Source organism: Cupressus sempervirens, chromosome 11 (genome assembly GCF_028749045.1).
Source record: "Cupressus sempervirens isolate cs-2001-9-10 chromosome 11, ASM2874904v1, whole genome shotgun sequence".
Lineage (NCBI taxonomy): Eukaryota > Viridiplantae > Streptophyta > Pinopsida > Cupressales > Cupressaceae > Cupressus > Cupressus sempervirens.
Window position 1 is genome coordinate 429,977,316 of NC_143128.1, and position 72,089 is coordinate 430,049,404.

General features: G+C 34.0%; 1 protein-coding gene across 1 annotated transcript; it reads left to right on the forward strand.

Annotated features, from left to right (window-relative positions):
- Nucleotides 1-23,139: 23,139 nt before the first annotated feature.
- LOC149530269 (bidirectional sugar transporter SWEET3b-like) lies at nucleotides 23,140-46,902 on the forward strand. The gene is given in 5 exon segments (XM_089808181.1): nucleotides 23,140-23,327; nucleotides 46,020-46,242; nucleotides 46,340-46,501; nucleotides 46,631-46,747; nucleotides 46,843-46,902. Coding segments are annotated over 5 exon segments (750 nt in total).
- Nucleotides 46,903-72,089: the final 25,187 nt, after the last annotated feature.

Below are 72,089 nucleotides of genomic sequence, written 5' to 3' on the forward strand. Positions count from 1 at the left end.
AGAGAATAAAAGTGGGAAAAGAAAGGAATATCAGTGATGAATTTATCTTTATCTTTCATGTGACCCCTAATTCATCCCTTCCATCTGATGAATTTACAAATATAATAGCCAGACAATGCACAATTTTGATCCCACGCATTGAGAAAAAGAGGATGCTTTGTGTACAAGTGCTCAACTTGGAATGAATTACAGTGTGGAGCCCAGTGCTTAACTCAATTTTATAGAAAAGAATCCAAAATCAATTATTTGTTAAGGTGTCTTCTTACCTAGAATTTTACCTCAGACAGTTTAGTGAGTCCAACTTTTTAAGATTTTTCCAAGATTTCATTGGGAACCTCATTTAAAAAGTAATTTGAGGATAGATTTGAGGTAGGTACTAGTCTGCAAAAATAAGATATGTGTGGGGTAGACATTCCACCAAATAAAAATAGAATGAAAGATCAATACAGTCTTTTTCAAACCTAATATTTAATGATTAAATATATCAGGCTTATCAAAGAAACTTTTTGAAATTGGCAAACAAATTATGTCTGCTCATTTATTTTGTTAGAATACTGTAGCCACTTCTATTAGTAGATTAGATTTTATTTGATAAATTTGGTTCAGGTATACTTTTCACTTGATGAAATCAACCATTTTAGTTTTCAAGTGATATCATAATTTTAGATTAGCTAAAAAACATACACTGAACTGTTCATTCAATTTTTCATCGTCCCATATAGGAATGCTAATTGTTTTTTTAAATTTCCAGTTCATTGTACATATTTACACCATGTGCAATTCAACTTTTTTGGCAAATTATAGTTTTATTAACTACTTATGATCTTAAATGAGTACAATTAAGCCTGCCCTATGATCAAGCTTGTTGCATGTAAAACATTTGCCATTGAATTTCTATCTGTTGGTCTGATTTGTAGGCATCTCATTAGGTTTATCAATCTGATATGCTCTAAAAAATTTTGTCTTAGAACATTCTCCTTATTCATAATGCAATCCTTGCTTATCTCCAACTGGTTTTTTCTTTTTTAGCTGCTCATAAAGCTTTGCAATGCTCAATTTGAATTCATGCTTGAATTTCTTTGCTTTGGCTCTATCATCCCTTAAGACTTCATTCACATTCTCAAGTTCTTACTTATTGTGCTTTGTTTCATGTAAATCAAGTTGTATCTGTCTGATGTGAGTGTTAAATTAGTGACATTCATCTGATTTCTCTTTTAAGGCCTTTTTAAGTTTTTCTTGACTTTCTTGCCTCTCATTCAATTCCTTAGTCAAATTGGAATGTCAGTATTGATTTTGGATATACAAAACAAATAACAATCTATCAATGAATTTGAAGACTAGTGCCTTGTTTACTTGGGCAATAGAGTATATTGCAATGTAGATTATTTAGGTACAACTTTGTAGGAAAATGTTATTTTTAACATCAACTATTTTGAAGTTATAGAACACAAGAGATTAAAACACATATGCTATCCACTAAAACTCTAAAGGATTTTAACTTATTCAAATAGAAGATCAATCAGACAAGGATGAAGAAGCATACATGAATCTCTTAGTTACCTTGATTATTAGACACATACTAATAAAAAAGGGAGGGAGGTCATTAAAAAAATATTTGTTGCATACAAAGACATTCTTCTTACAGTGTATAAAGCATGTTGGTAGTGGCTTCTGTAGCTTTGGTGTTTTGATCTGGTGGGTGCTAAGGAGGAAGAGTCTGCTGAAAATGTCTGGCCAAGGAAGTATCAGTCCATATAGAACATGAAGGTAGGAAAATTGCAAAACAATGAGTTGTCGCAAGATTGCATCCTTGGAAAGGCTAGACTATGGATAATATGATGTGATTAGTATCAAATAAGTAAAAGCAGGGGGGTGTATTTTATTGAGAAGGGAAGGTGAACTTTGTGGATTGGGGAGAAAAGTAGGTGTTTTGGATATCCTTCAATCATCAAAAATGAGTAAAAGCATAAAGTTGTCAACAAAAAATTAATTTGATCTCTTATTCTGCTATAGTGAGAGATTGTAACATTTATACCAATTTCATTTGTGGGATACACACTCTTGATAAGTTAGTTAGCCTTGTGACTAAGGTCGATGGGGAATGTTGACACATGCAACCTGAGCATGAGTTTGAATTTGGTATTTCCTTCAAGATATTTACTTATTTTCCAAATAGAAGGTATCATCTCCATTTTGTCTGTCATGATAAGTTGTTATAGGTTTTTTGAATGAATTTATTTTCTTATGCGTATTTCTTCTCATAGAATGAACTTATCCGAATGAAGCTAAACATGTGAATGCTTGATGACCCGATTCATGAATATTGTGTATATAGAGGCCTTGTACATTCTAGTATAATTTCTCCCTCATATAAGGTCACTTATGGATTCAGGAAAATGCAAGATGCATTTTCAAAGGGTTTCTTTTGTTAGTTTTGAGACACCAATAATTTTTGAAATAAATAATTTATCCTCAGCAAGATATTACTTCAAATTGTCATAATCTATGACTTTTGTTGATAGGTTTAGACATCTCTCTCATAAGTAGATCATTGAAGCTAATTACAGATGATACCAATCCAGATAATACATGCTCAAAGGAATTTTCTACTACTAACATTAGGAGTGGATAAGAGTAGGTAGTTATTAAAACCATTTCAAATGACGTGGTGATGTATGAACTCCCATTAAATTTCTCACATAAGCACGATTAAGATGTTGAATTGAGATCTCCAATCGAACATGTTCATGGTAGTGAAGCTTGCAGCTCCAACAAGACTTGTCATACTAATAAATTAGGAGTACATCTAGAAAATCATCCTAGGTGGAAAGGGAGACATAATGAGAGTGAATCACAAGGGAATTTAATGGTGGATTCTACCAAAAGAAGAGATCATAATCAAATTCTTTCTAGAATCAGTAGTAAGACTCTTGACCATGTACATGTGAGAAAAAAAAAGATCAATTTTCCCTTAAGGAGAACATGTTTTCTTAGATACTTACCCTCAATTCTTTTTGATCTTTTATTTAGGGTATTTTGAATTACAATTATGCTAATAAAATTGAATTTGTATTGGAGATGCAAGAACTAGTAAATAAAGGCATATTTGTTAAGGTTTTTAAAAATATCAAGCAGTGGAATTCAAACTTCTTTGAGGAAAATCTTGTGTTTCTAATTCAACTAAAGAAAGTATTGAGATGTTCTCATTGATTATAATTTTTAGTATATTTGATATAAAAGGATGGTTAATTATTTCTATGTTCTCAATCATGACATTTTTAGACTACTAGTTATGATATACAGGTTGAGTTTCTTAAATCATGACAAAAGTGGGGTATTTTATACCCAATTCATTTGGAAAGTTAAATGATGCACTAAGTGATTACCTCAACCTGCCAAGTGTTTGGCCACTCTAGATGTACCAAAAAAGGCTTAACTATTTTGGAGTTCAGGCCTCCATTATTATCTTAACCCATATGTTATAAAGAAAATTGACTATAACTTTGTATGGTACATCAATTGAAAAATATTCTATGCTACTAAAACTCAAATTTGTTTGGAATTCTTAGAGGCCTTTCATGTGCCTTCTCTTTTTGTTGGGCTCTATTAGGGATAACATAAAAAAAATTAGCCAAAATTCTGCACTAATTGACATAGTCTTTCATCATCTAATCTATAATTTGTTCACCCTCGAGTGAAAGTCCAATAATAAATCTTGATTTTTGTGTAACCTTATGATTCTGGACTATGGGAATATTGTCATTCACACTTCTATACTCCAATGCCAAGGAAAAGATAGAGAATCTTAGCATTCACATTCAAGGTTTGCATTATTTTCCACATTTGTGCATTCTTCTATGCATAAACAACAATCAAAATCTAAATATTTTGTGATGTAGACTAAGGGAAATACAATGAGTAGCTAGGCAATATTGTAGGTTAGTTGTGCATGTCAAAAGTGCTCTCTGCATTAGAGTTCTAGACTTTCAAAATATTTCCAAAAAAAAAGCAAATATCTAACTTGTGGCCGCAAACTAGAATTTCATACCATTGAGTAATTTTTTGCATCTGATGCAATTTTACATGCACAAGAAAAAATTGGAATAGAGTCTTCCATCACTTTATGGGCTACTTCACCAGTACCAATTGTTATTGCTAGCTGACCTGAAAGAATTTTATAAATTCTTTCATCTCCCAAATTAGAAAATCTTGGGGAATCGCAATAGAGCTACTATGTAAAACATTTCTAACTATAATTTACCTGCAGCATGTGTAGCAAGAGCCACCTTAGAAGAAGACCCTTTTTTTATCGATTTCATAAACATATCGAGCAAAGTTTCATTTCTGCAAGAAAGCTGATGGTTTAGGCAAGTATCCAATTTACATAACAATTGTCCATAATTTTAAATGTGTAGTATTTTTAAGTCCATTGTAAATGCTTACAATATTTTTGAAAATCACTTATTTGTAATGTTGTAGTACTATAATTTTGAGTATTTTCTCAATTTAACATTTTTGGTCTATTTTGTCCAATTCTAATTGTTTTAGACCCTTGTATGTCATGGAAAATAATAATTTTGGCAATGTTCATAAGTATATCAATGGGCATAAAACATAGAAGTAGGAATATTATCCAAATAAAGACAAACATAAGAATTAAACATAAGCCATATTTGACAAAGATGATATTCTTACTTGCTTTCTACAAATTCATATTGAAAATCATTCATGAAAGCATTGATAAAACCTTTCAGACCATTTTATCTAGTTGATATTAAAAGGAGAGAAAGTTGTTTGTATTAGATATCCATATCACAAAACTACCATATTTTTCTTAGTGTATATAGTCCCTTTTGGATGGTTATGCCTCATTTCGAGGCAACTATACTCAAATGTTAATTTGTTTCTTGGATCGATTTTGTGATAGTTTTTGGCATCAATGTTTTGGATCATCCTATGTGATCTATCAACGTTACTCTCTCGTATCCTGATGATGGATCATATAGTATGATCCAAAATGTTGATGCTAAAAACTGTCACACAATTTATCCCAAAAACAAATCAGCATTTAACATGGATTGTGAAGATCTGGTAGACTTACTTGTATTTAAGTCATGTCAATTATTCATGATACATTCTTGGACATTTACTTTTGTGGAATCTACTTCTACATAAACAAGATAGGAAAACATGGCTTCATGCCAAGTAGATCTCCATGCTAAATCTTATAGTTTAAATCTCATTGTGATGATAAAATAGAAAACATCAGTGTACTTCAACCATGAACTTTACATTGGTTAGCATGGAGAATAAATAGAAAGCAAGCACAAATTAGTAATATATGCATACTGTTGATTTGTATATTTAGAAAATAAGAAAAGAACATAGATTAAATATGAGGGGTTCCAAGCAGGTTGGTTAATACCAGTCTCTTTCTAATTTATTCCTCTGATACAAAACTTTAGGAATACTCAAAAAATTATTCCTTCCTAGTATCCAATTAAACATCTTCACATTAGTTCAAAAACCCTAGGTCTGAAACTAAATACATGCATGCTGAAGAAGTTATAAAAAAATCAGATAGAACTCAATATATCTTAGGAAATTAAAATATACATCAATCTAGTATATTTGAAATAGGATTGAAGCATTTCACAAACCTTTGTAACTGCTCCTCTAAAACCTCACACTTGGTAATGGCATCTTTGCATTGCATGCACTCCTCATGAAGCTCTAGCTCCAAAGCATCCAATTTTTCAGACAACCCTTTCATCTCAGTTTCTATTGCCTTGAATTGAGATTTAATATCTGATTTATGTGAAATCATGGCTGCTAGTTCATTCTCTAATAACTACTTTGATTCCTTAGCAGATTCAAGCTACATTTGCAAGTTTCCCAGCATTTGTTCCGATTTAGTAAGTTGACTTTCTGTGTGTTCAAGTTTCTCTTTAGTTGCAGCTAGGACTACCTTTTAGATTAGCATTGTCACTCTTCAAATGTGTAAGTTGTTCCTCCAACTCTGTAACTTGATGTTGGGTGTGATCAAGCTTCTCTTTTGTTACAGTGAACACTAGTACATTTGAGGTCATTTTTCGACCAAAAATTTTGACCATCAATTAATAAGGTTTTGATTGGTCAGATTGTAGAAGGAAAAATTTCAATTTTTAAAAATCTAAGCCCGTGTTGGTCAAAATTTTGACCAACATGGGCTTAACTTTAACATGCAAATTTGTTTTCAATTTCATTGACATTGAGCACCTGAAGTAGTTGGAGTTACAGAACCTTGGGTCTACCCATGCCAATGTTGCTTGCTTTCCTGCTGCTAGCTCCTCATCTGGAACACTGGACTCCATCTCTCACATATGGCTCTGAATCTAGCACTTTCTACACTTAAACTGGTATTTACCTCATACATTTTTTATGTTTTCATACATTTGGTTGATTATTTCATTTCTTCCAGTGGTTTGAGTTCTCTCACACTTAGGCGCTTACACTAAATATGGCATGCTCTTCTTTCATGAGGTTTATTAAAAACCTAAAGCCTTCCACTGGTAATGTCATTGGTGTAATGTCATTAGACTGAATTATGTTGCACATTTTACTGTCACAAAATGCCATTTGCGTCCCCTACTCTTGTCAATCTCGCACCATACTGCCCATTTATAGAGGGCCAGTTGAAGGAGATGCTTCACATTTTTCTTTCAACACATGAACCCCCTGAAGATTGCTCCACAAGTCCAATGCTTGCAGAACTACATTGAACAGAACACCTTTTTTACAAGGTGAAAATGTCCTCCCATTTCCTCACTCACAGGCAATTTGCCTTTGGTGTGTATCCTAATCATAGGTTGTTGAGTGTTCTACCTTGCCTAAATTTGGTCTTGTTTTTGGGCTTCTTCCTCTTGGATCTAAGACACCTTTGGGGCATATCTTTGAAAGGGTTTTTGAAAGGTTAGCCATTTTTGTGTCAGAAATGTGTAGAAGGAAGTTCCCTTGGAGCTTATCTTTTGATGCCCTGATTTGGCCTTTCATGATCCTTGCCTTGGTGTTTGAAGTACTCCCCCCCCTAAGTGCATTGTCCAAAATTGTAGTTGAAAAGAGGGTTTCCCTTGAAACCCTCTTTAACATTGGCCCAATAATAGGTCGCACATCAAAAGTACACTTGTTAATTTTGGTTTGACACCCTTTATTCAAAACTAGACATTAGATCATTAGGTTCTAGGATCTCATTCTACCACTTACTCTTTTTCTCACATTTGGTATTAAAGAAATGATTTTTGCATACCCAAGCCCTTGTTATAATGTTCATCAAGTGATTATCTTTTGGGGGAATATTTTCCTCTTTAATCCTACTCCAACATCAATTACCTGAGAACATATTATGGATTTCAATATCAAAGCTTCAAGTTTCCTTAATCCTCATTAAGTAACTTGTGAATGAGTAATTAGAAACCCTGAGGCTTGGATACAAGTAATAATTCAATTTGGGTTTTACTAAGATTGTGTTGGCTTTGTATACTAATAAAATATTATCTTGTAGGAAAAGATAGAGTCGAGAGCATAGCTTCCTCATCATCCACACTAGCAAAAACCTGACACAAGTATCATCAAACCCATGGGAAAGAAGAGAAAAGTTGATCAAAGAGTTTGAAAAGGTAGTGCTAACAATGAAATATATAAAGGATGATGTGCTCCAAGTGTTGAAGATAGAGAACTTGGTTTGGTTTCTAATGGACATAGACATCAAAGAATGCAACTTAAGAGGAAATCAAGGAAGATGTACACAAAGGAAATGTTTCTCAATAGGAATATTATACCAACCTTCTTAGTCTAGGATAGTTTAGAAATGCTTCTTTCCTACATCCATTCACTATCCAAAAATCAGCAACACCTTGGACAATAATTACTCACCAGCTACATGATTTTGTTCCCTACTAGACAATACTATCATTGTTTTCTTTGATTCTATAAACACAACCATAGTCTTTCGAACTCCTAGAAGAAAGTACATGACTTTGAACAATAAGGTCTTTACCCTTAGGGAGTATCAATCCATGGAGCATGAATGCAAGTGATAAGTGAACACATAGTGGATAATCCTCCTCACCCACTATCTCTAGGAAAAAAGTCATATTACCCATCCAAGGGATCATCATTATTTTATGTCGCATATTTATGGAATTAAATGTGAAAGAATATTCCCCAAGGATGTATTATCTAATCTCAAAATTATTGAATTTACTACCTTTTTTGACTAGGCACAAATGATCTTTGAAAATATTGGTTGACTAGCAGACTCACAATTTTTATATGACATCTTAAGTAGTTTTGATGATAGATTTGTGTTGACAATATGAAGCATTGGAGACTAAAGACCGCATGGGGGCTCCATTTTGAAATATGTTTTGCAATATTGTGCAAGGCTAATGGTACATACCTATACAAGACAATAATATGCCTACAAGGGGACCCCATATTTTAATTGTCCAAGAAGGAGAAAACCTCTATCAAGCCATGGGGGACACGGTAAACTTTAAGAAAGCCACCTCCAAAAAAAGATATAAAATATTGGTGAATCTTTCATTATTTTGAAAAAACAAAATTATTTATATTGGTGAAACTCTCAATTTTTTATTCTAAATATGATTAATTTTGGCGATTATTTTTGAATCCTAATTTTTTTTTGTATAAAATATTGATGAATCTCAATAATAATAGGAAGTTCATTAATCACCATGGAATATTACAAATCAAAATTGAACATTTTTTTACCTTGTAGAATGTTATGAGAATCATTACATATACTTTAAATCAATAGTGAATAATAAATATTGATGATATATCCCTAAATTAACTAATAATTATGATAATTATTGGTCAGTTCAATTTAATTTCTCCAATAATATATTATATTTAGGTAACTCAAATCTATTCATGTAACGAATATTGTGGCGAATATTTGAGTTTAAATTTTTCAATAAAATAAATTATTGAGAAATTTTAAATATTCTAGAACTGAATTTTATAAAACTATGGCGATTTAGGTTGTATCAAATCTTAAATTATTAGCCAAATTACTAGACAAAAAATTCTAAAATTAGCCAATTTACGAATATTAGCCACTAAATTATACCCTAATGGGGGATGTGGTTCATAAAGAGTTGGTGACACACCTATATCCATGTGTATGGGTTCTAATGACATCCCTATCTACTACACTTATTAAACAAAGATGTTTGGTTCAAAAAATCAAGAATTTTTTTTTCTATAGAATGTTGGTGTGAAATCTAAGGTTCCCCAAACTTGAAGAGTTGATAGGACACCCATAGGCTCAATTTTATTAGGATCCTTATGATCTAAGGTTGGATTTGTAAAAATGAGGTCAAAATAATTATCTTTTGTTGAATTTGATGAAAGATCAACCCTACAGCTCCCAAGAATCACCTACATGCAAACTCTTGTCACAGAAAGAGAGAAGCAAAAGCTATAAAGGCTAGAACTACCAAATCCATAGATGAGACAGTATTTATGAGAAAAAAGAGATAAATTTATAATCAAAAGTGAATTAATAAATCACAAAGAGATCAATCCTTATAAAAGGAGATCAAAACCCTAACAAGAATCTAACCTAGGTTGCATGATAATAATTAATAAAAGAATTAATTATTATATGCCTAATGATTAGCTTAAGTAAACTAGAGATAATAAGTGATTTAATAATTAAATTAATATAATTTAATTAATAATAAAATACTTATTACTCTAGCACCCCCCTATTGGCCTCCCAATTAGATTAATAACTTGGTTCTAAAAATACAACTCATGGACTGGACATCCAAAATGAGCAATTATCTTTCTAATAGAGAAGGTTCATTTAAATTTTCAACCCAAAGATGTATACTTGAAACAAATCTGCAAAGTATATGCACTATAAAACTCTATAAGTTATTCTATTGTTGCAAAACATAAACTATAACAATGTTAAAAATAAATCTAAGTACACAGTAATGGCTGCAGGAACTAAATGTTATCTAATCTATCTATATATCTATGTATGTCTACATATCAAATTTTTGATAATAATTTTGAATATATAAGATTATTGACTCCCTAAAAATCATCTAACAAGTGTCCCATCATTCCTTTAAACAAGGAAGAGATTTATTACAAAAATAATGACTAAGTGTGCTGATTTTTAGTTCTACATTTTTTAGCATCCACTCAAGTGCATGGTTATCCTTTATTATTTCAAATTATATCAAACCCTTTTTCAAAATTGTGCTCCTCCTTTTTCTCTTTCTATATAATTTTAAAAATCTGAATTTCATTAAGAAATGTGGAAGTTATGATCATTTTACTAAAAGTGGTTTTATGCTACCTAAAAATGTGTCACCTTTTCCTCAATCAACTTCTAACTTGTGGTGCTTATTAACTATTATGAACTAAATCAAATTCTCAAAAGGGTTTGTGCTCCTTCTTTTCATATTTCCAAATCCATAATCCATTCTTAATTTCATTAAGAATTGAGTAAGATATGCCTATTTTTCTGAAACTAACTTTTGAATTTTTCTACATTTCCTACAATTGTTGATTATTGACAAGTGTCAACTTGCTTCTCCTTCTTCTTGATTGCATGAATGACTCAAACACCTCATAAAAAATATGTAAATCACCTCAAGATAATTATATTTCAATAATAACCACTTATCATAATAAATCATCACTATTTAGCATTAACTAGCTACACATACAAATGCTAATCAATAAATTATTTATCATAGTTAATGCTTCATAAATTAAGTTACTATATTGTTGGAAATATTCAAGACTATGATAGGTTTACTAAGAGGGGAGGGATGAATTAGTAATCTCAAAAACTTTATCAAATTCAGATCTTAAATGCAATAACCATCAGATCTAACTGTATGCTTGAGAAACTAAAAACATAAACATTCATGGCACATGAACATAATGATTTGGTGACCCAAAAACTTTCCAAATAGAAAGAAAAATTGGGGTGGGGATGATACGCACAAAAATTCAATACTACAGCATAAAGTTGACCTATCAAGGCCTACACTAATCACTTTTGATGATCTTCCCTATTAGGAGCAATTAGGATTCCTAGGTCCACCTTGTTAGAGGTTTTACAAACATAGAATGAAGTATGCACTCGGTAAAGAGATTTGAAAAAAGACTATTAAGTCTACCTTGTTAGAGGATTTGGACTGGTTCACCTATTAGAATGAAATAGTAGATCTCTAACTTACAACTAATTTTTTGATAGAGATTCTTTGAAGTACTAATCACCTTTATGTGATAGATATGACTCTGTTGCTCCTTTTCTGATATGGTCTTACAATACACTTTGTTGTTGATTCACATTCGCATGCTTCTTACATATTCTTCACTCGCACTTATTTTCTATACATGCATACATACATCCATACATTTGGATATGATACAATAATTACAAATATATATCAATTCTATTTATAAAATTACAAAGTCGACCAATATACAAGTCAACACCAATATTAAAAAATTGCTCAAATGAAGACACTCATGTTCTGAAGACTGACTTGGTGAAGTTTTGATACACGATGTCCACTATCATTACTCAACATCATCATGTATATGGTAGAAGAAAAAGCTCATTCCATATTAATCATCTCAAAGTATCTCAAACTCGGTCTGCACTAGTGACTCAGTAGATACTGTGTAACTTGGTAGAAATTGAATTACTCATTTACCATGACTGTACTTGATAAAGACTAACTTCGCTTCACATGAACTATTAGCTCAGTTTGAACTACGAAGCTTCGTAACCACTAAATTGCTTGGGTTCAACTATCAGACTTCACACTATCTAATTTCACTTGGTAACCACTAGGATGCTCGATAGGAACTATAAAGCTCGGTGGCTACTAAATTACATGGAAAACACTATAGATTGTTTAATGAGCTCAATAGCCATACAAAATCTGAATAAGTATTGTCACTAATAATAAACTTGACTTAATGTCAACAATGGAAATGGCTTGGGAATATATTGAAATCATAGAATAAATTATTATGATAAATGGATATAAATATGAAAATTTATAGGCTCATCACCACCCCCCCCCCCGAGATAAACTTAGGGAGTAGCTAAAAACTAGAAACTACTACTAAAAGAAGAATTGAGTCTTGGAAACAAGGCATGATGAGGTACCCAAGCACAACTAAATCTATAAAAAGAGGAGAAATATAGAAAACCACATGGGAAAAACCGTTCTCCAAAAAGAGATGGATAGAATGTTCTAGAAGATAGGAACAAAAAGATGATCATGAAGAATACCACTAAAGCATGAAGCTGCAAACACTACCAAATTGTTGATTTCAAGAACCTCCATTGTATATAACATGGCCAAGTAAAGAAGACTAGTCTAAAAAGCTAATCAATTGAAGATGGAAGGTATCTTCATGGGCTTTAAAAAATGAATAAAAGAATTTCTATATGGTAAATGATCCATCCCACCAAAATGCATAGTTATCCAACCACTTCAATCACCTAGTACATAGGATCAAATACTGAATACATAGCTCACTCCATCAAACCAAAAAAACAATAGAACCAACATAACCCCTTATAATGCTGAGAGATAAGACATGAACACTAAAACTAAATGCAATATCTCCTACAAAAAGAAGAATCTAAAACATTGAGAGTGCAAAAGAAGTACAAACACCTATACTAGTATGTGTCATTGACACACCATAAGGCTAATGTCATGGAAGGAACACTCACTTGACAATAGAAGATAGAAAATATGGCCAACATAAAACCCCCCAAGGCACATTATAATGTAGTGCTAGTACGATAAAACACAAAGATGTGCAAGATCTCAAAATGCAATAGAGTGGCACTTTATTTCAATGTGTTTGCAAAAATACTACAAAAAGATGTTAACAAAGATTAAAAAAGACATAACGCGTATACAAGAGATATTAAAACCCATGAGAAATCACCTGAAGATAAAAAATCAATCTCTAGACTTGAAACAACAAAAAAAATCTACTAGAATGCAAAAATGCAAAAAACTAAATGGGATGTGCCTAGAGCAAAATCTAAAAAAATAGAATACCTCAAGATATGTCTCCTAAAGTGCAAAATAGGACATCTAACTTTGAATCCATAAATTGGAAACCAAACAGCATCAAAATTCCAAATAAACAACACCATCATGATGGCATCAAAACTAGCTTTCCAGCGATATCTCATTTGCAAAAAATGGAGTCTGGATGAGAAAGTGACAACCAAAAAACTATAGGTAGGTCCAAAAAGCATTGGAAGGGCAAAAAAATCATTTCCTTGAGATCTATGCCAAAATGCATCAAGAAGCATGCCACCTAGTACCAAAAATTACCTTGAGATTCATGCCAAAATATACTATTTTCTTTTTACAAAAGCACCTTGATTTTTGCACACAAAAATCTCAATTTTCATGCCAAAAAATCTTGATTTCTGTGCCAAGAATCTCTAAAAAAATCATAATTTCTATGTCAAAAATCATAAAATTGTTGCCTCGGGTAATGTGCTCAATTTGGAAGCAATTTTTTTTTGCCTCAAATTTCAATTATATCCAAACTGGACATATTTTAGATAAAAATAGGGGATTTTGGGCACTCTAAGCTCAATGATGAGGTCCATTTTGGCTCAAAGTGCACCAAAAAATGGTGACTCCCCAAAATTCAATATAATTTTTTTTTTGAAAAATGAAACCCTCGAAAAGAAAAAGAAAAAAAACATAGATTTGAAAACCAAGCCAAATTTCTCATAAACAAAATAGGGGCATGAAGATCTAGAGCTTTGATACCATTGTTGAACTTGAGGAAAGATCAACCCCATAGCTCCCAAGAATCACCTACATGCAAACACCTTCCAAAGAAAGAGAGAAAAAAATATATGGAGGCTAGAATTTCCAAATCCATAGATGAGATATTCTTTATGAGCAAAAAAGAGAGAAGTTATTATAGTCAAAAGTGAGTTAATAAATTACAAAGAGATCAATCCTTATAAATGGAGATCAAAACCCTAATAGCTAATCTAACCTAGGTTGTATGATAATAATTAATAAAAGAATTAATTATTATATGCCTAAATTTAGACTTAAGTAAACTAGAGATAATAAGTGACTTAATAATTAAATCAATATGATTTAATTAATAAGAAAATACTAGATTACTCTTACTAGATTACTAGATACTAGATTACTTAAATAATATGATTTAAATAAGATAAACTTAGGGAGTAACTAAAAACCTAGAAACTACTACTAAAAGAAGAATTGGGTCCCAACAACAAGGCCTAATGAGGTACCCAAGCACAACAATATCTCTGGAAAAAATGAATAATAGAGAAAATGACATGGGAAAATCCCTTCTCCAAAAAGAGATGGATAGAATGTTCCAAAAGATAGGAACAAAATGATGATCATGAAGAACACCACTAAAGCATGAAGCTGCAAACACTATCAAACTATTGATCTGAAGATCCTCCACTGTATAGAACATGACTAGGTAGAGAAGACTAAGTCTAAAGAGTTGATCAATCAAATATGGAAGGTATATTCATGGACTTTGAAAAAGAAATGAAAGAATGTCTATATGGTAAATGATCCATCTCACTGAAATGCATAGGTATCCAACCACTACAATTGCCTAGTTCATAGGATCAAATACTGAACACATAGCTCACTCCATCAAACCAAGAAAGTAATAGAACCAACATAAACCCCCTATAATTTTGAGAGGTAAGACGTGAAAACTAATACTAAATGCAATATCTCCTATACAAAGAAGAATCAGGTACATTGAGTGTGCAAATGAAGTACAAACACCTATAATAGCACATGTCATCAATGCATCATGAGGCTAATATAATGGAAGGAAAAATCACTTGACAAAGGAAGATGTAAAATATGGCCAATATGAAACCCCCCAAGGCACTTTATAATGTAGTGCTAGTACAACAAAACAAAAAGATGTGCAAGAACTTGAAATGCAATAAAGTGGCACTTTATCTCAGTACGTTTGCAAAAGAAGTACAAAAGGATGTCAACAAAGATTAAAAAATACATAACACTAATACAAGAGATATTACAACCCATGAAAAATCATTTGAAGCAACAAAATTGATCTCTAGAATTGAAACAACCAAAATGTCCATGAGAATACAAAAAAGAAAAAACCTAAATGCGATGTGCCCAGAGCAAAATCTGGAAAATAGAATGCCTCAAGATATGTCTGCTAAAGCGAAAAAAAAAACCTATAAATTTGAATCCATAAACTATAAACAAAATAGCATCAAAAGTCCAAATAAATAGTACAATCATAACGAGCTCAAAACTAGCTTTTCGATGATATCTCGTTTGTAAAAAATGGAGTTTGAATGAGCAAGTAATGACCAAAAAACCACAAGTACATTAGAAAAGCATTAGAAGGGAAAACAATCATTGCCTTAGGATCTATTCCAAATTCCTTGGGAAGCATGCCAACCAATATTAGAAATTACCTTGAGATTTGTACCAAAGGGCTTAAATTTTTTTTGTAAAAGTGCCTCAATTTACATGCACAAAAATCTCAATTTTTGTGCAAAAATCTTAATTTGCATGCCAAAAAATCTTGATTTGTATGCCAATAAATCTTGAATTTTTGTGCCAAAAAATGGTGATTCCCCAATTTCAATACAAAAAACTCTGAAAAATGAAACCCTCAAAAAGAAAAAGAAAAGAAAAAAACACATATCTGGAAGCCAAGCCAAACTTCTCATAACACTAGTATGTTATAGGTCAATTTTTTAACAAGCCCTTAATGGGCTTGTTGAATACCTTTTTTTTTGGTTTTTATGCCTAATTTGGTCAAAATTTTGACCAAATCGAGTTCGTAGTGAAAAAAAGAAAACCAAATTCATTATTTCTTGTTTCGTGGCATTTGTTTTTGGCCATGGTCTACATGCACACAGGAGGTATTTGATGGCTATTTGATTTGCTTGGGAGCTATTTCATGGCAATTTGATTTTCTTGTTGTTGTGGTGTTGAACGCCTCAAAAAGGATACTATGTCATATTGTTCTGATATGGTAGCATCGTGTTATGCTTAAAAAGTGATTTACCTAGCGATTTACTCTTGACAGATAGGCTACAAATATCTTTCTCTTGTCTAGTAGTCTGTGTGTATTCCTATTATCCATATTCACATTGATGCATATTATTTGTTGCCCTAAATTCAAAATGATAAAGAAAAGGGAGGAACATGACAAAAAATCATTTCAAACTCAATTGTTCAATTTTATACAGATGGAAAGAAGAACTACTAATTTTTATGTTACTTGCAATCCTCTGTCTAGTGATGAGCGCCAATTACAACCTATTTAATGTCATATTTAAGTCCATTTTATTCACTTTCCTACTTACTTCCCTATTCCATTTCCATCCCATTTTTTTCCATTTTACTATTTTATGTTGCATATGATTTAATATATATAAGTAGTATTTAATGAAGCTTTGGGATTAAAATATGAAAAATGCATTGTTGATTTCTTTTTACATAGCATGTTGATTTGTGGCATAGATCTTCTTGTCACCTACTTTATAAGAGCTTCTTATCATATTTGGGCAGAAACTATCATACATGATTGGCTAATTATTTCTCTCATTTCTATATCAGAAGATAACACAAGCATGCCAACAATAAATATCAAACACAAAAAAAATAGTATTAGTGAATCAAAATTATATATGGCACATTTTTTAGGCATATTTCCTATATTTCCAATGGATGGAAATGGGGCTTGAATTTGTATCCACATAAATGACTTATCTCCTTTAATAACTGTTACAACTGCTATAAGTGATTCTATGTATATATGACCTATATCATACATGTGTGGATGATGAAAAACCTATGCTATAGACAAATAAGTTGTTGTTGTTACTAAGGAGATGAATTAGTATAGTTAATAAGCATTTTCAAGTCTCATGTGAAAATTCCATTAATCTTATTCTTCCAAAAAAAAATCCCATATTAGATGTTGGTAACGTTGCTTGTTGGAATGGTAACAATGTTGGCTATTCTTGGCACAGAACTGTAAGATGGCATTTAATTTATGGTGTATTGTTATACCAACTATTATTTGTATGGTCCATATCATCAAAATAGTTGTATAATTGTTACAGCTATGTATATATAAGCAACCTAAATCATATTGAAATGTACTATTACCTTTGTTAAAATCTAAGGAATAAAATAACAATCCTACTAATCAGCCTAACATAGAACATTATAGTTTCTTCACTCACCTTGCAGACCAAAGAAAGGGCTTGCTCTTAGAATGTTTGGTGAGATTGTTAATAGTGTGAATTATTTTGGATTGTATGTTAGTGAGTTTTGTAATTAAGTCTAGTGTTTTTTTTGATTTTATATTTCATTGTAGTGTGTTTATGTTTCATTAGTATAAAGTTTCATTTGAGTTAATAATTGATTTGAGTATTATTTCTATATCAGTTTGTAATTTTATTTGCATTGAGTGATATGATTACTAGCGTTTCATCATATTTTTAATTCATTCAATAGAAATAATTATATTGTTATTGCTAGTAGAAAGACATTTTTATTTCTAATGTTTTTACTGTCCACATTATTTTAGTAGGTTTTATTTAAGCTCCTATCGTAGGAAGTGACAATTCTTGTTACAGTTCTATTTCAATTTTTCATAGATTTTCTTTTGCACGTTTTAGTTGCATCCATAATCTATCAAATCACAACTAACACCTCTTGATGGCATACTACTCAAACACCTTTCACAAGCTTACCCTCTCTGATTGACACGTATAGACTAGCCGAACTTCATTATAAATTGTTAATTGTTTCTTAATAATTTGCCCCAATGTTGGCCTATCATTTTGGTGTCATTGCCGAGGAAAGGTGTCAAAGGCATGTTATTTTGATGAGTTGAGTTAGAAACAATGTGTTAGGATAAAATTTTTGCAATTGCTATCCTTGCTTAATTAATTAATCTTAATTTACATTGCATAAATCATATAGATGCATCACTTTAGAGTTTTGTTTTAGAGTTTGTGATCAAGCCTTAGACATCAAACTCATTAGCTTCTTTATAAATTCAATTCAATTTTATATTATCATTAGTTGTTGTGAGCTATTGGTAAAGAAAAGATGTTTTGGAAGAAAAATGTAAAAAATAATGCATTTTCAAGGTTGTTCAAGTATATCAATTTTGGTTGAAAATTTCTTCAAAAATGCAAAATTTGAATGGAACACAAGAGGCAAAATATGCTTGGCATTGAGGGTGCTACCCCTCGACCTTTCCCTATACTGCAATAGAGAGCACACCTTGGGTGTTTCCCTAGGACCCTGCAAGGGGTGCTACCCCTTGACCCCACTAGTGGCTACCACCCCTAGACCCCCCTCTTTCAAATTTAAAAACAAATGAAGAAATTGGTGGGGAAATGATGTTGACCAAAGGTGAATTTTTAATACCCTCTCTACATAATGAATATAGCTTAAAAGATATTGATCTTCCATCATCACAAGTATCTACAAATGGTATCTTTATGTCTAACCAAGAAAATATTATTGATGAATTCTTAGAACAATGTGATTTTGATGATGAAAATCTAACCACTTTTTGTTCTAATTGTTATAGGAAATATGACCAATGTATATGCCCAAACAACCACAAGCACACAGTGAATGAGGTGTAGGCTATTTCTAATCCTTACCATGATAAGGGTAGAAATGACCAAGCATTCTTTATAATGGATGAACAATCTCAAGCACCAACTCAAGAAGATCATGGTATGAATTATGTTGACAATATGTATTGTCACTCTATTTCATTACAAATCCAACATGTTTCTTCAAAACACACTTCTTTACATAATATTCATGATAAATGGAATCAAGAATACTCACAACAACTACTATACCCATCTTTACCATCCTCTTTCTACTCATCCTACTTATTCCCATCTACTTTATCTCCTTCACACTTCTTACCATATTCATTATTCCATTCACATTCTACTCCACCCTATCCACCAAAGGCAACTATATTGCCTCCTACAACACTTCATAATAACGTGGTTAATAGTACATATAAACTTTCATGGATCTCTTTATCATCTAATGATATGCTTAAAAATTGATAAATCAACATTGGAATGTATTGATGCATATAAGGAATTTGATTTTGGTTTAGTTAAACTAGAAGAACAATATCATTTATTGAATTATAATCAACTTTGTTCTTCTTTTTCACCTAGTGAATTCCAAATACCCACAAATGAGCCCATAATATTAATTATGCACTAAGTTATATTAAACTACATACATTCCATATTCTACAAACATGTTGCCAAATCCTCCAAGATCTATATTTTATTTTTGTACTTATACATATTGATATTTGGAGGCCTAGTTGAAAGTGCATCCCTCACATACTTGTTGATTTAGGACCAATAATTAATTAAGCATAATTATCAGGGATTCTATGTATTAATGGCCAATATGTTAAAACTAGATGATTCCTCATTATTGATTCTTTTCATTATCCTAAGATGACAAAATAAACTATGGATGATTCATTTATTTAATAAGGATCAAAGTATTAATACCCATATATTCTTCATTCTTGGTTCTTGTATCTTATGATGATCATTCATTGACAACAAGTACTAAATCCATTTCTTGATTCCTTGAATAATTCAAATTTCCTATGCTTTTGTAACCTACAATTAATTTGGGAGTACATTCTGTTGCCTAACATTTCACCATGTACCAATTTTGCAAACTGGAGATTGACTTGTATTGTGTTTAGTTTAGTTGATTCAGTTCCCCCTTTTCTTCCTCAAGTGATAAGTATCTCCATTGGGTTTTCAATATTTTCCCTTCTCTCGCATTGTATGGCCAGGTGGGTTTTGTTTATCATCATGAGTCTTTGGGGTAGTTTAGAACCTTGCTCGATGAAGATTCTTAAATTATGTTACTTCAGATGAACTTACTTGCAGCTCATTTTGTTTCGGACATATAGAAAGTTGAACTGGTGGAAAATCAAGCTTCGTCTTCTCCTTGGCGAGTTTTCACGCCCCAAAGGTGAAACTCCGTCAAGATTCACAAATGTGATTTCCAAGCTTAAATGAAGAGAAGAGAATTATGTCATGGACTGATCATTCAAGTGTTGACATGTTCTTGCTATAGGAATCTTTCAAAACTCACAAAGATGATAAAAAAAGGGCATCAGCGGAAAACTCAGAAACAACTTCTCCTCAGTGGGTTTCGAACAAAGAAGTCAATTTTCTGAAAGAGCATTTTTGAAAGAATAAAGTGAGTCAGTGGGTCCCACCTTTCATTACTGAAGATAGTTTTATATTTTTTGAAGGCTTAAAGTAAAGTGGTTAGGGTAGAGAAGGTAGAACAAGGGCAAAAGAAGAAAAGTGGAAATCATCTTCTCCTCTGCGGGGTTTCTACCCTTGAAGGCAATTTTTCGCATCCAATGGAAAATCACTCTTGCAAGCATGGTTATTTGACGAATATGTTATAGGAGGCTAAAAAAGGTAACAGAAGCATGTTGATCACTTTGAGGAAGGTATTCTATTCAAAATCTAGCTGAGCAGAATTTTACTCACGGAGTACTCTATTCTTAATTCTTCAAAGCTTGGTGAAAAATGGGAAAGTAAGACTGTAATAAAGGAAAATAATCGTTGGGCCAATAGAAATAGTGAAAAGACATGAAAGAATCCATTGTAACCTCCACATTTACTAATCTAATAGATTTATCATTTAATTTGTTTGTGTGGCACAGATTATAAAGATTAATGGGTGGATTGGAGTTTCTATATAGAGATGAAGATAACAAATTTTCAAACTACTGCTTACTCATTTAAACTATTATGTTGATAAGTTGAATATTGATTTTGAAATCCCCATAGATACAAAGTTCTACTCTCTATCTTATTTTGAGTTTTAAGATTTCCAATTTATCTCTACCTCAGTCGAGATGGCAACAAGATTTGTTGGATTTGATGGATTGGGCGGAATCAAGTCTACATGGAAAAGTATCACAGACACTTCACTCTATTTATTTGACATGCAAGATTTCTTAAGAAGGTTGAGGATAGAACCAATCCATCCCATAACAGAGAAACTTCAAAGAAGTGGGCTGGTAGAAGCAGAAGGATTTCCCGTAGTAGTACAAGCCCCAAAGCTAATTATTGAATGTATTAATCACTATAACCCAGATACAAAGAAAATCTTACTGCCTAATCAAATGGTGTTAATCTCAATTGATAGTCAAGAAATGGTCAATTGTCTAAGGATTCTTGAAAGAGAGGAATTCTCTGAATTAACAATTGGAGGAGCTATGTCTGAATTCTCTATAAAGAAGATGATGTGGCGAAAGGAGATCATGAGTTCTTGGTTCTAAAAGCCAAGGGGAGCTAAAAGTAAAGTTCCTAAAACCCTTTTTGGCACTGATCTCAAGCCCGAGATCATGGACATTCTAGTTCTTCTACATTGATTGAAAAGTGAGGTCGAAGCCCTTAACTTTGTAGAACAATACTTCTTTTTGGTGTAAATTATTTGCTCAGATACACAATATGTTGACTAGGCGTATGAGGTAAGTGAGCATCTGTCTAGGGCTCTCAGTGTAGCCAATTTCTACAATTCATTTTATATGTCTTCTTTCTTGATATATATGTTGGCTTCCCTAAAATTATGGTTGGGCCTTCCCAGAATAGAGAATTTTCTAGATGATGTAAAGAGTTATGAGTTTTACCCATGCTTGCAATTATAGAATAGCTATGCAAAGTATATCAGAGTTAATGGTGCATTTACAATAATGCTTTGCAAGGAACCCCAAGGGTGTTCGAAGAGGAGATTCAGCCAAGAAGCAATGGTGGCCATTAGTCAATTGGGTAGTTATTTCATCCAATTCTCATCCTTTTCATATTTGCGTCTTATAGCTTTCGATGGATTTCCCCTGAAGCTGCCTAGATATCTAAATGACATGATCGTGCTCATTGAGATCATGAGACAAGAAATCTAGGTGAATGTACTGAGTGCCAATTTGAAGAAAAAGGGATACAAATTTCCCATAAAAGTTGGGGCATACAATTGTGAGTCCCGATCCGATGCAAAAACATGCTCAAGGCATTTGAGAACAAGTTCAAATTAGAAGAATATGAAGTGGTGAGGCCTATGTTTGACCCAAACGGGTATGCCAGAGATGTGCATCAATTTGGAAGTGTGATTAAGCATGTTACTACTATGGAAGATTATTGGACAGATTGTAAAAATGAGTTGGAAAGCCGTGATCGAGCTTTTGCTAGATTGACAATAGAAAAAATAAAGACATATGGCATTAACTTAGATGTGGAAGGGCTAGAAGACGATGGGAAAAATATGTATAGTAATACATATTTGACCAAATTGAGAAATACTCCAATCAATTTCGAGCCATATGTTGATGTGGAAGAAGACCTTGATGTTATGATGGCCTAGATTGTCAATAAAAACCAAAAAATGGGTTGAGTGGATAGAAAAAAAAGGCCAAAGTAGGAGTAAGACTACTCAAGCTTCTCCAGCCGCTACTACTCCCACTTCTTCTCAAAGTGCCACACCTAGTGTTACAACTTTGGCTGCTCAAGGACCTGCTCAATCTATAGGAGGACGTGACCAACCCCTAGAGAAGAACATCTCAATAGCTCCAACTTGCCAAGGTGGTCCTCTACTAGTTATTGGATCCCAAGCCAACACCAAAGAAAAGAGGATCAAAGAGCTGAAAGATGGTGTTACTGCTCCAATTTCACCTCCTCATGTTACTGCTCTAGTTTCACCTCCTCTTGTGATTGCTACTCCATCTCCTCATCATAGCCCTGGCTCATCTGAAAGTGATCCCCTTTTGAAACCAACTTGTTCCCCCATTCAGATAGTAGAGATCAAGGATGAACAGAGTAGTAGCAGTGAATCCACTAAATCTGATGAAGCCACAAGAAAAAATCAAGAGCAAGAGAAAGCCTAGAGTTCTTCTAGGCTTCTATATTAGGATCCTACGAATCTATTTTCTACAAATTCAGCACCGATGACTTTGGTGAAGAAGAAGATGTTTAGTATAGAGTCACTTGGGGCTGCTTCTAAAGTGATCAACACAGAGTCCTTGCTAGAAGACACCTTAGAAAGGAAGAGAAAGAGAAAAGAGGAGAGTATCCCTGCAAAGGATATTGTGTCTCAAGCAGTTCACTCTGGATCTACAGTAGTGAAAGCTAAGAAGTAGAAGACTTTATCAATACTTGTTGCAGAGACAATTAAGAGTATTTAATATCAATTATTTTATGTTCCATAGGATTAGAAGTTAGTATTTTCCTCATATGATTTGAATTGGAACAAGGAAGAAATAGAGTTTTACTTCCCATGTTTGTAATAACGAATGAATGAGATAAGTATTGTTATTGTTCATTCGAAGAGGAATCCTTAGTATGATTAATTCATAGTTCAAGTTTAGATTCAATTTCTTGTAGTTTAATTTTCAAAAAAAATTATGAATCCATAAGATTTGTGGATGCATAAAATTGATTAGCTATTTTAGAATTCAAACTTGCCTGAGTTAGGTCTTGTCTAAGTCTAACTTGGTTACACCTCTATTGTTCTCAAGTTAAGAACACATCCTCATTAGATAGTAGGAAAAAACATAATTCACTAAAAATCTATCATAGGGAGCTATACCTATCAATTTAGAGAAAATCCTTTCATTTACGGGTGGCTTTTCAACTGTCGTATTTAGATATTGTTCCAAAAACTTGGGATTTAAAGAGTCAAAACAAAAAGAACAAATCTATTTACCAACAAATTTTTTGTGACTCCACTGGGGAAACAAATAGTCCCTTGACCAAAAAGCCTATGTCATGAGGAAAAATGGTACTACCTCATGAAAACATAATCCCAGTGCTCCAACCTAAATTTCATTTTCAAGATGACCAAAAGGACATAATTTTATCCCTTAACACAATGGTTTGGAGGCACAGAAGGAACATTGAACATTATCGAAATGCTCGCCAGGTATTAGAAGAAGAAGAAAGAAGAGTTGAAGACTTTGAAAGAGTTGTTCAAAGGAGAGATAGACAGAGAGTAGAAAGAAAATTAAGACAATAAGCTCAGAGATAATCTAGACCCAGCATCCTGGAACAATTTAGGTTCCTCAAAAGTACCAAGGAACAGGGTGGGCAAGATTCCACTTTTGATAAGCTTACAGAGCTCGGCTTTCCTATTCTAGATGTTCCAAAGTGGAAAGGTAAAGGTAAAATTCAAAGTAGACCCTCTTCCCCTATTAAAAATTAGGATGCTAGCACTTCATATTCCACTTGTCAAGTGTTGGCACTCCATGGAGTTACTACCCCTCCAGTTGTTAATTTTCTGCCATTCACAACTAGAACAATCATTGCTACTCCATGGGTCGCGGCAACATGACCATTAGCACTAAATGCTTACCACCCACTTTCGGTTGGCTTAAGGAAGAATTTCCCTAAATTCTTAGGTGATGGGAAAGTTACTATAGATGAACACATTAAATCTTTCTTTCCAGCTACTCATATCTTAGGCATAGGACATGAAGATGTCACTATAAGATTGTTCATATAAATCCTCACAAATAGTGCAGCAGATTGGTTTTATCATCTACCCGATGGCTCAATAACTAATTGGGATATAATGAGAACTAAATTTGAGACTAGATTCAAAACTACGGAAGATGAACATGCCCTACTGACACAGTTGACTTCAATTAATAAGAAACCAACTATGAGCATGAGGGATTTTGTTGCCAAATTCAATAAGATTAACAACAGAATTCCTACTGCTGATAGACCCACACCTAGTAATCTAAAAAAAATCTTTATTAGCGTTATGGCTCCAGATATCAATTATGATCTAAGAAGAGCACATCCCACTAATCTACTGATGCACAAAAGAAAGCTATTGAGTGTGAGGATGATTTAATTTCTGCGAGAAAATGGAAATGAGAACTTCAAACTAAAGGGAGTTCTAGTAATACCACATCATCAAAAGAGATGATTTAGAAGTTTTCTAATGAACTAGTAGCGATGAAAAAGAAATTACTCGGATTCAATAACTCTAATCAGTGGAATTACCAAAACTCACTAGGAAGAAGCAATGAAAGTAGATTTTCCTAGCTTACAAGTTCACAACCTAGGTTGCAAATTGAAGTAGCACCGAAAAAAGGAAATATGTGTGTCTTTCATTTGACCATAGATCATGACATTGAAAATTGTCTAAAGACTATTCTTATGATGTAGTTGTTATCTACTAATGAATTAAATACTGTAGCTATGTGTTCAAAACTTGATTCTTGTTCGAATGGCGACTCTAGAAATTTATGTTTAGAATATGAATCGAATTCTGAATCAAAAGGTGAGTGTTATGCAACTATTGATGGAACTTCATACACAGTGCTTACCTCTGGACAAAGGTTAAAGAACCAAACCTCTAGTCACACTTACAGGAATGACTTTAGTCCTTTAACAAGCAATGTACATACTGATCAAGGAGCATCTACTTCACAAGCTGGTAAGGACAAGACATCCTTTGATTTCATTCAGTTTTGTGAATAGTCAAAAATTCAAATTTCCACTATTGATTATTTTAAAACACACCCTTCCGAGTTAAAAAGATTGGTAGATCGATGTAGAGGAATCTCATCAGATGTTAATTGTAACGTAATGGTTGAAAAAGAAGATGAAACCTTAACATCTAGTTTGTTTAATCAAGAAGATTCCATAGTATTAGCAACCTCTCTTAAGAAAAAGCCTGAACCTTTTTATATCTCATTGTACATCAATGGGTGTAAACTTAGTAATTGTATAATAGATTCAGGTGTGTCGGATAATGTTATGCCTTATTCTGTAGCTAAAGCTTTGGGTCTCAATCTTACTAAAGTGAATGGAAGATGCTATTCAATGGATGCCAAACAAGTTCCCTTACTCAGACAGATTAAAGATGCTCAGGTAGCTTTAGCATCACATCCAGAAAAGAAGCTCCTATTGACTATCATAGTAGCTGATATCCTAGCAAGCTATGGACTTCTATTAAGTAGAAGTTTCTACCATGACTTGGGAGGAGAAATAAAACTAGACTGGTCCCAAGTAGTAATACCTATTGGGAATAAGAAAGTTAAACTAGAACCTGAAGAAAAAGAAAAGTTCACAATTTTGAAGTCAGATGATCCTAAAGCTCAAATTCTATATCAAGAACTAGAATTTGATAACTATATGTTGTTTACTGAAGAAAGCATGAATGGACAAATAGATGAAAATTGAGGTGATATAATTTCCAATATATCATATATTTGGACGCTTGAATTTGATGGAAGTTGTGCTTCTTCACGATTCAGAGCAGGTGTGGTATTGATATCCCCAGAAGGAGAACCCGAACCTATGGCTTTTAAATTGGAATTTGGAAATACAAATAATATTGCAAAATATGAAGCCTTATTACTAGCGATAATGTCAGCAAAAGAGAGAGGGATAAAGATTTTAAAAGCTAAAGGTGATGCTAAGCTTATTGTAAAGCAAGTAAAAGGGCAGTATTCTGTTAAAAACTACAAGCTAAAAAATTACAAGAACAGGGTCTGGGATGAGATTGAAAGTCTAGATGCTTTTTCTATTGAAGTAGTTCCAAGGGAGATTAATACCAAAGTTGACCCCTTAGCAGTCTCTGCCTCTTTATTACTCCCTCATCCAGATTTCAAAGACAAAATGTGTCAGATTGAAATTGTATATCAATCCACTATCCCAAACAACACAGAATACTAGCAAGTCTTTAGTGATGATAAGAGTTTGTAGATGTTTTTAGAAAATGACAAGTATATTTTTGAACATGACTTTAGTGGAAGTGATCATTAAAGCTCTGATGCAATTGAGAAAATGGGTCAAAATGGAGAAGTTCAATTGAAGGCCAACATTATTCCCCCATATTTTATGGCCTTAGAAAAACTATTTAATAGACATGATGCTTACATAAAGCAAAAGAGAGCAGAAAAGGGGTCAACAATGGGTGAATATGAAGGAGTTAACATTGGAGATATTCATAATCCTAAACTGATTAACATTGGGAAGTGTTGTTTGAATGAAGAGAAAGAGGCCATGAAGAATCTATTTATAGAATATAGAGATGTTTTCGCTTGGAGCTACAAATATTTGAAAAGTAATAAAAATGGGAAGGTAAAACATGAAATTCCACTAAAGCCTAATGTAGCCCCTTTTCGATAGAAACAAAGGAACTATTATCCTAAAGTCATTGATGCCATCTTTCAAGAAGTAGATAAGATGTTAAAAGTGAGAATTATTTATCCCATTCATCATTCCACCTAGATAGCCAATATAGTACATGTCAAAAAAAGAAATGGAGAAATAAGAATCTATGTTGATTTCCGCAATCTAAATCAAGCATCCCTGAAAGATAACTTTTCTCTTCCTAATATGGACCATTTATTGGAAATGGTGGCAGGATCTAAAATGATGTCTATGCTTGACGGCTTCTCGGGTTATAATCAGATTGAAGTAGAGGAGAAAGACCAACATAAGACGACGTTCACTACCCCTTGGGGTACATTTGCATATCGCAGAATGCATTTTGGACTTATCAACACTAGTACTACATTCCAAAGATGCATGAGTAACACATTCACTGATTTGAAAGATCAAATCATAGTCATATACCTAGATGACCTCACCGTGTTCTCAAGAAAAAGAAAAGATCATATATGATATTTGAGGAGGGCGTTACAAAGGTGTCAAGAACATGGAATATCTCTCAACCCAAAGAAGTCAGTTTTTTGTGTGACAGAAGGAAAGATCCTTGGCCATATAGTGTCCTAGGAAGGCATTAGAGTTTACCCTAAAAGAGTGGAAGCTATTCAAAGACTATGCTTACCCTCCAAAAAAATAGGGGTTAAATCTTTCTTTGGGCAAGTGAATTTTCTCAGAAGATTTGTGCCTGATTTTGTAGAAACTAGTAAATATATAGTGGATATGATGAAAGGGAATTCAAATTTCAAATGGAATGAGGTGGGAAAGCGAGCTTTTCATGATATAAAAACTGCTATTGCTAATGCTCCAGTACTGTGTCATCCAAATTATAAGTGGGACTTTATCATTTATTGCTATGCTTCTGAACATGCATTGTTAGCTATTCTTATGCAGGAGAATGATGAAGGAGTACAAGCTCCTATTTCTTTTATGAGCATACCTTTAAAGAACCATGAACTCAAATATTTGCAAATTGAAAAGCATGTTTTCTCAGTGGTCAAGGCTCTTAAACATTTTCATTTCTATATCGTGCATTCACATTCAATAGTTTTTGTCCTAGATGTAGCAATAAAGAGTGTACTAACACAACAAGATATAGGTTGCAATGTCAGAGGAGCATGGGTAGCAAAAATACAAGAATATGATATTGAGATTAAACCTACCAAGTTGATAAGAGGAAATGCTCTATGCAAGGAAATTATAGAAAACAAAATCACTAGAAGGTCAAAAGAATCGAGTGAAAGCAATTGGTGTTAGCTATAGGTCTCTATGATCCATGGTTTGAAAACATCTCTTACCTTTTAACATACGGTGAATTTCCAAAGGGCCTAAATGCAAAGCAAAGAAGAGATCTAAAACTAAAGGTAGATAAATATGTCATCTAGGATGGTAAGCTTTACAAAAGGGCTATTGATGGTACTTTCCTTAGATGTGTAGATAAACAATAGCAAGAAAAGTTGTTGAAGACATTACATGATGAAGCCTGTGGAGGACATTTCTCTTCTTTAGTCATAGCATTTAAAATACTAAGGTAGTGTTATTACTCACCTAGGATATTTAAAGACACATATGCATGGGTAGCAAAGTGTGAAAAGTGCAAAATGTTCTCCAGATGTCCTCAATTAGCTACTTTATCATTGAGACTTGTTATTATTGAAGGGCCTTTTCAACAGTGGGGCCTTGACTTTGTTGGTCCTATTAGCCCTACATCTAGTGTTGGTCATCAGTATATAATAATTGTGAATAATTACTTCACTAAATGGGTAGAAGCTAAGGCTACAAAGAAGACTACTTCCAAGGTGTTGTGTGAATTCATCAAAGAAAACATTTTGGTCAGGTTTGGTGTTCCTATTAAATTAGTGATGGATAATGCATCTTATTTTTCTTCAATTGAAATTACTCATTTATGTTTTGAGTATGGGATCACTGTTAGTCATTCATCTAATTATTTCCCTCAAGGGAATGGACAGGCAGAGTCCAACAATAAGAATTTAATTAATATTGTTAAGAAGCTAGTCTCAGATAATCAGAAAAATTGGCACAAAAAGATTCATGAGGCACTCTGGGTAGATAGAGTGACACCCAAGAGGGCAATTGGTAAATCCCCTTTTGAACTGGTTTATGGAACTGAAGCCAACCTACCTCTACCTCTAGAGCTAGCCACAAACAAACTCAGAGTAGTAATTGAGGATGATATGTATAAGGATGGTCTAGAGAAGAGGATCTTATATCTGAGCAAACTCGAAGAAGAAAGGAGAGAGATTTTAGACCACATTACACAACATCAAATGTGAGTGAAAGAGCTTTTTGATAAAAGAAAAACACCCAGAAAGTTTATGGTAGGAGATATGGTGTTTCTTTGGGACAAAAGAAAGGCTCTGAAAGGAATGCATAAGAAGTTTGATGCTCTGTAGAAGGGTCCATTCAGAATTCAACAGGCATTCAAAAATAATTCTTTCAAGTTGGCATATGAAGATGGTGAAGTACTATCCCTGACTTATAGTGGTCAGGATCTCAAGCTCTGTCAAATTGCAAACTAAAAATAGGTAACCCCTATATTGTATTATAGTTATGTTTAGTTCTTGTGTTTGTTTTCCTAGTTAGTTTTTCCTTCCCATTTTGTCTCCTTGTTTGTCCTACCTTATTTTTGTTGTGTTGCCACATTTATTTCTTTTGCGAAACTAGAGATTCTAAGTTCCTTTCTTGGGTATACTCTACCTAAATCCCTAGTCAAAGCCAGTTGTTGCCTCACTTTTCACCATGTACCAATTTTGAAAAGTGGAGATTAACTTGTATTATGTTTAGTTTAGTTGAGTCAGTTGCCCCTTTTCTTCCTCAAGTGGTAAGTATCTCCATCAGGTTTTTCATCTTTTCCCTTCTCTTGCATTGTAAGACCAGGAGGGTTTTGTTTATCATCATGAGTCTTTGGGGTAGTTTAGGACCTTGCTCGATGGAGATTCTTAAATTATGTTACTTTAGATGAACTTACTTGTAGCTCATTTTTTTCTAGACATATTGAAAGTTGAACTGGCACAAAATCAAGTTTCGTCTTCTCCTTGGCAAGTTTCCACACCCCGAAGGTGAAACTCCGTCGAGATTCAAAAATGTGATTTTAGAGCTTAAATGAATAGAAGTGAATTATGTTATGGACAAATCATTCAAGAGTTGCCATGTTCTTGCTGCAAGAATCTTTCAAAACTCACTAAGATGATAAAAAAAGGGCATCGGCAGAAAACTTAGAAACAACTTCTCCTCGGCGGGTTTCGAACAAAGAAGTCAATTTTTCAAAAGAGCATTTTTTAAAGAATAAAGTGACTCAATGGGTCCCACCTTTCATTTTTGAAGCTAGTTTTATATTTTTTGAAGACTTAAAGTAAAGTGGTTAGGGTAGAGAAGGTAGAACAAGGGAAAAAGCAGAAAAGTGGAAATCATCTTCTCCTCTGCAAGGTTTCTACCCTTGAAGGCAGTTTTCTGCATCCAATAGGAAATCACTCTTGCAAGCATGGTTATTTGATGAATTGGTTACAAGAGGCTAAAAAAAGGTAAGGGAAGCATGTTGATCACTTTGAGGAAGGTATTCTATTCAAAATCTAGCTGAGCAGAATTTTACTCATGGAGTACTCCATTCTTAATTCTCCACAGCTTGGTGAAAAATGGGAAAGTAAGACTATAATAAAGGAAAATAACTGTTGGGAAAATAGAAATAGTGAAAAGACAAGAAAGAATCCATTGTAACCTCCACATTTACTAATCTAATAGATTTATCATTTAATTCATTTGTGTGGCATGGATTTTAAAGATTAACAGGTGGATTGGAGTTTCTATATAGAGATGAACATAACGGATTTTCAAACTACTGTTTACTCATTTGAACTGTTATGTTGTTAAGTTGAATATTGATTCTAAAATCTCCACAGATACAAAGTTCTACTCTCTATCTTATTTTGAGTTTTAAGATTTCCAATTTATTTCTACCTCAGTCGAGATGGCAACAAGATTTGCTGGATTTGATGGATTGGGCGGAATCAAGTCTACATGGCAGAGTATCACAGACACTTCACTCCATTTCTTTGACATGCAAGATTTCCAAAGAAGGTTGAGGATGGAACCAATCCATCCCATAATGGAGAAACTCTGAAGAAGTGGTCTGGTAGAAGTAGCAGGATTTCTCATAGCAGTACAAGCCCCAGAGCTAATTATTGAATGTATCAATCACTATAACCCAGATACAAAGCAAATCTTACTGCCTAATCAAATGGTCTTAATCTCAATTGATAGGCAAGCAGTGGTCAATTGTCTAAGGATTCTAGAAAGAGAGGAATTCTTTGAATTAACAATTGGAGGAGCTATGTTTGAATTCTCTCTAAAGAAGATGATGTGGCGAAAGGAGATCATGAGTTCTTGGTTCCAAAAGCCAAGGGGAGCTAAAAGTAAAGTTCCTAAAACCCTTTTTGGCACTGATCTCAAGCTCAAGATCGTGGACATTCTAGTTCTTCTACATCAATTGAAAGGGAAGGTCAAAGCCCTTAACTTTGTAGAACAATACTTCTTTTTGGTGCAAATTATTTGCTCGAATACACAATATGTTGACTGGGTGTATGAGCTAAGTAAGCATTTTTCTAGGGCTCTCAATGCAGCCAAATTCTATAATTCATTGTATATGTCTTCTTTCTTGATATATATGTTGGCTTCCCTACAATTATGGCTAGGCCTTCCCAGAATAGAGAATTTTCCAGATGATGTAAAGAGTTATGAGTTTTACCCATGCTTGCAGTTACAGAATAGTTATGTAGAGTATATCAGAGTTAATGATACATTTATAATGAGGCTTTGTAGGGAACTCCAAGGGTGTCTAAAGAGGAGATTTAGCTCAGAAGCAATGGTGGCCATCAGTCAGTTGAGTAGTTATTTCATCCAATTCTCATCCTTTTGATATTTGTGTCTTGCAACTTTCGATGGATTTCCCCTGAAGCTGCCCAGATATCCAGATGACATGATAGTGCTCATTGAGATCATGAGACAAGAAATCTAATTGAATGTGTTGAGCACCAGTTTGAAGAAAAAGGGATACGAATTTCCCATAAATGTTGGGGCATATAGTTGTGAGTCCCGATCCAATGCCAAAAACATGCTCAAGGCATTTGAGAAAAAGTTCAAATTAGAAGAATATGAAGTGGTGAGGCCTATGTTTGAACCAAATGGGTATGCCAGAGATGTGCTTCAAATTGGAAGCATGATTAAGCATGTTACTACTATGGAAGATTATTGGGCAAATTGTAAAAATGAGTTGGAAAGCTGTGATCAGGCTTTTGCTAGATTGACAATAAAAAAAAAAGACATATGGCATTAACTTAGATGTGTAAGGGCTAGAAGATTATGGGAAAAATATGTATAGTAATACATATTTGACCAAATTGAAATATACTCAAATTATTTCTAAGCCATATGTTGATGTGGAAGAAGACCTTGATGTTATGATGGCCTAGATTATCAAAAGAACTAGAAAATGGGTTGAGTGGATAGAAAAAAAGGGTCAGAGTAGGAGCAAGACTACTCAAGCTTCTCCAACCACTACTACTCCCACTTCTTCTCAAAGTGCCACACATAGTGTTACAACTTCTGTTGCTCAAGGACATGCTCAATCTACAAGAGGAGGTGACCAACCCCTAGAGAAGAACATCTCAATCGCTCCAACTTTCCAAGGCAGTCCTCTACCAGTTATTGGAGCCCAAGCCAGCACCAAAGAAAAGAGGACCGAAGAGCCAAAAGATGGAGTTACTAATCCAATTTCACCTCCTCATGTTACTGCTCTAGTTTCACCTCCTCATGTTACTGCTCTAGTTTCACCTCCTCATCTGACTGCTGTAAGGAAACTCAGGTGCGGAAACAGCTTCCTACACTAATCTCATAAGGAAAGTATGGTGCAAATCCTTTTAAAATATTCTACACTTACAGATTCAATATCATGTAAACAACATTATTGCAGCCAACCATGCATACAGAAATTAGATAGAGAAAGAACACATAACACAAAGATTTGCCAGTGGGGAAAAACCTTTCGGTAAAACAACCCCACCCCTCCAGAACTTGCACAATGTATTATCTTCAACACAAGATTACAATACACTTGCAATGCAAGTTCAATAGCAACAATAGAAGACTCCAGCAGCACCTCAGTACCTACAAACTTTCATCTATCACACTATTGCATTACAACATGCAATACCCATTTTATGAACATCTTAAGACCCAACAAAATGCCCATAATGGAGTTGGGCATTTTTCATGGCTCAACCACCAAGAAACATGCACAATGCCACATGTACATACAATACCAAGAAAATGGTGTCCATCCCTTGAATAGACAATGACAACTTGTCATAGAATCTGCCAAAAATAGCGGTCATAAGAGAAGTGTAAGGGAGTCCATCATACCAACCTATTTTTGGCATATTCTCTTACACACACCAACCACTCATTCTTGGGCACCCAAATAGGCCTCATGTCATAAGATGCTCTTACACCTGTCATAGCTCATTCCTTAAATAGCTCTTATGCATCATAGGAATCTGTCATAACCATTTCAGCCATGATCTCCTTCACACACTTCAAGATGCCGACACATGTAAGTGATCAACATGCCAACTAGACATGTACACTCATATTTACATATTATTTGCAAAAATACATTTTACAAAACAAATAATAATAAGAATAGGAATTATACAAGGTTGAGACACCTTATTCCTAACATTCTCCCACTTGTCGAACACCTTGTAAGAGCAATCAGGAAAATAAAAGGAACTAATCGCTATAGGCCGAAAGGCCCATAGACTCCGAACACCATCTAAACTTTTTAGTGCCCACTAGTTTCGTTAATGCATCTACAACATTCTTCACAGTATCTACCTTCTCCAAATTTACCTTTCCGTCTTCCACCATATCTCTCACAAAGTGAAACTACACATCAATGTGCTTCATTCTAGCATGGAAAGTTGGATTCTTCACAAGGAAAATAGTACTCTGACTGTCACACCAAATAGTAATCTATTTTGCATCAACACCATCATCACAACACAATATCTTAAGCCAAATGGCTTCCTTACAAGCATGAGTAGCAGCCATGTACTCAGCTTTTGTAGTGGACAAAGCAACCACAGGTTGTCACTTACTCATCCAACTGATGGCACCACCAAACATAGTGAACACATAACCACTGGTGGATCTCCTGCAATCAATATCATCTACCCAATCTGAATCCACAAACCCATGAATACAAACTAAATGTAGAGATCCAGAAGAGTTACCATGATAACATATGGAGTAATCTGATGTACCCCTCAAATATCTGAATACTCGCTTAACTGCATCCCAATGTATCCATCCAGGATTAGCCATAAACTGACCTAGGACTCCCACTACTTGGGCAATGTCTGGTCTAGTATAGACCATAGCATACATAAGACTGCCAACTGCACTAGCATAAGGTACTCTACTCATGTCCTCCACCTCACTAGGAGATTTTGGACAATCATCTACAGATAACTTTGTTCCCACAGAAATAGGAACACATAGTGGTCTACAATCTGCCATGCTGAACCTATCCAAAACAGACTTCACAAACTTACTCTGACTCAACCAAAGTTTTCTGTTAGACCTATCTCTACTAATTTCCATACCCAAGATGTACCTAGCTGCCCCAAGATCTTTCATCTCAAACTGTGTTGACAACTGAGATTTAAAATCAGAAATCATACCCTTACCCTTCCCAAATAGCAATATATCATCAACATATAATGCAATAATAAGAAGGCGATCATTTTCAACTCTTAAATAAACACAATGATCTAATTTCGATCTTACAAATCCAATTGACAACACAAAGGCATGAAACTTAAGGTACCACATCCTAGGAGATTGCTTCAAACCATATAGAGATTTCTTCAATCTAAAAACACAGGATTCTTTACCTTTAACAATGTAGTGCTCAGGCTATGACATATAAATCTCTTCCTCCAAATCACCATGAAGGAAAGCTGTCTTCACATCCATCTGTTCTATCTCTAAATCATATGATGCAGCAAGAGATAATAGAAATCTAATGAATGTCAACTTTGCAATAGGAGAGAATATTTCAACATAATCTATTCCCTCTACCTGTGAATACCCCTTTGCAACCAATCTAGCTGTGTACCTTTCAACACTGCCATCTACACAAAATTTCTTCTTGAACACCCATTTATAGCCAACAGGTTTTCTCCCTTTAGGAAAAGGTACAAGGTCCCATGTTTTTTTTTTCTCTAATGAATCCATCTCATCATCCATAGCCTCAATCTAGGAACCTGCATTTTCCATGCCCAAAGTCTCTTTCACAGATCTAGGCTCATCAGTGTTAGTAATCAAAGCAAAAGCACAACTAGAATCTAACATAGAATAACCAAACCTTTTTGGTTTCTTTCTTTCTCTCGTGGATCTCCTCAAGGGCTAAGGTTGAGGTTGTTCTTCCTCTTCTTCTAAACTTTCAAAGTTGTTAGAGCTCTCCTCATCATTAGACCCAACATGGTCTCTCTGTTCAGTCTTCTCAGGTGTAGGAGGCAACTAAACAACATCTTTTTTCTTTTCTTTTTCATCTGGTTGTAGCACAATAGGAGAAGATGTTAGCTCTCTAAAAATAACATTCCTACTATACAACACCTTACTCGTCACAGGGTCCCAAAGCTTGTATCCTTTCACACCAGCACTGTACCTGATGAAAATACATTTAACAGCTTTGTTTTCCAACTTAGATCTTTTCTCCTTTGGAACATATGCATAAGCTTCACAACCAAAAACACGAAGATGTCTAATTGAAGACTTCTTACCAGACCACACCTCCATGGGTGTCTTACCAACAAGGGTTGATGTAGGAGATCTGTTAACCAGATAGCAAGCAGTGGCCACAGCTTCAGCCCAAAACCTTTGTTCTAAACTAGCTCCACTAAACATACTCCTAGCCTTCTCCATCAGTTTCATGTTCATTCTCTCTACAACTCCATTTTGCTCTGGGGTGTAAGGAGTTGTCTTATGCCTCTCGATACCTTGTTCTTTATAGAACTGTTCAAACTCTGCTAAGCAAAACTCACCACCATTGTCAGTTCTCACACACTTAATCTTCTTACTAGTTTGATTCTCTACAAGGGCTTTAAATTCCTTGAATCGACTAAAGACTTGTGTCTTAATTTTAAGGAAATAAATCCATGTCCTTCTATTGTAATCATCTATGAAAGATACAAAAAATACAGACTTGGAGATCGAAGGAACTTTTACAGGACCAAATCCATCAGAATGAATAAGATCCAAAACATCAGAAGATTTGTGAGAACTAGAGTAAAACTAAACATGATTTTGTTTACCATATATAGAGTGTTCACAGAAGTCAAACTTGAGATTGCAATCATTTAACCCCTCAACGAGATTTTTCTTTTTCAGGGTTCTGAGACCCTTCTCACCAATGTGGCCAAGTCTCATATGCCACAATATTATCTTTTTTGCAGGAAGCTTTACTTCCAAAGTGTTTGCATTGTCATCAAAACCAATAACCACAGAATTCTTCACTGCTCATTCAGATGGTGATGATGAAGAACTATTACATAGAGGAATACATGCATCTAGCTGAAACAAAGTACCTCTCCTAGTACCCTTAGCAAGCACCATCGATCCTCTAATCATCTTACATCCTTCTTTTGAAAAAACAACTTGCACACCTACATTGTTCAGCATACTTACAGATAATAGGTTTCGTGCCAAACTTGGAATGTGCATAACTCCATTGATTCCCTTTACTCGTCCATTAGGAAATTTGATAGTGACCCTTCCGCTTCCAACTATCTTCAGGTGAGAATCATCACCCAAGTACACCTTTCCACCATCGAACTCTTCATATCTTGAGAACCAGTTTCGATGAGAGGTCATGTGAAAATATGCACTCGAGTCAACCAACCACACATCATCAGATGCATGGGTTGCCAAAGCTATGATGAATGCATCGCCATCTTCTTGAGATTTTTCAGAACTAGAATCTGAGGCTTTCTTCTTCTTCTTAGGCTCTTTGCAGTCTTTACGGAAGTGCCCAATCTTTTCATAGTTCCAACATTTTTCTTTGGACTTATTGGAAGTCTTTGACTTCCCATGGGACTTGGATCTACCCTTATTGTCAGACTTATTGTTATTTTTCTTTCCTCTTTCTGTGGATCTCCCATGAACAGCAAGGGCTTCTTTTTCTAAAATGGAAGCCTTTCTCTGCATCTCCTCTGATAGCAACAAAGACACCACATCAATCATTTTGAAGGTGACTAATGTGCTTTCAAGATCCATCACAAGATGGTCCCATGAATCAGGTAAAGAACACAAAAGTGTGTAGCAATGATCCTCCTCCTCTAACTTGACACCAGCAGATGTCAACTGTGCAGCCAGCAAATTAAATGCATTTAAATGATCCATTAAGGATCCACCTTCCTCCATTCATAGAGAATACAACTTCTTCCTCAAGAACAACTTGTTCACCAAATATTTGGCCTGATACATGGCCCCAAGTCTCTCTCACAAACTATATGCGATTTTCTCATCTAGAACATTCAGAAGGACTGCATCGGTTAAATAGAGTCTTATGAGACCCTTAGCTTTATGATCTTTGATATCCCAATCTGCTTGAGTTATAGTTTTTGGTCTTGTAGCACTTGTAGTTACTTCCCATAGGTCACGATCTTCCAACATGTCTTCCATCTTGAGTTTCCACAACTCAAAATTAGTGCCATTAAATTTCTCCACCTCCATTCTTCCATATGATGAACTCACCATCTTAATCTTCAAATAAGATGTAGGATGCTTTGCATAAGACTCCCACTCAACTTGAGATTAGCTCAAAAAACCCTACCCAACAACTAGGATCAAAAGTTGATCAAGCTCTGATACCACTTGTAAGGAAACTCAGGTGCGGAAATAGCTTCCTACACTAATCTCATAAGGAAAGTATGGTGAAAATCCTTTTAAAATCTTCTACACTTATAGATTCAATATCATGTAAACAACATTATTATAGCCAACCATGCATACAGAAATTAGATAGAGAAAGAACACATAACACAAAGATTTTCCGGTGGGGAAAAACCTTTCGGTAAAACAACCCCACCCCTCCAGAACCTGCACAATGTATTATCTTCAACACAAGATTACAATACACTTGCAATGCAAGTTCAATAGCAACAATAAAAGACTCCAGAAGCACCTCAGTACCTACAAACTTTCATCTATCACACTATTGCATTACAACATGCAATACCCATTTTATGAACATCTTAAGACCCAACAAAATGCCCATAATGGAGTTGGGCATTTTTCATGGCTCAACCACCAAGAAACATGCACAATGCCACATGTACATCCAATACCAAGAAAAGGGCATCCATCCCTTGAATAGACAATGACAGCTTGTCATAGAATCTGCCAAAAATAGTGGTCACAAGAGAAGTGTAAGGGAATTCGTCATACCAACCTATTTTTGGCATATTCTCTTACACACACCAACCACTCATTCTTGGGCACCCAAATAGGCCTCATGTCATAAGATTCTCTTACACCTATCATAGCTCATTCCTTAAATAGCTCTTACGTGTCATAGGAATCCGTCATAACCATTTCAGCCATGATCTCCTTCACACACTTCAAGATGCCGACACATGTAAGTGATCAACATGCCAACTAGACATGTACACTCACATTTACATATTATTTGCAAAAATACATTTTACAAAACAAATAATAATAAGAATAGGAATTATACAAGGTTGAGACACCTTATTCCTAACAACTGCTACTCCATCTACAAGTGCTCCACTTTTGAAACCAATCGGTTCCCCTATTCAGATAGTAGAGATCAAGGAAGAACAGAGTAGTAGTAACAAATCCATTGAATCTGACGAAGTCACAAGGAAAATTCAAGAGAAAGAGAAAGCCCTGAGTTCTTCTAGGCTTCTATTTTAGGATCCTAAGAATCCTTTTTCTACAACTTTAGCACCAGTGACTCCAATGAAGAAGAAGATGTTTAGTATAGAGTCACTTAGGGATGCTTCTAAAATGATTAGCACAGAGTCCTAGCTAGAAGACACCTTAAAAAGGAAGAGAAAGAGGAAAGAGGAGAGTATCCCTGGAAAGGATACTATGTCTCAAGTAGTTCACTCTAGATCTATAGTAGTGAAAGCTAAGAAGCAAAAGACTTTATCAATACTTGGACAAGATCTAGAAATAGGACACTTAACAATGGAGGTAGCAAAGCCAAACAAAGCAGGGATAATTGAGGACATGACACCTGATGATTTTGCTCTACATTCGATTGATCTTGGAGAGGCTAGGCATGATACAAAGGTGGGCCTATGGAGATCAAGTAATGAGGTAATAGAAGAACAATCAGAGAACCTCAAATTTTCAAAAATTAGAATGAAGGTCAAGATTGAAGAATTGAAAAAATTTATCAAGCAATTGGTTGTTCCATTGGCAACCATTACTGGTGTGCCTACTACTGAGAACCCAATAGCAGAAGAAGTGCAAGCCTTCATCTCATAACTTCAAAAGGATAGGCATTTTGGCCAGATTGGAAGAGAATGGATTGAGAAACTCAATCCAGATGGAACTGTTCTAATTGATCAAATTGGAAATGTTATCCTTTGATTGGAAACTAAGAAGGATAATATCATATCTAATCACAACACTTTGGCCATAGAGAAGGCAAGGTGTGATGAATTTATCTCTCTCCTGAATATGGTCATCCAATGAAGGTAAAAGAGGTAGTTGAAGCAAAGATTTTGAAGAAAGGGACTGAGCCTCTGTTCGAATGGTTTCAAAACATGCAATTTAAGTAGGAGATGATTCAAGAGGCTGAAGAAGGACTCAAAGAAACCAGGAAAAAAGTGAGGAAGACCGAAGACAGAGCATTCGAACTCATGCAAGGATTACACACTGACCTACAAACTAGTGGGCAAGGGAAAGCTCTCATTGGGGTAGAAGTAATGAAAAACAACTTCTCCACATACTTGAGTAATCTATCTGGAATGACTTCAAGCGATCAAAGCAGAGTGGTAGAGTTGTAGACACTTGGTGGATAAATACATGTAGCTGCTGGAGAATTGACAAGTCAGCTAAAAGTAGTGAAGGAGTTGGCTTGAGAGCATTCGAAGTGGCTCATAAGATTCACTAATGTACATGTGCCTAGTTAGAAAGAAATGATTCAAATTATAGTAGCTACTAAGGCATATAGAGCAAAACCTGAAAAGGGAAAGAAGTCTAAGTGATTCAATTGACACTCCCTATTTGTTCTCTAATGAAAATTTTGCAAATTTTGTAAATTTTGTAATATGAAAAACTAGCATCTTACCATTTGTCATCCTCGGAAGATGAACCGATTAAAATTCCTATTGTAACGGTCATCTCTCAATTCTATATGTATGAAGTTGAACAATTAATGAAAGGTCAAAAAAAATTTGGTGTGAGGTACTTTTGTTGTAAAGACAATTGAGTATTTAATATCAATTATTTTCTATTCCATAGGATTAGAAGTTAGTATTTTCCTCATATGATTTGAATTGGAGCAAGGAAGAAATAGAGTTTTACTTCCCCTTATGAAATATAACGAATGAATGAGATAAGTATTGTTATTGTTCATTTGAAGAGGAATCCTTAGTATTATTAATTCATAGTTCAAGTTTAGATTCAAATTCTCGTAGTTTAATTTTCAGAAAGTTTTATGAATCCATAAGATTTGTGGATGCATAAAATTGATTAGCTATTTTAGAATTCAAAGTTGCCTAAGTTAGGTCTTGTCTAAGTATAACTTGGTTACATCTCTATTGTTCTTGGGTTAAGAACACATCCTCATTAGATAGTAGGAACAAACATAATTCACTAAAAATCTATCATAGGGAGCTATACCTATCAATTTAGAGAAAAGACTTTCATTTACGAGTGGCTTTTCAACTGTTGTATTCAGATATTTTTCCAAAAACTTGGGATTTAAAGAGTCAAAATAAAAAGAACAAATCTATTTACCAACACATTCATTGAATTATTGAAATATTTGATTTATCTATCATTAAAAAAGGCTCAAAAAATTCTAATGATGTGTTACTCTCTCGTCGATTGCCTAATTTATTTGGTTTTCCTAATGATTTCATGACCTTGTCACATGAAGTTAAGTTTGGGCAGGGGGTGGGGAAATCCCACCAATTTTGTGGTGCTCAGATGATTTCCATTCAAGATTCATTGATTGTTTTGTTGGTCCTTTTTAGAAAACTTCACCATCTGACATCTAAACAATTTAAGATATGTATTCTTATGTTGATTGAAATTGGTATAATCATTGTAATAACATTCTTTTGTTTTTATCAAGTGTTAATTTATATTAATGACTCTACCCTACCATTTGTACAAATGTATTACTCATTTAATGATAGGGTTATTAATTGGATAAAAATTGTTTTAGTATACTTGATATGCTTCGTTTTGAGAATATGGTTACAGGTCTCTTGATATGGTGAAACAATCTTAGCACCAATACTATTTGAAGTTGTTTTTCTACACAAACATTTCATAACACACTATGTTGGCTTTGTTACCATTGTATGGGCTTGCTAGCTATCTGGTGCATATCTATTTCATGTGTACTTCACTATTCAAGATCAAATGCAAATTTTGGTATAAGGTGTTCATTACCTTTAAATGAGATTTCCTTTCTTTGGTGATTTCTCACATGTAGGAAAATATGCAACTTGGTCTATGAGATTCATGATTATTTTTGAGCTACACATCCAGCAAAAAAATTGAAGACATTGCATATCATCACATTCCTTCCTCAAAGTTGTGTCTCATCTTCTCTATAATTCTATGGACACATTGGAGACTATCATTGGTATTTCACTCTATGACCTTGTCCTTGATAAGGAGGTGTATTTATTTCATGAAATGGATATCTCTTATTTATCAAAAGGATTGGATAACACAACTTCATGTTGGAGGGTCACATTTTTCCATTCTTGGAGCACTATGTCTTGTAAGGATCATCATTCTTATGGATAATTTTCTTATCCAATTGTGCTAGTGTGTTCTAAAGTTCTCCAACAAGATTTAAAATTCTATGGCATAAAATACATGGATCAAGGTTGATTTAGTGAAGTGTTTTAGTATTCCCAATTGTGTGGAGATTATTTATAGTCATCATTCCAAGTTCCTTATGCAATCAAGCTTCAATGGTACCTTCTATGGGAACATGGACAAAACTCAAGTTTTGGATGGTATCATTTTTTATCATCTATGTCAGGATTTCATTTGTTTGGTCATTCTATGTAGTTATTGAAAAAATTAAAATTGAAAAATTGAAAACAAAAGAAAAAAAGGCAATAACAAATCCAACAATGAAAACCTTCAGGCATTGTTGGCCAGTTATTATTTGAAAAATAGTTTTCAACAGATGTTAACTATAAAATAAATTCTTAGCGGAGAAAACTATTTTTACAGAAGCGATGAGTGGTTGAAAACTAGCTTACCAGTGATCACTTTCCATTATCAATTTTTTTTTTTAAACATGAAAAAAATGCAATAATTGGTCTTCTTGGTTTTTCTACTAATCATTCTTTTCAAGAACACTCATTGGCTTCAATGGTTCTTTCATTCTTGGCACCTCCTGTCACTCACTCTTGCAGCTTTGCTCCTCTTTAGCATGATCCTCAAATCTTTGATCACATATAGTATGTGTTGCCTATTTAGTTGAGGTGTTTTAGTGAACCATGCTACCTCTTGTATGGTGTACAATGCTTCACTTGTTGATGGTGGTCCCCCAAGTTTCCCTTTTTTCCCTAGTTTTATTATTCATGTCAATTTTGTGCCCTTTAGAGATTTTAATATTTTGTGGTGTTGCAGTTCTGGATGCCTCTCTTCATTCTTTTTTGTCGATTCATCCATTTTGGTGGTGGCATTTTTTGTGTTTCTCTTTGTTCCACCATTGGTCTTCTTTCACATGCATGTTGGTAAAATAATCAATTTTTTTCCCTTATTTTATCTCTTAACTTTATTTATATTGCTTCTTATGTTGATCATTATGCAACACCCCTCCCTATCCTCTCCTTGTTTCCCATGGACAGTCAACCTTTAAGTTGGGGGGAGGAACGTCATCCTATTATCTTCTATCCATTACCCTTAATAATTCCTTTTCTTTGTCTCTTATCTCTCCTATTTCACCCATTTAAACTCCTCTTGTGCAAATTGAGATAAATTTCTCCTATATGTAACCTTGTGAACCATAATGCTATAAAAAATTGAAAAGGAAAGAGAAAAGACAAACAACTAATGAAAAGTTGAAAGTGAGATTAAAGGGGAAAAAATAACAAAGCTTGTCATGTGAAGCAAAGAAAGGGATTTTTGTTATCATGGTTCATGGTAGAGATAAAGCCAAAATGTTAAACCTAAAGTGCTTCCAGCCTCTTGATCATAATGATTGCACGAGGACATGCAATATGCTAAGTTGGGAGGAATGATGAGAGCCAATTATAACCTATTTAATGTCATATTTAAATCCATTTTATGCACTTTCCTACTTACTTCCCTATTCCATTTCCATCCCATTTTGTTCCATTTTACTATTTTATGTTGCATATGATTTAATATATATAAGTAGTATTTAATGAAGTTTTGGGATTAAAATCTGTAAAATGCATTGTTGATTTCTTTTTACATAGCATGTTGATTTGTGGCACAAATCTTCTTGTTGCCTACTTTATGGGAGCTTCTTATCACATTTGGGAAAAAACTATTATACATGATTGGCTAATTATTTCTTTCATTCCTATATCAAAAGATAATACAAGCATGCCAACAATAAATATCAAACACAAAAACAAATAGTATTGGTGAATCAAAAATCAGATATGGCACATTTGTTATGCATGTTTCCTATATTGCCAATGGATGGAAATGGGGCTTGAATTAGTATATACCATTATAGTTGCTATGCGTGGTGTATATGATCCATGTAAAAGACTTGTCTTCTTTAATAATTGTTACAGCTGCTATAAGTGATTCTATGTATATATGATCTATATCATGCATGTGTGGATGCTAAAAGCCCCATACTATAGACAACTAAGTTTTTATTTTTGCTAAGGAGATGAACTGTTATAGTTAAGAAGTATTTCCAAGCCTCATGTGGAAATTCCACTAATTTGATTCTTCCAAAACTGTTTCCAATCCATATTGGATGTTGATAACATTTCTTGTTGGAATGGTAACAATGTTGGCTATTTTCTTGGCATAGAACTACAAGATGGCATTTAATTTATGGTGCATTGTTATACCAGTTATTATTTGTATGGTCCATATCATCAAAATAGTTGTATAATTGTTACAACTGCGTATATATAAGTAGCCTAAATAATATTGAAATGTACTATTACATTTGTTAAAATCTAAGGAATGAAATAACAATTCTATTGATCAACCCAACGTAGAACATTATAGTTTCTTCACACACCTTGCAGACTAGAGAAAGTGCCCACTCTTGGAATGTTTAGTGAGATTGTTAATAGTTTGGATTGTATGTCAATGATTTATGTAATTAAGTCTGGTGTGTTTTCTGATTTTATATTTCAGTGTAGTGTGTTTGTGTTTCATTAATATAAAGTTCCATTTGAATTAATAATTGATTTGAGTATTGTTTCCTTATCAATTTGTAATCTAATTTGCATTGAGTGATATGATTACTAGTGTTTCATCATTTTTTTAATTCATTTGATAGAAATAATTATATTTTTATTGCTATTAGAAAGACATTTTTATTTCTGATGTTTTTATTGTCCACATTATTTTAGTAGGTTTTATTTGAGCTCCTGTCACAGGAAGTGATAGTTCCTGTCGTAGTTCTATTTTAGTTTTTCATATATTTTCTTTCAACTACATCCATAATCTCTCAAATCAAAACTAAAACCCCTTGATGGAATACTACTTGGACACCTTTCACAAGCTTACACTCTCAGATTGACACGTATAGACTAGTCAAACTTCAACATAAATTGTTAATTATTTCTTAATTATTTGCCCCATTCTTGGCCTATCATCTAGCTATAGAATGAGGAATTCACACATATATAGAGGGAGGCATGAAATGACTACTCTACCTAAATACTTTTCTTATCTTTTGTTTATAAAAATTTATGATTAAGGTTCCCCTAATTCTAGCTTTCAAATCATGTGCTAGCTCCAAAACCCTTGCAAAAAATAGAGGCTTGGCCATGCTGCATCCCACATTTGTTATTGTGACACATCAGAGGAGTTTTCCTAATTAATGACCACACTTCATCATAGTAGGGCAACATCCTCTTGTATGTTGATCAGGCAGTCCACATATTGTGTCACATGTTTGCTCCTATTGGCATTAGTGCCATCAAATTCCTTCTCATTATATTTGTCTAGATTTTCAAAATTACAATATTGGGAAGAAAATGAGTGTCTAAATGCTTATCAAAATTGGTTTTATCAAATCTATCTTTGAATTGAATTCTATCCTTGATGAGGTCTCATAGTGTAATTTTCCTAGAACATAAGGTGAGGTTTGACCTTTTTTGGGTAGGTTTACATTTGTGAAGGTGATAAGAGAGAAATTAGTGGGGCAATACTCATGCACCCCATATGTGATTTCTCTCTTCAATTTTTTTATTTATACTTGATAAGGAATGCCTGTTGTAAGTAAAGGGTGGGAAAACATTTTGGTTTCCATTGCCAATGGTGATAGCATTATTCTTGAATTCTTTGTCATTTGCACATACTTAGCCTTTTCCCCTCCCAAGGCCAAGGTATGTACTATTTTCCCTTTACTTATTGAAAGGGTATCACTATAGTTGAATTCTATGTATTTCTCATATGCCAAAATTTATTTTGTGCCACTTTCAGCTTAAAGTAGGGAGGATGGTTGTAGTTGTTGTAATGATTTTCACAATAATAGAAATGGTGTCTACTTTTGGTCTTCATAAGCATAAGACTCAAAAGTTCTTAGTGGTTATTTCAGGGATCATTACAACCATTGCACTCTATGGCTCTCCACTTCTCGCTATGGTATGTAAACTAACCATTTTACCTTCCTCTACTTGTTTTGCATACTAGATGTGTTTAAGCCTCAATTATAGATTTTTTTTCTTTTGATGTTTAAGCCTCAGCATATATTGTTTTGATGTATTGCAAAAGGTGGTGATTAGAACAAAAAGTGTGGAATTCATGCCATTCCACTTATCATTATTCGAGTTCCTCACCAGTGCTTTGTGGATGACCTATAGTGTCCTAAGCAAAGACTTCTTAATTATTGTAATACCACATTCACAATCCATTCATTTCCTATAGTTTCAAGAGAAATTATTTTCATTGGTATATTTCCAATTTGAAAATTTTTGTGCTTGTAGACTCCTAATGTTATAGGTTTCCTTTTGGGTATCGCATACGAAAAGAAATGGAGATGGTAGCTAGATGGTTGTACCATTCCTAGATAAAATTTGCATAGTTAGTTTGTATTCTTTTTTCAATTTTGACTCCTCTTAATGGGAAACTTATACTTAGTTTCTTGATATATATCTATTTTGAATGTAGTTCTCATGAATCCATTTTATTTTCAATAGTTTAGGCCAATTTCATAAAGATGAGCTTTTTATCAATGATAAGTAAATGGGATTTCTCTTAATTTGATGTATGATAGATAGATTTTGATAGGTACTAGGATTTTTAATTAGAACCTAATAGATAGATAGAGTTTGATGCAATTGGAACCTAACATTTTGACAAGTACTAGGATTTTTTATTTTCATTCTTGTTAGTAAGCTCACAATGGTAAATAGTCTAAATAGTAAAATTTGCAAGCTCAGACTTGGTAAGCCCATAAATGTAAGTAGCAAGGCACTACTATCCTACCCATCGATGAGTTACAAGATTTTCTTCAATCCATCCAAACCATAATACTTATCCTCCACAACATACACTATGCAAGATAATTTCCATAGAACAATGATATTCATCCACAAGCATATAAAAACCAGTATTTAGCTATAAATCAACTAATCCCTTATAATCTATGTGGAACATAATTTGGGCCTCATTTTTCCTTTAGAGGTCAAAGACACCTAACCCCGATAAAGAAAATACAATGGATTCTTTATCTATCATGATAAGTCCTTGTAAGCAAGTACACTCTCAATATAAATCAAGGTGACTTCTCCAGAGCAAGAAAAGCCCTCTTCTCATGATTCTTTGAATCCAAGCTTTATTGAGATCACCAAGATCAATCTTAGGCTTAATCAACTAGGAAAGAATCTTCTTTTCTTTGGAATCAAGATCTGAAGTTATGAGCAAACCATCTTTGTTTTTCATTGAAATGATCTGTGAGAATATAGAAACTGTAAAAGGTTTAATGTAATCAAAAGTTGTTGTAAATTAACATTATGATGATTTCATTTTAATTTTAATATGATTACAATCCTAAGGCAAAGGAGAAAAGAAATACAACTAAAAGTTACATCGAAAAATCATAGTATTTCTCTAATTTATTTTAAGTAAATTAATAACTGAGCTGAATAAAATTTCTATATATTTCTATGTGCATATCAGGTCTTTTTGTTTTAGAAAGTTATTGTTTAGAAGTGTAACATGGCCAAGAAGCCTTCAATTATCACTCATGTGGTTGACAATATGATTGATAATCTAAGACCAACTCGTGATGAAGCAATTGATGTTGCAAATGTTGTCCTTGATGGTATGTATGACCAAGTGTTGGCTTTCAAATATTCCAATTCCATCTTTTAACTTTATTTGTTGGGGAATGTAGTTACATTGTTCACTTTTTTTGCAAGAACTTTTGTAAATTACATTTTTAAGGTAATCAAATCCTTTCTCTTTTTATATTTGGTTAACTAGTCAAAGACCCTGATTGTCATAGGCACAGATGGAATCTTGTTAGGAGCAAAAACTTTTTGGCATTTGTACCCTGTTGAGACCATAACAATAGTGGGTAGAATTTGTACAGCAGTAAGTTATCATACTTATCAATTACTAGCTATTATGGATTCCTTTGGATGGAAATAACTTTATTGATTTTGTTGAGAATGACTCAAAAACAAAGATGTTATCTAAGAGAGTGAAATTGAAAAGAAACCCACAAAAAAATATATAATAAAAGATTATTAATAGCTTTGTGGTTTTTCATAATAAAAATTTGAACTTGTATTATTTTCTATTACAAATAAAGTGCATTAAATGTCTTCTAATGAATTGTAGACTTATTTGACTTTTCAAATGAATATAGATGTAGAAAGCTTACAATCAAGCTATTTACTTTTTAAAAACTATCAAATATGTTGGTGAACCAATGACTCATTTGGAATCTATAGCATTATCAATGGCAGGATTTTGTTCCATTATTATTAAATTTTCCATCATCAAGTTGTCCATTAAAGTGCAATGAGTTTTTCTTTTATGCAAATTATGGTGTGGCGGGGTATTTGTTCTTAGTATTTTGTTTCTTATTATCTTCAAGACCTTAATCACTAATCCAAGTATATGAATGCTGGAATATATGATTTGCAAGTACATGCAACAATCAAAGTGAAGGCATCTGTTATTGTAGTTTTCACATCATCGAGATGGGCTATAAGGTACCCATAAATTTCTACTTTTTGAATGATTGCTGTAATTTTTTCTCAAAAATTAAGCACAATTTCAATATTATATCTCCTTTTCTTTGTATATCAAATAGAATTTTGACTTTCAATTTTTTTTAGGCTGATTGTGAAATACAGGCCATCTATGCCTATTTTGGCTATTGTCATTCCATGGCTTATGACTAATTTGCTAAGGTGGGCTTTCACAAGGGCATTTCAAGTTAGTGCACTAGTGCCTTAATTTTTATTGCTTGTAGATGTTCTTATCGCTATAGTAAAATCAAATCAACATTTGGTGTTAATAATATGATTATGTTTCATTTTACTATCTTTGTCATTGTGAGACTTCAAGAGGTACCAGGAGAGTACTCTCTAATCTTAAGAGATTTCATAGATGTTTTAAACTTTTCTATTAGTTTTCCATATGCTAGAGTATTTATCTGCATGGAAAATGCTTTGAATTTTTTTGTGGGATGGAGCAATGCACATCTAAGTGAGAAACAAGAAGAAAAAACTTTTTTTTTTTAAAGAAAACAACATTGATTAATGTGAAAGGATGTAATATCCACAAATATGACACACTAGATAAAATAAAACATTGTGGGAAAATGTAAAGCTACTTTTAACAAAAAAAAATATTAACATGCTAAGACAAAATTGTGGTATACTATCCATTTATATCTATTTCCTTAAATTAATTTTCTTTTGATAAATTCAAATGTATATTCACTATATAAATAGAAAATGGCAAGTTATACATTATCTAAAATTTTCCTTTCTTACTTTGACTAAGATCCAATATGAGTTCACTTGACCATCATTATTTCAAGAGCGTTTAGACTATTATTCTTCAATTTTTTGATCCATCACATGGATTTGATTCCTTTATACATTTTATGCACACTATGGATGATCCCATCTCTTGTGAGCATCTTCTTTAGATTTTCAGTTGTTCTACTATTTCAAGTTGAGATGGATCATTGTATTATGTTTACTAAGAGGATTTTTCATTTTGTTTTCTTCTAAGAGATTGATAAATATAACATTATAATATTTTATCTAATGTGTCCTAGACTTCTATGAGATTTATGGGAGGAATTATTTTAATCAAACACTATGTCATTTTCCTTTACACTTTCCATTGTTAACACTTGTCCAAAGGTTTGGTATGTTTTGTCCAAGAAGCCATCACTTTAGGTGATATTGCATAGGACCTCTAGAATACCTAGCTGATTACTCCCTTCTTGAAGGTTATAAATAATATTGAATTTTGAAGGAATTAAGCACCCTTGACATAGTGTCAATCGACACAAATGGGGAGAGGTCAATAAGACTACATGTGTAACTAATAGGGCATCCTAACTTGCTCACTGTAATACTACGCTTTGTGGATTTATGTCCTCTTGACATTGAGTGTCTTCTAACCTGCCTTTCATGTAGTTCAAGTCTTTTAACATTGTTTGTACCTTTCGAGGCCAATTGGTTTTTGGTAACATGAGACATTCTAAGTGAAGTCCTTTGCATCTCCCCTTCTTCCTAAAATTCTTCAGCCTATCTCCCTTAGGTGTAGATGTTCCCCATAATAACTTTCTAGGTAGTATGTGTTTTCCCATTCAACATACTAGATGGAATTGTTGTTTATTCTCGTTGTCACCTTTCCCTTATGTTTGAGAGTGGTAGTTTCTTGTCTTGATATTTTTCTTTTATTTTCATCAAATTGATATTTCATTGTGGGATCCATTCTCTTCTAGATAATGAGATTTTATTGAATTGCCTTTTAAATTGCAATTAGTGATCATTGGTATGCCTCACAATAGGTGTGTGATAATCATGCCCAAAACCTTAGAAATAGTTTATTGAATATAAGGATTACTTATCCCACCATGAGGTGCATTTAATTTTTCAATGCATGGATGTATGCTTGAAATGATCAGCACAGTATGTGCACTAGGTTCCTTGAAGAGTCATTATGCTTATGCTATAGTAAAGTAAAATGCATATAAAGAACCTACACTAGTATTGCAGGAAAGTTACACACTTAACTCCTTAATGAAATGAATGCTAGAAATGCAAATCTATGCTAACCTATATTTCAACCCAGACCATCCACTATAACTACTCTTGCAGATGTTGTAGGAACATTCATAAAGTACGATGTTGCAGGAAAAAATTGTAACTTCTATCTAAAATACTAGAAATGTTGGAAGTAAATCTACACTACTATAATCTAATGCACCTCTCAAGTGGGCCCCCTTGGTTGGCTTCTACTAATCTACTAGCATATAATGTAAACCAAGAATTACTTCATTATATTTTAAAAACTCTTTACATAAGAACAATACATAAAACAGCAGATAACTTGCTACAAGATACAACAATGTTTTTCCCTAAACTTTTTCCAACCTCCTTAAACTATCAATCCAATCCCTATAAATAGAGGATTGATACTTATTCTAAAATAGAAAAGAAAAAAAACTAATTGAAGATCTACTAGAGAAGAAGAGGGAAATATAATAGCCCACAAAATAAACAATAAAGTTTGGGGGACTGATTCAACACAATAGTAAACACTGAGGGAATATAGCAACACTTCATCTCAAAATTCCTATAATAATGGCTTCTCCTTTGTAGTATTCATGTCTTCTTGTGCCATAATGATTCCTCCACTATAGTTGGGCCTTGATGCTCCTTCTTGAATGTTGTCGACCACTCTCCAGCTTCTTCCTTTCCTAGCAAGTTAGTCACGATGTAGAAATATTTACACAAATAAGCATAGTCAAACAAAATCAAGATATTAGAACACACATTCTAATGGTTATATGAAATACTACATTACATGTATAATATTGGCAAAATATGAAATAACTATCTACCCATGGTTTAATAGTTTTATGTGGACTTTATCATAAGTTCAACTAGTTACAAGTTCACAAATGTCCTAGCAGTATTAAAAAAAGAGTATAGAAGTTAATATAAAATAGAGGCAATAATTGGCCTCATCACATGTCCCTTGGTAAGTTTAATTCTTGTCCTCAAGCATTGCATCTTCTGGGAATTGATTGGAAGTCTCCAACCTCAGTCCTCCCTCACCTTTGACTACTAAAAGAATAGTAGAATCCTCTTGTTCTTTCCTAGACTTCCCTCCTATCATCCTCCTGCAACCTATCAAGTTGTTCAAAGTTGATGTCATACAAGGGCCAAAGGAGCATGGATGGATGCATCATTAATGGACACCAAAGTTCTTGTCTAATTTACCTTCCCAACTGCATGTATTATGGTGTGTGGTGAAGGCCTACCTAAATGTTAATAAGGTTGTGTGGTTCTAACCTTCTAAATCCCTTGAGTAGTCTACTCTATCTACTTCTAGCACCAACCATGAATCTTTGAAAGAAAAAGTAAGGCATGTTGTCATACTCTGCATACACTTTTTTTCTGGCATAGAAGACTTATTTTCTTATTTCCTTGTGAAAATTTCCATAGGTTAGCCTGGACCAATCCCTAAGGATTTCTTCTAGTGTATTGTGTTATTCTTTTAATGGTAGGGGTTCTATTCTCTCCTATTCTCTATAATTATTCAATTGTCTATCATAGTTGACCTCATTGTGCATCCAAGACATTAGGGCCCGAAGGTGTATATCCCCTATATAAAATAGAGGGTTGCATTGAGTTTCTATAGGGATAAACAAATTATGCACATATAATTCACAGAGTAAATTTTGCTCCCATGATGGAAGGGTTTGGTAAAAGCCATAAAATTCCTGAGCTAACCTAAATTTTGTATCTATATCTTTGAGGGTCATCATTAACTAGAATGAGAGGAATTGTTCTTTTAAATAGATGGCATAGATCCTATGTGGTGGCCTACAAGTAATATTTGGTTAGTCAGCTTAAGGGCATGATCCTTCTTTTGCTTCTATCTCACCAATTGCTTTTTTAATTCTACAATTTCATCACCTTGGTCTATTATTACCTTCTTCATTTTCTTTTTCTCTTCCTTCCATAGGGTTTTTGTTAATACATGTTTATTATATAGTTGAAAAAGAAGCATTTGTAAGGTAGTCATGCTACTTTCTTCATCCTTATTATTTTTCTTCCTATGTTCCCTCCATGAGAATTCCAAGAAGCTTATAAACCATGTTTGTTTATAGGAAACTAGGGTAGTTTTTGAACAAGCTAGCAAGTGCATTGTTAGGTCTCCTTCTTCTTCATAGCTTGGAGTATCTTGTTGGCTTACTTGGGAATCATTTTGTCATTCATTCATCTCATCTTTACATTTCTCATCAAGATTCTAAGGAATGTCTAGAATTTCAAGTTGACTAGGGGAATCATCGAGGATAACTTGTACTAGAGGTTCTTCATTAGATTGTTTAGGTAAAGCAGATTGGGTTTCTGAGGGAACTTTAGGAATTTTTCCTCTCTTTCTAGGGCTTCTTCATGCAAGGGTTTCTTCAAGCACCATAGCCTTATTCTTGTTAACCATCTTTGGTGTCTCTTTTGTAGGAACCGACTTTATTTTCTTCCATTTTGAGACTGTAGGGTTTTATTTTTCTACTATAGGAACCAAAGTTTCTTCTTGTAACTTCTATTTTCTTTTTTCTTGGGAAAAATAAGGTACATTTCTCATTTGAGTAGGTAAAGGCACATTTTCTTGTACATTTTCAATTTTCACGCCTTGGGTGCCTTGCTCAATAGTTGTGTCAACGGACATTGCATTATCTTGGCTAGGCTATACATTAGGGGCAATCTAAGGCTGCAGGATTTTATGCTAGAAAATTATTCCCATGACATAGGATAGATGTCCTAAGAGATCTTTCTATGAGCAACTTAATTAGGGCATGGTGAGTAATAAAATTTTCCTTTCCTTTCTAGGTTTTCTCAGCACTAATGCATAACATATTGAACAAGAAATTGGGGATATTTACTAGAAGATTATGCCTTACATAACTCAGTAACTTAAAATGATGTGCATGCAAATTAAAAAAATATTCCTTCACGAGTGAAATACCTAATAATATGCATGGCCAACTCATCGTATGGCAGAGAAATAGACATTATTTTGCACCCCTACTTAGTAATCTACAATGGAGGATCACCTAGTAGGGTAAACTAAGACCTAGCGAATTTGACATCATGCTTATTGGGGCAGTGCCCCCCTTCTAATGGCAGCCCAATTACTTCTACTATTTGTTCCTCTATTTGAAATGAATATCAATCCCCATACTATTGCTTCACCTTCCTCAAATATATTTGTAAATTCAGTAGCTGCCTCTTCATCAAACTTTGTTAATTTCAAGAAATATCCTAGCCAACCACATGCATTATATCTTCTTACTTCTTCTATAACAAAAAGTAAAACACTATGATATATTGGTTCACGTCACTATAACTGACCTTCCATTTGTGATTACTAATCTCAGCCTTTGCTCTATTTTCAACAATGACCCTCTTTTTTTTAATGAATTTTAGACTTCTTTATAAAACCATAGACCCTTTTCACATTATTCTAGTGTTTTTTTAATGAACAATAATAATGTGGTTTTAACAAAATGAATCATAGATATGCCAAAATTGCTTCAAAATTTAATTCGGGTCACATCTTAGTCTTACAATGAGGTATTATTTGGTAATAAAGGTATGACACTTGACACTTGCATAGTATGGCAACTGGATTTTAATCAAACAAAGGGAAAGTAAATATTTGAGGATCTTTAATGAGTAAATAGAAATGTCATTTGGAATTAATAACCTTCCCTACTCTCTACGAAAAATGGACAAGTGTCCTCACTTGACATACTTGGCACAAGGTACAAAACTGGTGTAATAATGCAATGATATATTTAATGTAGTAGTAGATATAACCAACTAAATCTATGCACCAAAAATGAATGAAATTTGAAAAGCTTATACCTGTCAATTTGATCGTTGCACAGGCCAAATAAAGGTGGTGAGAGTTGATGAATGGCAGCAATAGCATACGTCAATGGACTCGCCATATTATTGAAAGCATAGAAAAATGATGATGTAGAAGGTGGGTGGGTGGTAGAGAAAGAAATGAAATGAGTTGAAAAAGGAGAATTTAGAAAGTGAATGGAGAAAGGAACTCTTATTGAAGAGCTGTAGGAAGAAGGTCGGCACCATCTACTGCAAGAAGTGTTACCTATTGTTTGTTTGAAACTAGTTGTTGAAATTGCTATAGGAAATATTCTTTTGTTTGGGGCTAGTAATACAACTTTATCCAATGTCCATTGACTAATAACTTGAAGTGTACTAGATAAATTATGATTAACTTGACTGCTCCATTTGTAAATACATGACTTATACCATAGGGAACCAACCATCATGTATATAGCTTGCTTGGTATTTCCTTGAATCTAGAATCATAAAGTAATGCCCAATCTCCAACTTGAAATTGCTTTCTCTTAATGTGGGAGTCATGCCATAGTTTCCTTCACTTCTGTATGATTTTTGTGCATTCCAAGGTAGACTTACACATTTCATCCAAAGAATTAAGATGAAGTAAGCACTCTTTCTATGTTGTAGGAAGATCAATGTTTGCCTCCAACGTCATTCTTAAAGTTTTGTGCTCAAATTTAATGGGTAGAATTGTTGTTTTTCCATAAAATAGTTTGAATGGTGTGAACCTTGTGGTGGTCTGCCATATTGTTTGATATGCCCAAATAACTTCTACTAGTCTACTGCTCTAATCTCTGAAGTGTAAATGAATTGTCTTTGTCAAGATGTCTTTTATCTCCCAATTTGTAACTTTTACTTCTCCATTAGTTTGAGGATGATAGGGGCTTGATTTTTGATGTTTAATATTATATTCCTTCATGAGTTCTATTGTTATATTTGAAGTGAATTGAGCACTTTGGTAAGTAACAAGCTCCTTGGGTATGCCATATCGAGTAAAGATTTCTTCATATAGAAATTTGGCAACTTTATGGTCATGCATGCTTCATGGCTTTGACTTTGACCCATTTTGTCAAGTAGTCAGTGCATACAAGGATGTATGATTTCCCATTGGATGGAGGATATATTGGACCAATGAAGTCCATGCCCCATTTTTCTAATGGTATTACCACCACCTATGGATTGAGAGGCATTTCATCTTATCTTGTTAGTTGGCCCATCCTCTAACATTTACCACACTTTCATGTATAACTAGTTGTGTCTTTATGAAGTGTAGACCAATAGTAACCGGATGTTAAAATCTTCATTGTTGTTCTTTTTGTTGCAAAGTGCTCCCCACATGGTTCATTATGAAATGCATGTAGAATGTCATATGTCTCATGTTCTTGCACACATCTCCACATAAATTGATCAAGTCTAGTGTAAAATATTGTGTTATCAATCTAGGAGAAATGGAATCTTTTCTCTTCAAGAAACCTCCTATCCTTGTAAGAGAAATGTGTGGGAATTTTGTTAGTTGCAATGTAATTAGCTATATTTTCATACCATGGGGTTTGGATAGCAATATTAAATAAATGCTCATCTAGAAATGTATCATCTATCAAAGTAGTATCTTCTTCATCATGGTGGATTTTGGATAGATAATTAGCTAACACATTCACTTTCCCAAGTTTGTCAATGATTATGATATCAAATTCTTGCAAAAGAAGTATCCATCTTGCTAACCTACCTACGATGGCAGGTTTGTTCATGAGATACTTAATTATTGCATGGTCAATATGAACAAATATGGGATAACCAGTTACATTATGCCAGAATTTGTTCAAAGCATTAACTATCATTAATAGTTCTTTTTCAATCACTGCATAGTTTAACTCTGGTCCATGAAGACTCTTACTGTTATAGTAGATTGCATTTTCAAGGTTTTGAGATTTTTGTCCTAGGACTACACCTATGGCATAGTCAAAAGCATATGTATGTATTTGAATAGGAAAAGTCCAATCAGGACCCCTAAGTATTGGTGCAGTTGTTAACATTGACTTGAGCTACCGAAAGGAGTCATCACATTCCTTTGTCTGGGCAACTTTAGCCTCTCTAGTAAGAAAAGTATATAGAGGACTAGTTGTCTGACTAAAATTTTGGATAAACCTCCTATAATAGTTAGTATATCCTAGGAAATATCTAACTTCTTTTTGCTTTGTGGGAATAGGGAGTGTGAGAATTACCTCTATTTTCACAAGGTCTACCTAGATTCTAGCTTCAGAGATAAAATATCCCAAAATTGTGCCTTCCTACATCATCAAAAATAATTTCTTAATGTTGAGAGACAGGTTATATTCTTCACTTCAGATTACTACTTTCTCCAAGTTCTTCAAGGCTTTCTCAAATGTGACACCAAATGTAGTGAAGTTGTCCATGTATATCTCCATGCAATCATGTGATATGTCAACAAAGATGTTGATTACAGCTCTCTAAAAAGTAGTAGGTGCATTTCATAAGCCAAATGGTAATATAGAATAAGAATAGGTACTCGAAGGACATGTAAATATGGTCTTCTCTTGATTTTTTAGAGCAATGCTTATCTGATTGTAACTGTTGTATCCATCCAAAAATGAAAAGTATTTCTTTCTAGCCAAAGTATCCAATACTTGGTCAATAAAGGGAAAATGAAAGTGATCCTTCTTTGTGGCATTATTTAACTCCTTATAATCTACACATATCTTCCACTTACCTCCTTTCTCAGGTACAACAACTAATGGTGATACCCATATGTTGTTAGACATTGGATACATGAATCCAACATCCAAAAACTTTTGCAACTCAGTCTTAACTATCTCACGCAATGCTAGATTTTTTCTCCTTTGAGGTTGATGGAGTGATAAGCTTCCATCATTGATGTAGATCATATGGGTGTAGAGTTTAGGGCTCAATCCTACCATATCCCCATAATCCCAAGCAAAGGCTTTTTCATGTTGATTAAGGAGCTTGGTTAACAATCCCAATTGTGATTGGGATAACTTGTTGTTTACATGGAGATTATGACCAAGAGAAAGTTCCACAGTAGTTGATAACTATACCATTGACACTTTTAATACTGGACTTGTAGCTACTTCACTTGGTGGTAATTGATCAATTATCTCAAGGCTCACTAGGCAAACATAGTCTTCATAAGTACGTAGCTTTAAGATATAACTCTCAACAATATCTCTGGATATTATACATTCATTGGTAAGAATGATCTATATTACATCATCTTCCTCCTATATTTTCATAAAAGAGTACCTATGCAACATCATGACCTAGGCTATAGAATTCAGATCTTCCTCTTCATCCCCTAAATCTGGCCAAATAGGTTCTCCCAAGTCATGTTGGGGTTGGGCAAGTGGATATAACACTAGCTTCCTTCTAGTTTGACCATTTGAAATTGTCATACTGCCTAATCTGCAATTAATTTTAGCATTAGTGGTGACTAACCAAGGTCTCCTTAATATGACAGGATAGTCAACAAGTTTTACTTTAGGTGATAAGATAAGAAAATTGGCAGGGTATTCCCATAGATCTAAAGTAACTATGGCATCTTCTATGAGACCCACTAGAGTGACACTTGAACTATTAGCAAGTTGTAACATTATGGGAGTTATCCTTAATCCTTCTATGTGTAACCTATGCATTGTATCTTTACTCATCACATTTATTGTTGCTCCCAAATCAACTAAAGCATTTTTCATAGCTTGTCCATTTATGATCAGATTAACTACTAGACTACCAGGATCTGAATACTTTGGTATCACTACCTTCCCTAACATGATATTTTCTAATTACCCAACAACATGGACTATTTGAGGATCTTTCTTCTTCCACCCTAGCTTCTTAAGGCATGCTTCCTTAATAGTCTTTTTGTAAAAAAGGATGTCCTTGATAACTTGGAACAAAGGGATTTGGATGTGCATATTTTCAGCTGCTCAACAATATCAAATGTCTCTTCCACTTGGGATATAGATTTCTCTTTATTTAGCCTATGTGGAAAGGGAGGATTCACTAAGGTGTGGTCAATAGTCCTACTGGGTACATTAGCTGGCAGGTTGGTATTTGGTAGTGTAGCTTCTGGAAGTGGTGTTGTAGGAGTGTCTATAACTTCCATGATAATAGGATATTTTGGTGTAGATAGAGTTGTATCAAATATCAAATTGATATTAGATATCTCTAGTGATTGAATAAAGCACTACTAAGTATTAGCAGTGCACGTTTGCTATTGTTGTTGCCTCACTAATACATTTGGTACCAAATTGCAACGGTAGTGCCATTGCAATTTTTCCATCACAACCTTGTCATCGTTGCAATTGTGACGATCTACCATCACAATTGCGACGACAACAAGGTTGTGATGGAAAAATTGCAATAGCACTGCCATTGCAATTTGCTACCAAATGTATTAGTGCCTATTGTTTGGATTTGGCTAAGATTGAGTAGGCAATTGGATTAGCTTAGGATTAGCATTATTTGTTGCAAGAAGTGGCATTAGTGTAGGTGGTTGCATTGGAGGCAGTAGTTGTGGGCTACCAGCATTTTGGTTAGGCCACTGTGGAGGCCACCTCCATTGCTTATTTTGCTGCCAATTTCCTTGTAGTGGTTGCCATTGATTTTGCTAATTTTGCCACTAGTTATTTTGATGATTAGGCCATTGGTTGTTTTGTTGGTTTTGCCATTGATTATTTTGTTGATTAAGCCACTGGTTGTTTTTTTGGTTTTATAGGGAGGTTGACAGTACTGAGAAGGATTTTGATAACTTTAGTTTTGCCACTGATTATTGTAAGGATTTGAAAATTATAGAGGATCTTGAGGCATACCTTGTCTTGAAGCCCATGGTTGATGTTCAGCAACCAAGAACACTTGATCATTGTCCTTGTCTATCTTCATGTACTCAGTTGGAAAATATTGATTCTCTAGGTTGGCTACTAGCTTACATCTATAGTCTTTCTTTTGTTTGTGGCTGTGAGGATAGTACTTCGTCAATTGTGATTCAGCCTCTACATGTTTCTTCTTTGTAGTCATGGTGTCAAGATGTGTAGTGACATCATTTATGATGTCCTACTTGAAATCTGAGAGTAAATTAGATATCTTGAGCTTTTAAATGCATTGATTAATCCCTTTAGTAATTGTGGACCAGTACCCTCTTCCTTTCTTCACAATTGACCTTGAGTAGTTAAGAAAAATTTTCTTGAGGTCATCCCAAGAAGATTGGTATATATCAATACCAACCATTAGGTCTAATGCTTCTAGACAATTATCATTTACCCCTATCAAGAAGACTAGTTTCTATGAATCCTCTACCAGTACATGTTGGGGGTTTTTCTACATTAATCTAATTAGGATCTAGGACTATTATAGAGGAATATTTTACATCATTTCATAAAGTTAATTCAAATCCTTAATTATCAAATTAAGATAACTTGAGTACTTAAACGAAAAAATCATAATAAGGTAATGACTAAAAGAAAGAGAGAAGAGAGATAGAAGAGAAAACACAATTGATAATGGAGTTCATCCATGGGTCAAACTACATCTTTGTGTCCTACTCTAATAGAGGGACTAATTTGATAAGCTCCAAAATAAATTACAAGTATTTACAAGATTTTTCCTTCAAGAACAATGGCAATATTATTCTCTAATGTGCAAGAATAATCAACAAGCCTTCAAGTTCATAATCTCCTTCCCATAACTTGGATGGTTTTTTTTCAAAGAACTACTGCCTCTTTTTAAACATAAAATTAGCCATAATTAGGGGAAAAAACCATCAAAACAACAAAATAATCCTTCTTGTGAAAATAATCCTCAAAAATATCCCCTTTTCCATTTTGCAAATATGGCCTTATTTCATTTTAGGGTCAATGTTAACAAATAATCCTTATTTAATTAAGGATAGGCAGGTTAGGTGTTTTTTAAATATAAACTCCCCCAAATGTATCGTAAGTGTTATTAATAGTGCAATGGATATGAAACATTTTAGGTGGGTGATGGTAAGAGTTCAATTCCCACCATCCACCATTTATAATAGCCAACAGTCAGCATTATGATTTAGAAGAATGTCACCTAACAATAGTAAAATCCAACATGTAATGTAATGATTAAGTAGGAAGGTTAGTTGGCAAGGAGTTGTGGGTTCAAATCCTATGAAGAAAATTTTCCAATTGCTTTTCAAGGTGCCTCATCATTATGCTGACATCATGATGATGTCATCAATAATTGTCTTTTTACTTTAAACTTCAAAATGCCATAACTTCTACGTACGGATTCCATTTTTGATGAAACTAATTTCATTGGAAAGTTTCAAAAATCTCTTTCATATGAAACCATTATTGACCAATTTTGAGATATTTTTACCTTTTTATGGCCTTTGGTCCCAGTTTGACCAAACTTTGATTGGCCACAACTTTTACATCTAAACTCCAATTTTGCTTGTTCAAGTTGCGTTGGAGACAGAATTGTGAACACTTTGTAATGACATTGATTCTTGGAGCATTGAGGACATTTCAATTTTTAGTGATTTTTATCCCCTAGATCAAGCCTCCCCAATGAAGAGCTTTTGGACCTTAAAAAGTTTGATTACTCATAAAGTAAGCGATGGTAAAGTTCCCTCACTTTACGAATCTCCATCCATCTTGCCTTGCTTGGATGCATCCCCTTTAATCCCACTCAAACATATTCAATCGGGCCTCTTCATAAAGTTCTGACATTCCTATCAAGGATAACATCTTCTTGCAATTCTGGCATGTACTCTAATGAAATTTCATCAATGGATGGAACCTTAATGTTTGTGTCTTCATCCAAGATCATTGGAGGCTCATACAACTTCAAATTCTCAACATTGACAATTGAGTAAATTTTCATGTATGGAGGAAGATTAAGGTAGAAGACATTAGTACCTATCTTTTTTATGATCTCGGAAGGGCCATACTAGATAGGCTTGAGCTTCCTTCCTTCACCTTGCATTCTTTCCTTTTTGATATGTAACCAAACTCTATCACCAAACTGTAAATGGTGATCGATGCAATGCTTATCATGGCGAGCCTTGTATTTTACTTGGCTCTACTCCAACTGTGCTTCTACTGCCTAGTGGATTTCTTGGACCTTCTAGATAAAATTTAAAGCCTTTTCTACATCATGTTATCCATCTACAACATCATTATTCCCAAAAGAAAAATCCATTAGTGTCTTAGGAAAGTAATTGAAGCAAGTCTCAAAAGGAGACATTTTTGTAGAATAGTGTGTTGCATGGTTGTAAGCATGATGCACATAATGAATGCTTCCATCCCACAACTTATGATTCTTACTACAATAACCTCTAAGTAGATGAACAACTATCTTGTTGACTATCTCCATCTATCCATCAATCTATGGATAGAAGGTTGTACTCTTCTTTAGCTTGGTGTCCTTGAGTCCCCACAAAGATGACCAAAATTCTCTCAAGAATTGAGAATCTCGATCTGATACTATAGAAGTAGGTAACTCAAAATGAACCCATACAAATTGAAAGTACAAATGAGTTGTCAGTTTAGCAATGGCTCACTTTTTACAAGGCATTAAAATATGCATTTTACTAAACCAATCAACTACTACATACAAATAATCATGACCCTTCCTAGACATAGGTAAACCCCCCATAAATTCCATTGATACACTTTCCCATGGATGGGATGGTACAGGTAATGGTGTGTACAAACCTAATTTCCTATTACTTGGTTTGCTAGTTGCACACATTACACATCCTTTAATATGCTTAGTGACAATTTCTTGCATACGAGGCCAATAACAATATTTTTGCAATTGAGCCAATGTCTTACTTACCCTGAAATGTCTTGCAATCAAAGAGGTATGTGCTTGATGGATTACATGTGCTTGCTCATCTTTAGGAATTCAGAGTTTTCCCAAATGGTACAATAAATTATCCTGCACATAGTAATCTTTCTCTTCTACATGTTTACCTTGGATTAAAGCTACAGAGATATCCTTAAAGTTCTCATCATTAGCATATTGTTTCTAAAAAATTTCATGAACCATAGAACTATTCTAAAGGATTATCAAGGCATTCATAATAGGAGGCCTAGAGAGCATATTTGCTACTTTTTTATGGACACCCTTCTTATACTTAATTACCCAATGAAACTATTGTAGAAAACCCATCCACCTAATTTTGTGCCTACTTTTTTACAGCTTAGACTGTGAGTGAAAATATTGAAGTGGTTGGTGATAAATGTGGATTATGGTTTCTTTCCCCATTAAGTAGTGTTTCCATTTCTTAAGACTTTGAACTAAAGCATAAATTTCCTTATCATAAGTGGGATAGTTACTTACTACTCCTAAAAAAGTTTCAGAGTGGAAGCAAACTAGTTTACCTCCTTGCATTAATACAGCTCCCATGGCAAACCCACTCACATCTATCTCAATTTCAAATGGTTGACGTAAATTAGGTAGAGCCAAAATTGGTGCAATGCTCAACTTTTCCTTCAAAGTATCAAAAGCCATATGTTGTGAACCTCCCCATTTAAAAGTTACCTTCATACTAGTTAATACATGCAATGGTGATGTAATGTAAGAGAAGTTTGCAATGAACTTTCTCTAGTATTGAACTACACCTAAGAAGCTCCTAACTTCTATAACTATACTTGGCTTAGGCCATTTTACAATGCATTCAACCTTCATAGGGTCTACTTTCGATTGAGCATCCCCTACAACATAGCCTAAGTATACTAATGTGTCTTAGCAAATTCACATTTAGACATCTTTACATAAAGTTTTTCTTTTCTCACAAGACTATTTTTACATGAATTACATGATCATCCCAAGACTTACTAAATACAAGGATATCATATAAATAGACTATGGAAAAAATAATCAATAAAGGGACGAAAGACTTTATTAATGATTCTCATAAATGTAGCTGGTGCATGACAAAGCCCAAAAGGCATGACCAACCACTCAAATAGCCCCTATTTTGTCTTGAAAGTAGTTTTCTAGATATCACTATCTGCAATTTGAATTTGATGATAACCACTATGCAAGTCTAGCTTAGTGAAATAAATTGCATGTTTCAACTGATCAAGTAAATCATCTATTCTAGACGAGAATGCCTATTCTTTACCATTATCTTGTTCAAAGCCCTGTAGTCGATACACATTCTCCAAGTCCCATCTTTCTTTGGAACCAACACAATAGGAGAACCACAAGGAGAAGTACTTGGATGAATAAATCCTTTCTCAACCAGCTCCTAAACCCATTTTTTAATTTCTTCATTTTGCAAAATTGATAAATGATACATTGCCAATATTAGGAAGTGGCATATCCTATTATAACTAAATTTCATGTTGTATCTCTCTCTTAGGAGGCAATCCTTTCGATTCTTGAAATAAATCATCATAAATAGAAACAACCTTGACCATTTTAGACTTATGTTTAGGATCACACCCCTTGAATGCCTCATATGTTTCATGTTCTTTGGCTTTTACAAGCATTAATACAAAGTTCTTACTAGAATTGACTAACATTTTCATCTGACCAACATTAACTAGTGCAAGATTACTATTTGTCTTATGTGTTTGTACAATGTATTCAACCTTATCTTTAAAAAGATGATACTTGTTCTTCCCCTTATAAAAGATAGCTTTTTTATCATATAGGTATGGACTCCCAAGCACAAGACCTTAAATATCTAAAGGTACTACATTAGCTTATACCTCATCTACAAAGTTTGCAGTGATAGCAAATCTCAATTTACATTGCTTAGTTACTTGTAAATGTGCATCATTGCAAACCCATCCAAGAGGATATGGTTTTGGACGAGGTGTTGTAGTCAAGTTAAGATTTTTTAATAACCTCTTTAGATATCAAATTAACTTGAGAACTCGTATCAAAAAAAGTATTAACCTTAGTATGTTTGATAACAACCCGAATATGAAATAATTCATTCCTTTGCTTATCATTCTTAGGAGAAGATTATTTACTTGTACTTCAACTTATATTTTAAGAACTCATAGTTGGAGAAAGAGATATACCTTTTCCTTTACCTTTGATCACAGTAGCAACAATCTTTGTGTCATCCCAAGAGTCAAATCCAAGATCCTATTGAATTACAGTAGTAGTCTTTTGTTTGCCTTTGTTTCCAATGTATCTCTTTGGCCTCTTTTCTAGGTACAGCTTCCAGCACTTAGAATCATCATGCCCTGCTTTCTTTCAATGTGAGCATATGGATTTTCACCCTCTTTCTTTACTGTAGTTATCTTTTTCCCTTTCCTTTGTCTTTGGATTTACCTTCAAACTTAGATGGCTTCTTATCAACCTTATCAGTGAAAGTACCCTTACCCCTTAAGGGACTCTAAATGTGTAGCCTGTGCACATAATTCATCCAAATCATATGGAGTCAAAACCAAAATAGAGTATCTAAGGTAAGAATGAAGACCACCTATGTACTTGAGTAAAGTATCCTAGGTGTACAATGGAACATTTAATGAAATAGCCTTTTTACAAAATCTATGGGTGTACTCCTAAACAATTCAACCTTTCCCTTGCCTAAAATGTTGCCAATTCATCATTTGTTGGAAATCCAATTAAAAGATCATTATTAAAGAATGATGAAGATTGATTGCAAAGAGGGAGATTATTGATGGAGAATGTTTTCAATCATTTTTTTTCACTGATGTCAAACTTGCTATTTTCTAGAATGGTAATTGCTTATAAGATCCAAGTACTATCACTTAGTTGATTGATGAAGAGGATTTAATCAACAAGATGTAACAAAAGAACCTAAAGGAAAGGTTGAGTTATGGTTTTGTAATGAAGTGCAAGGATCAGTTAAGACAATGGTAAAATGATGTATTGATAAAATATTTGAAGATATAGAGGTTGGCCACACTTAGAAACTTTAGAAGTATAAGTTGTAACAAGGTTGTTTGCAAAGCTTAAACTAAGTTCATTAGTGAGTGTCGAGCAAGCTAGTTCAAGCCAAGAAAATTTTCAGTTAGTGCTAAGAAAATGAAAAAATCTATTGTGTGCCAAGTGATACAAAAGGAATCGAGCGTGTTTAGGTGCCGAGAAAAGTAACAGGTGCCAAGCATCAAAAAAATTTAGTAGATGTCGAGTGAATCTACAGTAGGTGCTAAGCATCAGCAAAACATAGTTGCTACCAAGTAACATGGTATGTGTCGAGCACCAGAATTTCAATAGTCTTGTGCTACTGCATTATTTGAAAAGTCAAAGATTTGCTAGATCTAGGCCGACAAGTTTGTTACCTTGAATTTTGTGAACCAGATGGAGGATAAGGATGATGAGCTAGTGGCAAAGAATTTTAGATAAACCATTTTTAGGAGAATTCAAGAGGATTCTTCATGATGTTTCTAGAAGGAACAAGATTTGGATTAGATTCATTGAATCCTACCTAATCCATTCGAAGTAAAATTAAAGGAGGGAAGAATTAAGCAAGAAAATCATTTTCCAAACTTCTATTTAAGGATTCATGGGCCAAGAAGCAAGAGAGGCTAGGGTGCCACAATGTGAAGTTACTGAAGGATGTTAAGGTGAAGATGAAGGAAGAATAGAGCATAGAGACTCTTCTTTGATAAGTGGTTATATAGGAGATTGCACTGGTATATCAAGCATGAAGACTCAAGAAGACGAAGCTTGAAAGGAGGATAAGTTTTTAGAGCTATAGAGACTAAAAGCCAGGCAATGTTATGAGCTAAAATATGATCTAAAATCTGCAAGTTAAGTTGTGAGTTGTATCAAGTTAAAAGCCCTTGTTGTTACTCTCTAACAATTGTGTCAGCTAGGGTAAAATCCTATGGACTTAGGTTGGTTTAATAGCCATTTGTAAATCCTTTAATAGGGTGGAATTCCAAATGAATGTTCTAAAGTCCTCTAACTAGGCCCACTTCTAACGGGGTGGTTAAATCCTTTAACTAGGTCACATTTAACAGTGTATTGTAGCCTTTAACAAGGCAGGCCTTTCATAGGGCATCACTTCGAAAGAGTGAGAATTGAGTAGCATGTTACTAGTGGTTTTTTCTAAATTGGGTTTCCACATAAATCACTATGTTATGTGTTAATCTTTCATGTGTTATGCTTGCATGTTGATTTACAGTAACTTGCTAAGTAGGAAAAATTTAAGCTTGGATGCATGAACAATTTAATAGGCTCACTTTACTTGATGAAAAAGTTTAATTAGACATTTGGACTTTGAATAACTGATTCACCCCACCTCTCCGTTATTCTAAATCATTTCTAACATCATTCACTATTTCATATGGCCTAGGGGGTAGAATTGCTTCTTTAAAGCATTAACAAATTCTGACCAAGATAATTTGATCTTACCATGCTGTGAAGTTTCATCCTAAATCCTACTCTCCCACTAGGTTAGAGCTATACCACCTAATTGAAGAGTGGCTAACTAAATTCTATTAGCATTATCTACAAGGTTTTGAGCTCTATAGTATACTTCTACTTGTTGAATCCAGTTATCTAATTTATTGGCATTTAACTGCCACAATACTTTGGCAAGTCAAACTTTACATCCAACTTGACTTGAGCCTTATATCCACCCTTAAAAATGTTGGAAGAATCAAAATGGATAAAAGAAGGAGAAGAGGGGGAAGAAGGAGAAGAGGGAGGTATTTTTGGAGGATCATGATCATCTCCTATATTTTTCCTTTTGTCCTTCTAAGTTGCATGTCTTCGCATCTTTTCTTCTCTTTTCTGTACCAAAACTTCTACCTTTGTCTACAAATTTTAAAGAGTCTTCTGGATACTCTTATCTTGAAAATCTTGTCCATTACCTTCATCTGCCATTTGTGATGATGGTTTAGTCCTTCATTTTTTGATCTCAAGATTGTATTTCTCAAGCTTTCCTTTGCCTTTCTCTATCCTAGATCTTGTTAGCATTCAAATTTGCAATACTAGTCACACAAGAGCTTCGATACCAAATTTGATCTAATTAGGATCTATGACTATTACAGAGGAATGCTTTACATCATTTTATAAAGTTAATTCAAAGCCTTAATTAGAAAATTAATATAACTTAAGTTCTTAAATGAAAAAAAGCATAATAAGGTAATGACTGAAAGAAAGAGATAAGAGAGATAGAAGACAAAACACAATTGATAATAGAGTTCATCCATGAGCCAAACTATGTCTGTGGGCCCTACTCCAATAGAGGGACCAATCTAATAAGCTCCAAAATCAATTACAAGTGTTTACAAAATTTTCCCTTGAGGCACAATGGCAACATTACCTCCAATATGCAGGAATAATCAACAAGCCTTCAAGTTCATAATCTCCTTCTCATCACCTAGATGGTTTTTTTTTCAAAGAACTAATGCCTCTTTTTATGCATAAAATTATCCATAATTAGGCTAAAACTATCAAAACAAAAAATAATCCCTCTCCAGAAAATAATCCTAAAAAATATCCCCTTTACCATTTTACAAATATGGCCTTATTTCATTTTTAGGGTCAATTTTAACAAATAATCCTTATTTAACTAAGGATAGGTGGGTTAGGTATTGTTCAAATATAAACTCTCCAAAATTTATCTTAAGTGCTATTAATAGTGCATTGCTTATGAAACATTCTAGGTGGGTAGTGCTTAAGAGTTCAACTCCCACCGTCCACCATTTATAATAGCTAGTAGTCAGCATCATGATTTAAATAGCTGCCGCTATGAGAATGAATATAGGTCATCATTCATTACTTAAATCATGCACTTAAATATGACATAAAAACTTATTTATTAGTTACAAGGGTCTAATTTCTAATCCTTATAAAGGAGGATAGCATACTCTCTACCTTATTTTTAATATTCACACACTTACTACAACTGAAAGACTTATAGACTTCTAGAAGCAGTTTGGACTCTAGATTTTCTTCCTAAAAACTTGTTTTGAGTGTAACCATTTGTTTCCCTTTTATAGGAGAAATAGTGCCCTAAAAAAATCAAAGTAGTTTAGTTACATTTGAAATCCTTCTGTATGGGAATGACACCTATCCATCTTCTCGAAGCCTTATCAAGAAAGCATCTCACACAGTAACCATATGACATAAAGTGGTGTGAACAATAATGCGAGAAGGACACAAACATTATTAAAAAGCATCTTTTTGACATGAGAAGGGTAGCTGGTAGTTACTTTTGAAGGGTAACTAAACCTCCTTTAAACTATGGTGTGGTCCATACCCAATTTTGCTAAGTGTTGGGTAACTCAGATAAGTGACAACCCCACTTATTAGGTTAGTAAACTTTTCTTTTTGGTGAATGTGCTTCCCAATCAAATCCTTCTTTAGTGGAGGATGATGATGAAGATTTGAAACATAATGTCCTTTCTAAATGCTCCTCCATTGATTCTTCTTTCCATAGGATACTTTGATCGAGATGAATGATGGCATGTAGTGTACTGGTGTGAGGATCAAAAGGTAAAGGATGAGTTTGATATCGAGTGAATATCCAAATAGGTTTTCGTGTTTATGGGTGAGAAAATTGGTGCAGATTGCATAATTCCATGGTGCCTTCCTATACCTATGTTGGTCCATAGTTATCAAAGAAAAATTGATTAATAGGATCTGACAAAAAGGAATGAAAAGTGACCTTATGCAAATAACCATGATTACAGGTAGTGGGCATGAGTGCATGTGAATGAGGATATAATACTCCAAAATAATCTTCAATTGGATTGACATGAATCAACTAATGGTTCTATCTAGGGATATGTGTGCTACTGAGAATACGAACTGGCCATTTGAATTTGGTCACACTAGTGGTTGTATGTTGAAGGTATTGTCTAATTTCTTCATCAGTAGGTTGGCAAGGTTCTTTCTAAATAAAATTTGTGAGCAATTGCTTAGAAGTAGTAAAATGTGGATTACTTTGTTCTTGGTAAACCCTTTGGGTGAGTTCAAACAAATTGTCATTCCAAGCATAATTATACTCCTCATTCTTCTCCCATATCATTCTAACATTATTAGGTGGAGGTTGAATGTTGTTGAATTCTTCAAAAATAATTCTTCTTCTTTCATCATATAAATCCTCATTAGGCCATGTATTTTTAGAGAGATCATTGAAAACCTAGTTGAGATTATGAAGATATCTTCTTGGGATTGATCTCGTTCATAAATAAAATTAGGTTGTAAAACTACTTGCCTATCATTTTCTCTGTGAACAATTTCATTGAGTCCTTGAACATGTTATAGTGATTGTTGTTGATGCCTTTCTACAAGGTCTCCATGAACTTCTTCTTGAAGAATAACTTTTCGTTGACAAATGTATTCTTCCATAGAAGTAGGCTGATTATAGCAAGTAAGGTGGATATTTTGGAGGATATTGAGTTGACTATATTATTTATTGCTACAAAGGTGAGGTTATAGAATTTTTGGACCAAAGCTTGTATTGACCATTTTACTCAAACTATTCACATTGTGAGAGAGTTCTTGACATCCTTCACGACTAAGAAAACTTGTGAGAACATTTTAGTTCCTTCGATGTGTTTTATTTCAAACTCAAAAGTGTCAAGAAACTGTGCCCACCTTAGAAGATGTGCTCGATCAACTTTCTTTTTTATTCTTTCTTGAAGAAACTAGGAAAATGTTGTAAATCACTTTGAAGAACAAATTTTTGATCACCAATAAATAATTGAAACCTCTGAAAAGCATTTACCACTGCTAGCAGTTCTTTGTGAGTTGAGTGGTAATTTACCTTAGACCCTTTGAATGTGCTAGATTCAAATCTAACAATTTCTTCCTTGGTTTGGCCATTGATGATTACTTGCTTGAAGAGAATTGCACCCCAAGCATCTTTACTTGCATCTATTTGTACAATTTTCTTGCCATTACCTGGTATGCAAAGAGGAGGCAAATTTTGACATTGTTGCTCTGACCATGGTGGAGAATTCTTTCTAATTAATTTATTCAATTCCTTTCTTGCCTCTACTATACTATGAAAATATTCAACAATATAGTTAACTAGTCCCAAAAACCTTTGTAAGCTCCTTTTACCTTTTACTTATACTTTCTAAATTGCTTGAAGCAAATCAGCTTGCGGATATAGCTTGCCATTAAGTTCAATTCTAGTTCCAATAAACACAAGACTTTCCATGCACCAATTGAGTTTAGTAGGATTGAAGCAAAGACCATGAGTTTGACACAAAGATAGAAAATTCTTCAAGTGTTCAAGGTGATATTTATGATCTTGGATAAAGATCAAAATATCATCAATGTAGGGTTGAATAAATTTGGCATAGGGAGCAAATATCCCATCCATAATACCTTGAAATATTGATGGTGTAGTTTTCATACCAAAGGGCAATACTATCCATTCAAATAGACCTTGTGGAACTGAAAAGGCCATTTTATATTGATCTTTTTCCTAAATACTGATTTTCCAAAACCCTTTAGTTAAATCAAATTTACTAAATACATTACAACCTTGGATTCTTTTCCAAATATAATCTTTATTTGGAAATGGATTGTTGATTGCTTTCTAGGTATGCATTCAGAGGCTTACAGTTCACCACAAGTCTTTTTTCTGGGAGTTCTTCTCCATTCTCATCCTTTTTTGGAACATACATAGCATGACAGGAGAAGGGGCTAGAACAAGGCTGGATACTAGTTTAGCAAGAAGTTCAAAGATTTCTTTCTCACACATAGCTTGTTTAGCTCTGGATAACATTAGATAATTGGTTTTTTGCTTTTTGGAATAATTTCTTTACCATCTGAATCATGTTTGAGCCTAAGAGAGCACTCAAATTTGTGATTATATTTATCTAGATCTTTGGTTAAAATAGTATCTACAAATGTGGATTGTATTTGGGTGAGCTCTCCCCTGGGTGGAAAGAGACTAGTTCACAAACCAAACACATTTGCTAGGTAAAATTGGTTTGGGTGCTGGAGGAAAAGCCAACATAGGAGAGTAACAGTTAAGTGGGAAGGTTTGTTGGCAAGGAGTTGTGGGTTTGAATCCCATGAAGAAAATTTGCCAACCGCTTTTCAAGGTGCCTCATCATCATACTAACATCATGATGATGTCTTCAATAATTTTCTTTTTACCTCAAACTTCAAAATGT